We start from the raw sequence: 71,019 nt of genomic DNA on the forward strand, positions 1-71,019 counted from the left end.
CGTGTGGACAAATAAAATTATGAGCCTGCCATCGCCGACATGAGCATGTCCTCTCTTCTAAATTAACAGCATATACAATCCCCTCTCTGTCTACGACCTCAAACTCGTCGACTGAAGATGGCCTCACCTAGTAGAAAACATAACTTCATCAAAATCTTGTACAAAACATGAAACATACAACAATTGTAGACTTTACCTCCATTCGAACAGCGTATGCAATGTACTTGTCTGCTCTGGCTTGGTATACTTTTGTGAGGAGCGTGTTTGTTTTGGCCGCAGCATCTCGACGTTCATAAAACCATTTCATACTTCTCTCTCTCAGCCAATCCATCAACTTCGAAACTGGAAATTGTCTGACTTTTACATTTAATGCATTCAATGCTTCCGCGTTGTTGTTCGTCATGATACCGTACCTCTTTCTCCTGAACATGCATCGTGCCCACCTTTGATACCCGACATCATTAGCTAAGTACCGTCGTATTTCGGGATTTTCAGCGTCCAACATGACCATGAAACTTTCAAATTCCCGCTGAGTGTATGCCTTCGAGGCACCGTAAAATTTCCACTTCACCTCCTTCGTAATCCCCTTGAAAGTAGTCTTCAAATTACCGTGAAGATGGTACATGCAAAAACCATGATCACAGTTCGGAAATACCGTCTTGATGCCATTGATTATGCCAACGTGCCTATCAGATACAAATACTTGCTCTTCCCGTTCCCCAATTGCATCTTTCAATTTGGCGAAGAAGTAAATCCAAGTTTCGTTAGACTCTGAAGGACCAATACAGTAGGCTAGTGGAAAAATTTGTTTGTTTCCGTCCATCCCACACGCCGTATACAACGTTCCTTTGTAATAGTTCTTCAAATGAGTACCATCGACGATAATCACGGGTCTTACATACTTCCACCCCGTTCTCCATGGGCCGAGTGACATGAAAAAACTAATAAATACGCCGCCCTCACCAGTGACGAGGTCAAATAAAGAACCTGGATTCTTAGTCTCGATCATGTACCTTAGCTTAGGTAAGAATACGTACGACTCCATGGAATTGCCGTAGAGGGACTTTAGAGCCTGCTCTCTGGAACGCCAAGCTTTTTTGTAAGACATAGACACCCCGTAATCCATTTGCATGTAGTTCATTATCTCTTTCGGTTTGCACATACCCACGCTTGGATCAATACACTTATGCTTCACAACCTCTCCTATTAAATTACTCGTTGCTTGCGGGTGACGTCCTTGTCTTACGTTCAGGGCACAACTGTGGTCGTTGTCGAACCTAAAACATGAAAATTACAACAAACTTAGTTTCAACATTAATGTCAACAATTGACATCAGATGTCAACAATTGACACCAGATGTCAAAAAACAGAGATCTAATTACAGTATTTCAATTTCATACATGATTCAACAAAGAGAGTTTACCTTCTAATTTGGAAAATGGGCGTGTTAGCCTTTCTCACGGCCCGGACAGCCCAATTACAATGCTCTCCCAGACAAACAACATGCAATGTGTTTTTGTCCGAGTTCTTTGTCTTATACGTGAAGTTGTTGTTTATAGCGAACAACATCAAGTGTTTCTGTAAAGTCTTTTTATCCTTGTACAATGCATGTCGCTCAATAAATACGGGGGAATGACCATCTAAAATAATAGCCTCATCCATGTTTGAGTTTCTCCTAGTAGATGAACTTGGGACGCTATGTGAATTCGGCGTAGACGGTGATGAAGGACGGGAGTTTTGTGGTGGAGGAGGGGATCGTGGTGACGGAGGGGAGTTGCGTGGTGGAGGAGGGGAGTTTTGTGGTGGAGGAGGGGATCGTGGTGACGGAGGGGAGTTGCGTGGTGGAGGAGGGGAGTTTTGTGGTGGAGGAGGGGATCGTGGTGACGGAGGGGAGTTGCGTGGTGGAGGAGGGGATCGGGAATTTATAGGTGGAGGCGAGTTTCGTGGTGGAGAGCATTGTCGTTGTCGTTGTTGTTGTCGTTGTGTCTCATAGTCTGACAACCTTAAGTCATCCAATCCGAACGTACCACGAATTACCGAATCAGGAGTTGGAACCGAACCACACCCCTCCTCGGGTATGGATGGCATGTCAGAAACTCTTGTAGGCGGGTTTCCAACGCAACCACTATCACGGCTAATGCCAGTGGATCCAACCCCTGGAGAATCGAGCCCGGGTGGAATTTCATTTATTTCCAATATCAATTGTAATTTCTCCGTGTCATCTTCTTTCCTCTTCCTCAAATATAAATAACCTTCTAACGTAGCGTCGTTGGTTATCTCGACAGGTTTCAAGGCACCAGCCATGGCGTATGCAACACCAATGGTATGAGTGGATGGTGATTTGCCCAAATTCGCGTAAATGATTTGCATCAAACTAGCGAAGTTAACTTCATACGGCACCATGATTCCGAAAGATCCATTCTCATGATAACAACCAGGTTCAACCCAAGTTCCACTGTGCTTGAATAATAAATAAATAGCCGCCATCACTGCGTACAAAAATCATAGGCAGAGTTGAGTTATTAATTATTTGTTGACTTCAGATGTCAACAGTTGACGTCCACTGTTGACATCTGAAGTCAACAATTGATGAACTCACTGGTGAACATACCCAGACCAAACAGGACATTTGAATCTCTTTAAACTATCAAAATGACATAGAACTTGAACTTTTTGAACCACGAAATTTATGAAAAATGAAGAAATGCGAGACAAACCTTGTGGGCAAGCTGGTCTTGGACTACGAACTCGTGGGCGTTTGGGTCTCGTAGGCGCGGGTTGGTCTTGGACTACGAACTCGTGGGTGTTTGGGTCTCGTGGGCGTTTGAGTCTCGTAGGCGTTTGGGTCTCGTAGGCGTTTGGCTCTGCGTGACCGTGGGTGTAGCGACGCCGAGGGTTTTAGAGACCGACGGAGAGAGAGAGAGAGAGAGAGAGAGAGAGAGAGAGAGAGAGAGAGAGTCAGGGATTTGGGATGAGATATGAGCGGGATATGAGCGAAAATGAGGAGTGAGATGGGATATGAGGGAGAGTTGGTGTGGGTTGTAAGAAAAATTTAATTTAAGTGGAGGGTAAAAGGGTAATTGTACATTTGAGTTAGTGGCATTTTTGGCCAAATTATGGTTTTGGTGGGAAATTAGAAAAAGTTATTCATTTGGTAGTAGTTGTGGCAATTTCCCTTAAGAAAATGCAAGTATACAAATAAACATATTATATTGTATGTGTAGGCAGTAGTAGTTTTATTTTTCTTATTCAAAGATAGGACCGAATTCAGTTTAATATCCAAGTAAACATGGGGAACATTCTCCTGCTTGCGAATAGGGGCCCATAAGAACAGGGGTTATAAAACACAAACATTTAGCATACAAGTCACAAAAATAAACATTTGCATTTTAAGCAACATTTTATAAATTTTTCGTAAATAGTCATAAATATTTCGTAAATAACAAAAAAAAATATGACGTAACCAACGTTATTTACTAGAAATTTACTCTGCATAGATTTACGTGGTTATTTACCAAAAATTAACGAAATATTGACTATTTACTAGAAATTTACTCTGCATATGATTAGATGGCTACTGATCCCTATAAAATAAAGAAAAATTAACACGTGTCCTTTTTAAACTTCATTCTTCCAAATATACAAGGAATTTGTATGTGTTGTGGTATAAATTTTGGACCAATTATTTTCTTTCATTAATTAAAAAAGTTTTTTGTATGTTTAAATGTATTTGTAACATGCAGCAATGGGTTGGAGGTTACAATTAAGGCTAGACGTTTTTGTTTTCAAGACCCTTCAACACAATTTTATGACATTGATGTGCATTGAAATGTCATCACGGTGTAACGGTTTTGTGCTCAAAACCATCATGAATATGAGCCTATAAAATGTTGTAGCATGTTCTCATTTGGAAGAGACGAGAGAGAGAGAGATAGAGAGAGAGAGAGAGAGCTCAAAGCTGAAGACAAACACACGAAAAATAATCATTATTTCCCCTCAATTTTCTCGGTGTAGGCAGTAGTATTCTGACATGCATTCACGTTCGTCGGAGCTGAACAAGTTGGTGCTTTGTTTTTCAAGTTCGCCGGAGCTGAACAAGTTGGTACTTTATTTTTCTCGTACGTCGTTGTATCATAAGAGGTGGTTGCTCACGTTATTTCAACACCTGATGGGAGAGCAATAACGCTTCAAAAAAATTGTCGAACAAAACTCGACGTGATCTCTATTTCCCGTTCTTTATCGATTTCTTTGGTGATATACGGTTTAGTTATTTTTAGTTTATTTATTTTGTTCTTATATGTTAATTTTGTTGTTTATTTATTTAAAATAATTTTATGCTATTTATCTATTATTTTTCCAATGTATTAATGTATTATTAGCAATAGGGGAAGTCTCTCTCTTTCTTTTTCTACGTGGATTCCAAACGTTTAGTTCTGTTTTGCGCTTTTCTTTTTCTCTTCTTCTTATCTCTTCCTGCATTCGGTTTTGATTCGACTGTTTCGGCTGCCCTTTCCTCTTGTACGAGTTTTAGTCATTTTTGAATCTCCGAAACAAACTGAATAGAAATTCACAAAACTTCATACCAAACTTTTACAAAACATCCTTCACCTTCCAAATTCCGAACAAATCAGGAAGCTCTTACCAATTTTTTCACAAAAAGTCACAAAAATAAATAACAAAACAAACTCTGCTTTCATTATTCTATGTTACAGACATTTACATATTATGCATAAACACATCCTAACCCTAACAATTAAAAAAAAAAAAAAAGATTATGAAGGTGATGTTAAGCAGGTGCTCTAAGCCGTGGAGGCGTGTAAGCAACAAAAGGAAGGTTTCTGAGAACGAGAAAGCGAACTCTCCTTGGAAAAGGCGCTGTGTGAAACACATGCTCCATCACTCTCGCCACCAAAACTGTGTACTCTTCCATTAGCTCCGCCACTGTCGCCACCAGAATCATCTTTGCTATATGTTATATATAATCTCTCAAATGAACATTTTATATATATATAGATTATTTCAAGATTCGTCTGAAAGATTTAGTGAGAAACTTGAAGCGCAAAGCTATGGGCTCTTAGTTGTCGGTATGGTTTGGGAGAGAGGTCTCTGGTTTTGTCTCGAGTTTGATTTTTTTACTTCAAATGTGTGAGATCAAGGGTCGCGATGATTTGATGGCTAAGGGACCAGAGTTTGGTGTTGGCCTTCCACGTTGACACTCACGCTGAACGACTCGTTGTTTTCCTTGCTCCTGTTTTTTTTTTTTTTAATATTATCTCTATCTTTACTTTTAGTTGTTTTTTTGTTTGTTTATTGCTATTAATTAATGAGTTTTTTTGGTATTGTTTGATAGAGAAAGCAGCGGAGGGTGGGAAGTAGTAAGTACTAGAATGGTGAAGCTCATTGGTTGATCCATTTCCATCCTTATCTTGTTTTCATCCTTAGCCCTTTCAGATATTGAAGTAATCTATTTTTTAAATCTTTATTATGCATCAATAATTGTTTGCGTAATCAAAGGAGTTAATAATGAAAAGTTACGCTTTGTAAAAGCTAGCAAAATATTTTGAGGGGCTTCTTATTTTTAAAATATCTAAAATTAAATTTTTGTCTACTTTCGAATAAAGATATTCTTGAATATATTTAAACATCATTCTAATTTTTTTTTTTTTTTTTCATTTTCTCACTTTTCTCTTGTTCTTAAATTCGAATTTTCTAAAATCCTAGATTTGTATGAACACTAAACTTGTTTGACATACATTTTATTAGTATCCGAGTTTCTAATTTTAATAAGGGTAAACTACAAAAAAACCGCCTTTAATTTTTAATTTTTCTACAAATATTTCCATTGTCCAAAATAGTTTCCTAATATTTAAATTTCTACAAAATAATATATTTAATACTTTAGGTACAAAATAATATATGCCTAAATAGTTTCATAAAATATCAATTCTGGGTACAAATTGATACCCAAAATTGTTGATTTATACAAATGTATACCTATTTTATAATTTACTATAAGAGAAAAGTAATAATTTAGTAATTAAAGATTAATTCCAAATAGTTATAAATGGTATTATAAATTTACTATATTATAAATGGTATTATTTTATATTTACTAAAATTATAAAGCAAAGGAAATATGTAATAGTCAATAAATATTTAGGCATAATTAACCAAACTTAGAAACAGAACTTAATTATTGTTGGCCGTACACCTTTTCTTAATACAAACATTATAGGCCAAACAAGATTTTTTTTAATTAAACTATGAGTAGAACACCTATTGATAACTAAAGTAAAAAGGAATTCAACACTAACTAAGTCCAGATGTTTGCTCATTTTATGTATATATTTTAAAGAAGAAAAAAAGTTAATACACGTTCAATTTTGAGCACTCTTTCAGATTTTCAATAAACCTACAATGGTTGATGGAGAGATCCAAACAATCGCTGTCTGATGATTGTGGACAAGATAATTCTTCGACATGTATAGACAAAATCTAACTGGAAATCTAAATTGGGATAGTGGAAGACGACTATTCCATCTCTAATCCGATACAAAACAAATGAAAAAAAAAACCTAGGGTAGAGAGAGATGCCCGTAAACATTATGTACATTATCCAGATATACGCGGCAATAATAGTTAAAGGCTTACGTTAAACTGTAAAGCTTCGTCTCTTAAATCTTTTTAAATTTAATCATACGATTTTATAAAAAATTATGTATTATATTGTATGTATATATGTTTTATTTATTATATAACATTTTTTCGTACGATTTTCTATTGACATGTCGATTTTTAATGGAAAACGGCATAGTAGTTGTCATTTGTCACAATTTTTTCGTTCGATTTTTCATCAACTGTTAATTTTTCGTAAATTAGGAGGGTCGAAACGGCGTCGAAAACAGTATTTGAAACCTTGGTGTAAAGTAATGATGGGAGAAATAGAGCTCCTATGTAACGAAGGAAAACTGTGCGCACATATTGCACCGTGTAACGCAAAAACAGAGCTCCTAAAAGCTTTCCAATAAATAGGCATATCAGTCATTCAGTATAGCCATGGTGTGCTTTCTCCAACTCCAACCCAAGTTACGGGGAATTAAACATCAAAGAAATTTTGGCAAGCTTATGTGTTGGGACATTACATCTCTACGAAATGAACGAGACTCCAAGATCTTCAAAGTGTTCCCCGAAGCTCTTCACTTCGTTTCCAAGCATTCCTATGGGTTGTCGGAGTTTGTACATGTGATAGCATTGAGATCACTTGTTGGTAGTCCAGCGGGATGAGCAGTTACGAAGAGGATGGCCTTCGCTTCAGTTTCTGGGGGAGCTTGAGTGGCCGGCCCAAACTCATTACGGGCTCTAGGCGAATTAAAATTTTTGGGCCCTTCAATGATAATATTAAGCTGAAAATTCAAAAAAAAAAAATTTACATTAATAAAAAAAAATCTATATCTTTGAGTTACATTTTGTTGGATTTAAAATTTTGGGACCAGTTCAATCGGGAGCCTAAGCATCGGGCTTACTTGCCTATAGCAAGGGTCGGCTCTACTTGAGTTGGTGGTGTATCACAAAAATCGCCGAGGCAAGAAGATCCCACTCGTGACTAGGAATAACACAAGTTTTCCAAGCTTCAACATCCACTCACTACTAAGGCGGGGGAGAGACCATGGCATTAGCTGAGAACCTTTCAGCTCTTGTGAGCATTTCGGCTTCTTATTCACTCAGGAAATTTGCAGGCTATTCCACCAATTTAATTTTATTTATATATTTTAAGTGTATTTTAGATAAAGTACATTTTTTTTTCTTACACTATTCACATAAAAATTAAAATATAGTACAAGCAGCATATATATTATATTGGAGATTATATTGTATGACGATCTTTTCGCTTCCTCTACCAAATAATTCTCTTTTTTTTGCTAGATACCAGATAATTCTTTTATTTTCGTATGATTAGTAATAAAACCAACAACTTCTATAATAAATATCACCTGATTCAATACACACCGGAACGGAATATACAAAGACTTATATTCGTAAGATAAAAGAAAAAGGCGTTAATGTAGTTAAAATTAGTTTTCACAAGTACACTAGTTGGGTTGACAAACACCCCTAAACTTAGCCCCAAAAAAAATCCTATGAATATTTTTATGCAACAAAAATATCTAGAGCTCCTCTCCATAACCCAACATAACCCAAGAACATAACTATAACCACACAAACACCGAATGAGACGACTGAAGAAGTTGGTCCCCGATGACAAAGCAGTGACTCTGACTTCGACCCCAACGGCCCTACGGCTTGACTCATTCTTATGGTGTCATTTTTCACTCTTAACCGTGGTCGTTGAGATATAATTTCACTGGTTTCACTTTTCAGTCCTGCAGATGATTCTTTCGTGATTTTCTGACACACTTCATCAGCTTCCTTATTTTCCACCTCATCGAGTAATTGAGCCTCATTAGTATCTTCGGAGCTGGCCTGCATATAATAAACATTATCCGGAAAGCTTAAAAAAGAAAAAGCAGCAAAAAAAAGCTCTGAAATAGTCATGGCGTTGTATGATTCTTACCTCTGAAAGTGGCGACAGTGCTTCGTCTTCGCTCTCCTCTTCGTCCTGCGAGGTGTGAATTTTTCAACATTAATATCATTAGAGATCGGTAGCGAAATCGGAATCGCCCAGAAGTTCATACCTCAGTAACGATTGACTGCAATTCACCATCTTCGGTTCCGCTGTCATCCAATTCTTCTTCTTCTTCTTTGGCAATACCATCGGAAATCGACAAAGGAACCTTTACATCCTCATTGATTCCGCTTGCTCCGTTACTTTGTTGGGATGTAAAACTGTTCGAATTCGCTTGACGACTCCTAAACTTGATTCTGGGCCCAACGCCAAGACTAGCGTCGGGGTTCTCTTTTTCTTGTTCGTCCACTTCACAAACCTAAAAACCCAAAATGTCAAAGCTTGGCCAAATGTTATATGTGTGTATATATATATATATATATATACACACACACATTCCCTAATCAGGTATTGATTCTTACCACAGTAGTAGCTGACTGTACTTCGTCTTCTCCGCCTCTCTGATGAGAATCTCTATCTTCTCCATTTGTGGCCAACACGGGATTCACACTTTTCACGAGTCGGATCCTTCTCGGTGCATTACCCTGAACGTCAATGGTGTTCGGAGCCGGCCGCTGACCCAGACGAGACCTTATTTTAATTCCAGCTGCACCCGTATTGCCATAATAGTTTATGGGTACGTTCGGTTCTCTGTAACTGTTGTAAATATCTGTGAAGTCACCATCAAAGGAAACTTGCTCGGCAAAACTTTCTCCAGCTTGACCCAAATTTCCCATTCTGGGTTGTTGAGTATTCCATGGTTGTGCTTCAGGGTAGTGTGTATTTCCAGGCTGGGCTTGCATCACAAACATGTCCTTGAAATCCGTTTGCTCGTTGTACAAACCGGATGATCCCGTATTCAGGTCGCACTATCATAGAACGGTAAGAGACACGAAATCAACTAATGACTTCCAACAAGACAACATTAAGTGAGCATGGGAACCATGCAAAGCCGATAGAGATGCTGGCTTAAAAAAATGAGCTGAAGAAAGTAATACCTGGGCTGTATTGTTGTAAGTATCGCTATATGAGCCATTGTAAAGGCTTTCTGGCATCATGTTCTGCTTCTGCGACAAATGGTCCTTCTTTCCAGAGGCGAAGTTTTCCTGATACGGAGATTCTTCGCATGAACTCTCGTCATGGCTATGTAGCGCCACGTCCAGTATCTCTGTCAGGGAGACGTCTTGTTCACCAGTCCCGTCCAGAAAGTGAAACCCACCAATATCGTTACCGAAATCGCAGGAGAAAGGTGAGCCCACGTAGTCCACCGGCGCTAATTCAGAAACCGATTGCAAGGGGGAGAAACTCGTAAAATCAAGATGGTCATAACCCAGGTTGTCCAACCTCGGCTTATCTTCCGTTTTCATTTGCACCTGTAATCGAGAAGCAAAATAAAATCATCAGTGACGCAGTAACGGATTTTTCATTACGAAATCTCTATCTCTCTCTCTCTCACCTCTAGTAAAGGGGTTTCCTCCGCCATCTGATCCTCAACGTCAGACACCATAAAACTAGGGGAGGCACTCTCCACGGGCCCAACTTTCATGACTTCGGACTCGTCACCCTCGACCATTTCTTGAATCATGTCAGATGAGGTGTCCTCCGGGGATGACCTGGTCACAGTCGGGGACGATCCGCTCGGGTTCACCTCTTCGTACTTTATAACGTCAGTCTTCTCTTCCGACTTTCGGAATAAACGACAAAGCACATATGGATCCTGCAAAAAATAAAAAAAAACTTCCCCGAGCAGTTAGAACACCTGAAGCATTTCACGAAACGAAACGAGATATCAGGAACGGAAAATTGCCTGGCCGGGGCCGGTGCCGTCGAGATCTTGGAGCGTGGGGCGGTATTCGTGCATGATCCAGTGGGTACGCTCGCCCTTGGGAGCGCGGCCTCTGTAGAACACAAGAGTTTTCTTCATACCAATCAAGCCATTGGTATTCGAAGCCGACTTGTATGACCGCGATCTGATCGTCCGGTCCTTTCCGGTCGCCTTCCAGTAGCCGGCCGCAGTTGCCCTGTTCGACCGCTGGCCATTCGGGTACTTTCGATCACGGGGGCAGAAGAAGAACCACTCTGGATCGTCCGTCTTTATTATCGAAAGCCCTGACAAAACATCAAATCCTCATATCATTCTTCAACTTTCATCTCTTTCTTTACTAACCTAAAAAGCCTCTAAAATGATTATTTGTTCACATAATTACATTAGATAATAACTATTGGTTCTAAGCCATTTCTGGCCATAAATCAACAATGCTTATTCTTGATAAACCAGCAAGATGTAGGAAAATCTGTTGGGGAAATAAGAATCACCTCCTTTAACATCTCTTCTTTCAGACAAAGGCGGTAGAGAATACAGACGAGACAAATCCTCGTAGAACTAAAACAAAAAACGTAACTCTCTTCCACACAACCTCTCCATATAAAACTCGTATATAATAAAAAGTAAAATAATTTAGCATAAGCAAATAATAAAAAAATTCCTCTCGTAGGGGAAAAACTATAACCGCAGATGCAAGACTCAAAACTGAGTTTTCTCTCAGAAGAAGTTGCTTCTCCTGCCAATTCTAAAACGAAATAGGTAAAAGCAATATATCTATATATATAAAAATATATATACATGAGAATCTACTGACTGATGTGCATAGACGGAATAATTCGCAACTCAAAATTAGGTAATAGAATAAAGGAACCAAACCAAAACCAACCAGTCAGAACTCATTCCAAGGAATCAAACAAAAAACAAATCACATATAAATTACACAAACAGAAGCGATCAAAATAAAAGAAACTAGAGAGAGAGAGAGAAATGAAAAGCATACCTGGCAAATCCCAGGGCTCCCACTTGCAGACGTCGATTTCAGGGATGACATGGACATCGGCGTGACGGCCGTTGATCTTGAACCTCAGGTAATGGTTTATCAGCTCCTCGTCCGTTGGCCTGAATCGGAACCCTAACGGAAGCGACTCCAGAGACACCTTTCCCATCTCTCTTACTCGTTCTCTTTCTCTGTTCTTTCTTCCTTCTCTCTGCTTTTTCTCTTTTTCTATTATTTTAGTAATTACCTTTGCTTTTATTTTATGAGATCGCTAGTGCGTTTTCCTTGTTATCGCTATAGTTCTAGTACCACTCGGTTGATTGATTACTCGGCTTTCTTTGTGTAATTCTATTTTGTTGCGTCTTTTTTTTTTTTACCTTTTCTTTTGTCTTGCTTTCATTTGTTTTAATAAATTTTTTACCTGTTGTCCGATTTGTCTGAAAATTGCACAATTGGCCTTAATGTTTTACCGAAACAACTTTCGCACGCGTTAACGATAAAATATTTGTGTTAACTTAACTTCCACACGATATTAGTTGGCTTGGGTACCAAGTCGACAGAAAAATCGGGTATTATTTTGGTTTGGAATTTTTGAAGGATTTTGAAACGGAAACGTACAAATCCATTGTTTTTTGGTTGAAAACAAAGAGGACGCGAGTGACAAAACAAGAGGTGACCAAATAGATCACGATGCTCCGATAATTATTTTCCTATTTAAATAAGCAGCTAAACAATTTTTTTTTTTAAACATCCAATGGCTTAGTCTAAGACTCCATAGGGCTATTTTGAAGAATAACCAAATTGGGTTAACAATATTAAGGGACTAGCCCATGTTTCATTTTATTAAGTAAATAGCTCAATTTTAATAGACTACTTAAATTACCCCTATCATCCATAACCTCCCTTAACCCTAACTCCTTCCCTCTCACCGCCGTCCGAAACCTCTTCGACGACGACTCCTCCACCACATCCGCCGCCGCCACGCCCTCCTGCTCCGGGATCTCGAAGCTTCGGCGAGTCCAAAGACTGGATTTCTCGCATAACCGTTTCACCGGCGAGATTCCGGCGATCGAGTTCGCTCGTCTCCCGAGACTGCTGACTCTCCGTCTCGAGTCGAACCAGTTCGACGGATGCCTCGACGAATCATCGCCGCAGAAAAAGAAGAAGAGAAAGAAAAATCTCTGATTTTGTTGATTCACTGTAAATTCGCGAATATGTTAATTTATTAACGTACTGGAGTGAGTTAGGTTAATTAATTAACTGATTTGTGAAGGATTTGAAATTCACAAAAAATTTACAAAAATAATAACTTAAGTCAACTGATATTCAAAGCATTCGATTAATTAACCTAATTCCTAATTCAATCATTTAGTAAATTAACTTTACTCACAAAAAAATCAAAACCTAAGCTAATATTCAACTAATAAGTTAATTAATTAACTTAACTCACTCCAGTACGTTAATTAAATTAACCTATTCGCGAAGGAAGTGAGGGCATTATGATCTTAGCCGAATATATGAGCTATTTGCTTAATAAAATGAAACTTAGACTATTCCTCCAATAAAAATGGTAAACTTGGCTAGTTACAACAAATTTCACGGACTCCATATGAGTTAATACAAAAAAGACCTAGATTAAAACAAATAATATACCTTAAATAAAAGCATCTCTAATGCATCTCCAAAATACAAATAATATACCATAAATAAAAGCATCTCTAATGTATCTCCAAAATGCTTCTCGCATCTCCAACACATTTCTATGTTACATATCATTCAAATAATATTTTGAGTATATTATTTCTCACTGTATTTTTAAAATTTTAGGTTTAACCTATTTTTATTTTTATATTTTGTCATTTTTTCAACAAAATAATTGTGTTCATCATTTTAATGTTTGGTAGATTTGGCAGTAAGCCTTGATTGAAATAAAATTATGTTTGGTACGTAGGCTACATACACACATCATCCTAGTGGCTTTGAACTTAAAATAGTCTTTACAGTAAACTTGGTCATAGACCTTGATTGAAATAACACAAATTATGGGAAGAAACGGATGAGGTGCTCGGCATTCCAAGAATGTTTGTCTTCCTTTCCACCCCGACTTAGCCTATACGCGCCGTTGTCGAGAGTTGAGATGACCGTATATGGGCCTTCCCAATTTGGGCCGAGCACTCCATCTGTTGGGTTTTTTGTGTGCGTAAATATTTTCTTCAGCACTTTGTCGCCTACGTTGAATCCCCTTGACACGATAGACCTGTTAAAACAGCGCGCGATCCTAGTTTGATTAGACAAGTTATGTTCTTTGGCCATTTCTATTTTTTCTTCTAAGAAATCGAGATTAGCTTTAAGGTTAATGTTATTTACCTCTTCGGCATAATTTTCCCAAGCAGGAGTATTTATGCCGATGTCTACCGGGATCATTGCTTCAGTACCGAATGCCATCGAGAAAGGAGTTTCTCCTGTGGAAGAATGTTTCAAGTTCGGTACCCCCATAAAACTCCTGGCAATTCGTCAACCCATGCGCCTTTGCAATCTCCCAACCTTGTTTTCAAACCGTGCTTGATGGATTTGTTTACAGCTTCAACTAATCCATTAGCTTGCGGTCTGATCGGCGTAGAAAATGCTTTGTTGATCCCATATTTCTCGCAGAATGATTTAAATGGCTTGCAATCAAATTGAGTCCCGTGATCAAAAATTATTTTCTTTGGAATTCCGAATCGGGTGATAATATTTTTCCATACAAATGATTCTACCTTTTTTTCGGTGATACATGTGAGGGGTTCAGCTTCTACCCATTTGGTAAAATAGTCGATGGCCACAACTGCATATTTACAGTTTCCTTTCCCCGTCGGCATTGGTCTGATTAAGTCGATTCCCCATTCTGTAAATGGTACTGAGCAAACAATGTTGATGAGGTTAGTAGGTGGCTTTCTCGGTATAGTAGCAAACTTTTGACATGTTTCGCATTCGCGAACATACTTCTTAGAATAAGCTTTCATAGTAGGCCAGTAAATACCTTGTCGCAATATTTTCTGAGCTAGAGCCATACCCCCGTTATGGTTTCCACAAATTCCTTCATGTATTTCTTTCATTACATATCGGGCATCATCGCCATCGACACATTTCATGAGGGGAGTGGAAAATCCTCTTTTTTATAGCGAGTCTCCTCGCAAGATGTATCGAGTAGACTTGTACTTCAGATTCTTGGATTCGGCTTTGTCTGATGGGAGGATATTAAATTTGAGAAATTGAATGATCGGCGCCATCCAAGACTCCTTATCCTCAACTGTGTTGACATCGGCATTGTTGATTCTCGGAAAAGTGATATTTATGATTTGTTGTTCCAAGGTATCACTGGCCAAACTTGCTCCCAATTTGGCTAGATCATCGGCTTCAGTGTTGTTTTCTCTTGGGATTTGTTTGAATTCCACCTTCTCAAAACATTCGGCCAGTGCTCGTGCTTTTATGGCATACTGAACCATGCTCGCCCCTTTTACCTGAAATTCATTTGTGATTTGGTTAATTACCAGTTGAGAGTCCGAGTAGACTATTAATTTCTTTATTCCGCAAAATTTTGCTAGTTCTAGCCCATGTATAACAGCTTCATATTCAGCCTCGTTATTTGAACCTTTAAATTTAAAGCGTAGTGAAATTCTTACTTGAAAACCATATTTGGTTGACAAGACAATTCCCGCACCAGAACCCTGGATATTTGTTGCACCGTCGACATATAATTCCTAAGTGGGAGTTTCAATTGGCCGGTATGTGAATTCTGCCAAGAAATCGGCAACTGCTTGCCCTTTGATTACCGGTCTCGGTGCATAACTGATGTCGTATTGGGTGAGTTCTATCGACCATTTCATTAACCGACCTGAAGTATCCGGCTCTTGGAGTACTTGGCGAAGGGGGAAATTTGTAAGCACTTTTATTGGGTGAGCCATGAAATAATGCCGAAGTTTTTGGGAAGCGGTAACTAGGGCTAAAGCTAATTTCTCCAATTCCGGGTATCTTGCTTCTGCATCTTCCATGCGTCGGCTTGTATAATATACCGACAATTGTGCTATTCCCTCATTCTTTATTAGGGCTGAACTTACGGCATGTTTGGACACTGCCAGGTAAATGTCAAGTGGTTCCCCTTGTTGGACTTTCACCAGTTGTGGTGGCCATGCAAGATATTCTTTCAATTTGTTGAAGTCTTCATTGCATGCTTCGGTCCATTCGAAATTTTTTGAGCCTCTGAGGCGATCAAAAAATTTTACGCTTTTATCCGTAGCTCGAGAGATAAATCTTTCCAGTGTTGTGATAGATCCAGTCAACTTTTGTACTTCTTTAATGCTCCTCGGTGGCTTCATGTCTACGAGAGCTCTGATTTTAGCCGGATTGGCTTCAATCCCCCTTTCGTTAACTATATATCCGAGAAATTTCCCTACAGAAACGTCGAAGGTGCATTTTAGCGGATTAAGTTTCATACGTAAATTTCTTAAAATGTCGAATGCTTCCTTTAAATCCGCAATATGGTTTTCTGCCTTTTCACTTTTAACTAGTAAATTATCTATATAAGCTTCCATTGTTTTTCCCAGTTGGTCGGCAAACATTAAGTTGACTAGTCTTTGATAAGTAGCTCCTGCATTTTTTAGACCGAATGGCATTATGGTATAACAATATAGTCCCCTATCGGTTAAAAATGCAGTGTGGTCTTCATCCGGACCATACATGGGGATTTGATTGTATCCCGAATAAGCGTCCATAGAGCTTAAAAGTTCATGTCCCGCCGTAGCGTCGACCAATTGGTCTATTCTGGGCATTGGGAACGAATCTTTTGGACATGCCTTATTTAAATCGGTAAAATCCACACAAGTTCTCCATTTCCCGTTTGGTTTTTTAACTAACACGGGATTGGAAAGCCAAATAGGATATTTAGTTTCTCTAATTGACCCATTTGAGATAAGTTTATCAACTTCTTCTTTTAATGCTGTGTACCTATCAGCATTCATTGGCCTTCTTTTTTGCCTAATTGGCCTTGCTTTTGGATCAATATTTAGTCTATGACAAGCATGGCTAGGATTTATCCCTACCATGTGCGATTGTTTCCTAGCGAACACATCCAAGTTTTTTGCTAAAAGGGATATTAGTTCAATTTTAATACCTTTGCTTAAGAATTTGCCGATTTGTAGACTCTTATTGGGTTGAGTACCCTCTGGAATGACCGACTCCACGTCATCGCCGGGACCGACATAATTTTTGTTCGGTAAACGTGGGTCTAAGTCATTTTTGTCGATTCGAATCATCATAACTGAATGCCCACATTTATCCTGACTATTTTTTGAATAGTCTGAATAACAACTTCTAGCGACTTTTTGATCTCCCCTCGCAACTCCAATACCATGCTTCGTCGGGAATTTGCAGGTTAAGAATTTTACAGATGTTATGGCACCAAGCTCTTGCAAGGTCGGTCGTCCGATTACTGCGTTAAAGGCCGATGAATTGGGCACCACAACCCAATTAGTGCTGACTGTTGCTGTATTGGCGTTTTCTCCAATAGTTAGTGGAAGCGAGATTATGCCGCTTGGCATGACGGCATCTCCGGTGAAGCTGTAAAGTTGTGTTGGAGACGGAGTAAGTAGACTGGTTTTTAAACCCATCTTTTCAAAGGTATCTCCATACAAAATGTCAACCGAGCTACCGTTATCTATTAGTATTCTGCTGACCACATGATTGCCGATCATGGCTCTGATTACAATCGGATCGTTGTGTGGGAACTGAACCCATTTTCCATCTTCGTCAGAAAACTTAATTTCTTCCTTTTCAAGTTTAGGTAATTTGCCTAGTCTGGCATTTGACGTGAACATTACCCAGGAGGAATATGCGTCTGCTTCTCTGACGTAGCTTTTTTGTGCCCTTCGGGATGTGCCGGCTATATGTGGTCCTCCTGCTATTATGGCAATCTCATTGTATGGTTTATCATCTTTTATTCCGCTATGCCCAGGATCATGTTTTCGGTATTTTTGCAATCTTCCTTTTCTAATCAGGGCTTCTATAGCCTCCTTTAAATTGAAGCAATCGGAAGTGTTATGACCGATATCCCGATGGAAAGCGCAATACTTAGTGCGATCCCTTTTTGTAACGTCCTTTTTTATCTTTGCTGGCTTCGGGAATTCTTCTTGGTGTTCGGTCAATGCGTAGACCTGATCAATTCCCATAGTCAGTGGTTGATAACTACTGAACTGACTAGCGAACGGCTTGCTTGGGATTTGGTTTCGACTCGTCTTCGAGCGTTTACCATCGTCCCTGCGTTTCGCGTCAATGTTTTGATGGTGCCTTTGCCGACCATCTCACCCGGAATGATCACCTTTCTACTCGATGTTTGTAGAGCCTTTTGACCTCCAAAACGATTCCGCCGCAGATTTGGCTTCTTCGGCATTAATATATTTTTGAGCCTTTAGGAGAAATTCGTTGTAATCTTTCGGACCTGTCTTTTGCAAAGACTACCAGAATGTCGAATTAGTCCGCAGTCCTGATGTAATGCTCGATAGTTTAAAATCTTCATTGAGGTCGTCAACCAAGATTGCCTGTTCGGAGTAGCGGTTGATGTAATCTTTCAAGGATTCATCTGACCGCTGTCGAATAGAAAATAATCACTCTTTGGGTGTACTTCCCGCCCGAGATCCGACGAATTGATCCATAAAGATTTCGCACATCTGTTTCCACGACCCGATCGAGTTTGGTCTTAACTTTCGATACCACTTCTTAGCGGTTCCAGAAAGAGTTATTGAAAAGGCCTGACACATAATTTGTGGACTTGCACCTTGTAAGGCCATCCAGGACTTGTACGTATCTAGGTGATCTCCTGGGTCAGATCTGCCATCATAAGGTGGGATGCTCGGCATTTTAAAGCCATGATGTGGGAGATGTTCTAACACCTTCGAGGTGAAAGGGGAAGCGAAGTCCTCACCCTTAAATTGTCTTTTTTGTCCCAATGCAACTTCCTATATTCGGCGTTCAAGCCTCTGGAAGTTGGACTGGACAATATTCTTCGATTCCTCGGTGTCCGATTCTAATCGTGACGTCCGGGCATTTTTTTGATCTAGCCTTCTTTGGCTGTGGATCTTCGTCAGATGGCTGGAACCTATCTTCGAAGTATTGAGCGGGTAAGTCGAAACTGCCGGTGTTTTCACTGCGCCTTTCCTTTTCGTATCTATCCCTGGCATGTTTTTTGGTCTTCGTAGACCTTTCTTCAGCATATTCGACTTCTTTCCCTGCCCTATGGTGGGATCTGTCGTCCTCTGGGGTCACAATTTTACTTCGAATGGCGACCCTTTTGGTTTTGAGTTGTTCTTCCAAAACCTTATTTTTCTTCTCTAGGAGAGTGAGACGCTCTTGCATCTCACGAAAGATCTCATGAAGAGAAGATTGTGGAAACATCTCTGCCATTTCTTCAGTTGTCAAAGGAAGCGTCCTATTGTGGTGTTCGATCTGCTCTCGTTCACCATTCTGAGGATTGCCTTCCATATTCGACCCTGGTTGTGCCGACGAACTCGCCATCGGTTCACGATAAAGTCCCCCTCCTTCTAGCGCCAAACAGTTGATGTCTAAAAATAGATTCAACAATTTTCTCGATGATCGTATAACCTGTAACAAATTGAATACAAAGACCGAACTTTTCTTATCCTAGACGAATCTCAATACAAGAAGTTCAACAATAAGAATATTGTTTTTTTGTATATAGAATGCAGCGTCCCCTCTCCTTTGTCCTTCTTCCTCTTTTTATATCCTTTTCCCCGTAGGTTGATCAGACCCACGTTCTGTCAGTTATCAGGTAACCGTAAAAGTAACTCATTATTACCATTATGCTTGCGCTTTTGGTAGTGATAGAAGATTGTTTTATTGCCTCGACCGGTATGATTCGGCTTATCATAGGATCTGACATTGAAGCTAAGGCGGCGAGGGCGTCAGCGGTGGTGTTTTCTCCTCTAGGGATGCGGGTTAATTCGAATTTTTCCAATTAATTTGTCATTTCTTTTACTAATTGTGCGTATGCCTCCATACGTTCGTCTCTTGTTTCGAATTCTCTGTTGATTTGATTCGCAACGAGCTGCGAGTCACAAAAGGCGGATATGAATTTTGCTCCCACAGCTTTTGCCAGGCGTAATCCTGCGATTAGTGCCTCGTACTCGGCTTCATTGTTTGAGGCGGTGAAATCCAGGCGGAAGGATTGTTCAATCACTTCTCCATGTAGCGATACCAGATGTATCCCAATCCCGGCCCCTTGTTTTGTGGATGAACCATCGACTTTAAGGGTCCGATTTCCAGCGCTTGTCATGGTCTCGCTTTCATTTACGGGGAGCTCGATAATGAAATCGGCTAGAACTTGTGACTTGGCGCATGTTCTAATGCGATATTCGATATCATATTCGCTTAGCTCGATGGACCATTTGGTTAATCTCTCCGATTGGTTGGGGCTGTGGAGGAATGATCGTAAAGGTTGAGTGGTCATTACTACTATTGAGTGGGACTGGAAGTATGGTCGTAGCTTTTAGGCCGCTGTGACGACGGCTTGAGCTAATTTTTCCATTGCTGGATATCTCGTATCTGCATCAACGAGTGATCTACTTACGTAAAACACTGGTATTTGGTCTCCTCATTCTTCTTTGACGAGGACTCCACTGACCGCGGTGTGCGATACGGCTACATATAGGTAGAGCGTTTTTCCTACTTCGGGCTTGGCTAGGATCGGAGGTTCGGCCAGGTATTATTTCAGTTGCTCTATGTGTGGTAGGGGAAACTTGTCTTTAAGACAAGCTTTATTAAGATCGGTATAGTCGACGCATATGCGCCATTTACCGTTCTTCTTTTTTACGACGACGTTATTGGCGAGCCAATCGGGGTATTTTACTTCGCGTATTAAACCGGATTTTAAGAGGCGATCTACTTCTTTGTTGACCACTTTAGCCCTCTCTGGGCCGAGTTTCCTACGCTTTTGTTTTACGGGCTTAAAACTTTTGTCGACGTTGAGTTGGTGCGCGGCAATTTCGAGGTCTATTCCTGGCATGTCCTCTGTCGTCCATGCAAACGTCTTTTTGTTTTTCTTCAGACACGTTATCAGTTCTCGGCGTACCTTCCCTTTCAACTTGGTCCCGATGCCTACGCATCTCACGGGGTCTGTTCCGTCGATCTGAATCTGCGTTATTGACTCCGTATTAGGCTCGTCTTTTTCCTCTGAATTTTCCATCGGAGGCGGATGGATGATCTCGTTCCCGATGGCCATTAATTGCTATTCGCCTCCGTTGGTTTCTTCGCTAGATGGATTTTCCGAATTGTTTTCTTTTGGATGGTTCTTTTCGATGATTTTTTTATGATTATTCATATAAAAAAATTCGGGATGCCTCTTGGCTCCCTTTGATTTCTTGTATCCCGTTGGGGGTCGGAAATCGTACGCACAGGTGGTAGGTTGACGGCACCGCCCTCATTCCGTGTATCCAAGGTCTCCCGATGACAGCGTTGAACGGGGACGGGCAGTCGAGAATGGTAAATTCGACCATCCGGTTTACGTCTCCAGCCCGTACAGGGAGTTCAATGATTCCTAGAGAGGGTGTTACTTCCCCATTGAACCCAGATAGCTGGTTGAGTTTGTGCTCGATTTCAGCTTCCTCGATGTTCATTCTATCCAAAGTGGTTTTGAATATAACATCTACGGAGCTTCCTCCATCAACCAAGATTCTGGCTACTACGTAGTTACCCACTTCGAGTTCGATGATCAAAGCGTCGTCATGGGGCCCATATAGCCTTTTGGTATCGTCTTCATTGAATGAGATCGTGGTATCTTCTAACTTTTGGCACCCAGATGACCTCGGTGTACCTTTAAGTTGACGTTGGTGTGCCTTAATTGAGTTTACGCTATCCCTGCAAAACTTTGAACCTCCCATGATATAGTCGATCCGGGGTTTTGCTTGGGGGACGTCGTTATCGTCCTCCTTTGCCCTTCCCCTTTTCGGGGAGGGATTTCCTCGGGTTCTGTTATTGTTAAATTCCTTCTTCTGGGGCGGTAGTCCCAGGTCGACATTCTTCAGCTCTCCATTTTTATATTTTTCAATACGTACCTTTCGGGCTACGACACAATCCAGAGTGTCGTGTCCGTAATTTTTGTGGAAATCGCAGTATTTTTTCTTGTCACGCTACCATTTCGGGGTGCCTCCTTCGGAAACTCCTTCGTCGTTTACGTTAAAGGCATGTTCTGGGATGTTTGAAGGCTTCCTCCATTCATTGTTTTGGTAAGGTCTCATTCCAGGTGTCCTGGCCATGGCCAGAACAGGTGTCACAGATGGGACCTTCCTTGGATTATGTTTCTTTGACATGATGGCCCTTTCTTCCTTAGCTTTGGCGTAGTTTGAGGCGCGATGAATTGCATCCTCGATGGTTGGCGGTCTGTTTACGGTCATTTCCTCTCGGAATCTGGACTCGTGCCACAGTCCATTTTTTAGAGCGTTCAGAGCCGATTCTCCCTCTACGGAAGGGATTTTTGACATGACAGTCTTAAACCTTGTCATGAAGCTTTTCAGAGTTTCGTCTCGGGCTTGTTGGGTGTTCCATAGGTCCGCCATGGTCGCCTCATCTTCTACTAGCATTGAGTAGTGTTTGATGAACGCGGCCGATAGCTATTGAAAAGAACTTATCGACCCTTCTTGAAGACGTGAAAACCAATCCAAGGCGCTTCCTGATAGGTTCTCAGCGAATAACTGGCAAAACCCTGCTTCTCGCTCGTTATCTCGTAGACATGCTCGCCCCATCGCGATGCGAAAGGCCGTTACATAAGTTTTTGGGTTGGAAGTACCAGAGTACTTGGGAAGCCTGATCTTTCCGGTGTCCCCAACTCTGACTTGGGTAATACATGGAGCAAAATGGGTTCGCCCGGTATCTGCCACCAGCCGGTCGATCTCGGGGGCCGAGCTCATGGCATAGTGCATTCGGGAGTCTACAGCCCGGAACTTCTCTTCCACCATCTGACGGAAGGCATTGAACGCGGGGTGATCATCCCTCGGGATTTCTACGGCAAACTGTTCTCCCCCAGTTCGGATTTCTCCTCTCTGAGGGTTTCTTTCTTCTGGACGAACTATCGGCTCGAAATAGTTCGGTTCCTCAGGAATTCCTTCCTCGCGGGGGAGGTTGATGACTTGAGGAACATACCCAGGAAGAGGGCCTCCCGGAGGCGAGGGCGGTAGGTCGCCTTGAGTCGGTCGAGCTCGCCAAGCACTGGCCTCGACCTGTGCATCGAACTGGCCAATTCCGGCCGTATTGCTAGGATCGGCCGTGTTGGGCGACATGTGGATCCCGGAGAAGCTTATCCGCCTCCCGGGTGGGGAGAACCTTCGTCCGTTTGCGGTAGGCGGACCGGTCGAACTCAGTAGAATAACTCGCTCAGCGTCGAGCTGCTCTTGAAGTGAAGATTGCGCAGCTGTCAAGCTATCGAGCTGGGATCGGGTTGATCTCTGGAATTCAGCAGTGGTTTCAACGAGTTTCAGCAGAAGATCGTTTGTCTCAGGATCGGCTCCAGAGACCGGGATTTCATGCTCGCTGTTAGAAGACATTCTTTCACATCCGATCTGTGTTCTTCGGCGTTAGGTTTCTGATAAGATTCCCACAGACGGCGCCAAATTGTTGAGCCGATTTCTCGTCCCAACAATCTATACCAGATTATTTCGAATTGTCTCGTATATTTATTTATATAAGTTAAGGGTCTCAGAATCCGATTATGAAGATTGAACCGAAATCCGAAAGAAATTAATATATGATACGAATAAGAATACAGAAAGAGCGAAAGGAAATTCCTTTTATTGATTAATGAACGCAAACCTTACAAGAAAAGAAAATTGTTTTTGAATAAGCCGGAAAACTTCAGACGAATATAGAATAATATAGCGTAATCTTTCTCTCCAAATTCAATAGCGTAAAATGAAAATAGAATGAGCTTTTATAACCAGCTCGCTGATTCTCCTGCTTCCTTAGATCGATACACATGTACGAGCATAACCGATTTTTCGTCCTTCAATCTCGCATACATCCCCACCTTTAGGCGATTTGACCGTTTCTTAGGTGATTCGTCGTTCAAATTACTTGGTGGGACCGTCAAGAACATTTATGGGCCCGGATCGAGTTGGGATTCTTTGAAATACTGTCTTGGGCCGATCTCGCATGCGCCTAGGTTTATTAGGCCGAATTGGGTTTTGGGCCGTACTAACGATTATCTTGTCTCCTTTGGGCCGAACTTGTCTTGGGCCTAGTTGGTCCAATTCGCCTGGTGGAAGGGAGAGATATTCACTCCCACAGTGATTTTCCTGACACAAAGGTTAGAATTCGTAGATAGAAGTAGTTACAGAGCTTCCATAGAAACATCTTGATCTTCGGTGGGAGTTTTGTGCTTCAAAGGAACTACCACCATGTCTCACTCCTCTTAGGGTTAGAGCTGCTCATTTCTTCCCTCTAGTCTTGAGGTAGTCAATAGGCGCTCTTTACACTGTACTTGTCATTAGTAGCTAAATTTCACGTAAGCCAATCTTCTATGTGTATATTGCATCACGGGAGCGAAAGAATCTGCTCAGCGTCCTCCGGTGTGAACATAATTATGATTAACTCCTCATTCTAACTTTCAGTTTGTCTTTTCAACTCAGCAACATGCTTGTCACATGGAGAGGGTGGCGGCTCAATCAATCGGTCTTGAATTACGCCAGTGTGTTCTCCATCCCCGATTTGCCATCTCGATCCTTTTTGAATGAGTTTCCTACCCCATGATGTTACTTTCCAAATTTGAGAACACCAAACACCCTCGTTAGCTTTCAAGAAATGAAAATTGGGAAAGTAACTAACATTGAGGACTTGACTCACCAAGCTATCCGGTAAACGAATGATGTTCCAAGCTTTTTTGGCTAAGAATGCTTGGTTGAAGTCCTCAAGGTTTCAGAAGCCAAGCTCTCCTTTTGTCTTGTGTTTACAAATCGTCTCCCACTTATCCCAATGTGTTTTCATCTTCTCTTTCGTACTTCTCCACTAAAATGTGTTCATAAGCTTGTGGATCTTGTCGATTACGCTCTTCGGTAGTCGGAAGCAACTTATAGTGTGGCTTGGGATTGCTTGTCAATTGCCTTTAGAAGGATTTCTTTATCGTCTTGTGAGAAGAGGCCACTCTTCCATCCTCTTATTTTATTCCACACGTTGTCGAGAACAATTATGGATAATACCATTTTCGCTGGCTGGAAAAGGTAGGAAACCCGAGGCACTGGTCTAAGTTTTCGGTCGTTTGCACGCCGAAAATCTCCGCTATCTCTTGCTGAGTATCCTTCTCTTCTTGCAAACCAAAGGTGATACTTGACTTATCATAGTTCACCTTTTGGCCCGAAGTGTTCTCCAAAAGAAAAGCGCGCTATCATATGCAAATAGCAAGTGGGAGACTTGTATACTCAATTCGCCAAATCTAATCCCTTCAAGTCGCATTCCTCTTCATTTTGTTTAGGACGCCTGAGTGCCTTTCCACGAGTTGCCCATTCAAAGAGAAGGTAAATCTAACCGAGGTAATGCACTTCATTATTTTCACTTCTCATTGCTCCGCAAACCCAATCTTTCACATTACGACTTCGATGAACTTCCATGCAAGTCGATCATAGGCTTTAGCCATGTCGAGTTTAAGGGAACTGTGTTCTCCATTCCCAAGTAAATTCCTTTACTGTGTGTGTTAATGTCGTTTCGATATAGGGCTTGACCCTATGAGTGCACGCAGGTTGAGTGTGGTAAAATCTTTTTTTCTCGTCGTTTTTATCTCACCGAAAAGAGATTTTTGGTTTCTCGTCACTTCGTGATTAGTTCGCTTTTGTGCTCGTTGAGTTCATCGTGTTCTGCGAGTTCTTCGTGATCTTCGGATTCGTCGAGTTCTTCACGTTCTTCGTTTTCGACGAGTCCTTCGAGTCCGTCGTGTACTTTGGGTTCTTCTCGTTCTTCATGTTTGTCGAGTCCTTCTAGTTTGTTGTGGACTTTGAGTTCTTCACGATCTTCGGGTTCTTCACGTTCTTCGTGTTCGTCGTGTTCTTCGCCTGGAAAGACAATAAACGTGAACTAGAGAGATGCCGAGGGGTTTTCCATGGCGTGCGCTCCGACGCTCAACATTAGTCGAGGTGGGGGCTAATATCTCGTCTCAAGCATCGAGATAGAAAAATACAGCTAGTCGAGAGTGAAACAGAGATTTTCTTAATTGAGAAAGACTTACCTTGAGAGTGAGCAGTGGAAGCTATTTATAGGAGTTAATGAGTTTGGTGGTGATGGATGAGTGGTCTTGTTTGGGCGAGAGGTTGCGATAGGCGTTTCTCTCTCCCGGATGAGTAGCTGGTCTTTTCCTTTGGCAGCCGAGTGGTTGATCACTTCATTCAGCGACCGAGTAGTTGGTCATTACTTTTGATGGCCGAGTGGTTGGTCTCTTTTCTTGACGGTCAGGTGGTTGGTCACTTTCTTTATTGGCGACCGAGTGGTTGGTGACTTTCCTTGGTGGTCGAGTGGTTAGTCACTTTCTTTGACGGCTGAGTGGTTGATCGCTTTCACATGATGGCCAAGTGGTTATCACTTTTGGCTGGCCGAGTGCTTATTTTCTTCATGATTGTCGAGTACTTGGTGTTGAGAAGGTCTTGGCGCGGACATGTATTTTAGTTTAAATCTCGTAATATATGGCTCATGCCCTTGTATTATGGTTTGCCTTGTCATTTTTTTGCACCCAGGGTGTCGTTTTAACCTTGTGAAAATGACGGCATAACATTAATCCCCTAGTTTCTTGTGTGAGTTGTCGTGCAAGAAGTTTTCATGTGTTCCCCGAGAGCTTGATGGTCGACGTCTTTGGATCGTTTGATCTTGTGAATTAGAGACGTATCTTGTACCGGTACGCCTTGTGGGACGAGCCTTTGTAAAATTTGACCCCGTGGTGCTGATCCCCTAGGATTAAGTCACTGAGACATGGCCTCGTAAGATGTAAGTCTCGAAAGACTTTTTTCTCAGCAGATCGTGCCTTGGAAGGTGTGACTTTTGTAAGAATTTTATCTTTGAAGATCGTGCCTTGGAAATCGTACATCTCGGAAGACTTTGATCTCGGAAGATCGTGCCTCAGAAAGCATGAGTCTTGGAAAACTTTGATCTCGGAATATCGTGTCTCAGAAAACGTGAGTCTCAGAAGACTTTGATCTCGAAAGATTATGACTCGGAAGGCGTGCATCTCGGAAGACTTTGATCTTGCAATATCATGCCTCAGAAGACTTGTATCTCGGAAGACTTTGATCTATTAAGATAGTGCCTCGGAAGGCGTGTGTCTCGAAAGACTTTGATCTCGGAAGATCGTGCCTCAAAAGGCGTGCATCTCGGAAGACTTTGATCTTAAAAGATTATGCCTCATAAGGCCTGAGTCTCGAAAGACTTCGATCTCGGAGGATCGTGTCTCGGAAAGGGTAAGTCTCGAAAGAATTCGATCTCGGAAGATAGTGCCTTGGATGGCGTGAGTCTCGGAAGACTTCAATTTTGGAAGGTCGTGCCTCGAAAGGCGTGAGTCTCGATAGACTTTGATCTCGGAAGATCATTCCTCAAAAGGGGTGAGTCTTTGAAGACTTCAATCTCGAGAGATCGTGTCTCAGAAGGCATGAGTCTTAGAAGACTTTGATCTCGGAAGATCGTGCCTAAGAAGGCAAGAGTCTCGGAAGACTTTGTCATTTAATGCTTTGCTAATTTTCTAAATAGAGCAATATAGGAGAATTCTTTCATTAATTCGGAGTTTTCGCGAAAGCGAGCTACAAAAGTCGGTCTCTCCAACAAGTTTACAAAAAGGAAATAAAAATGAAATATTCTATGTAGTGGATTACACAAGGTATATCGGAAAAGGGGGATGTGTATCTTAGCCTTGGGTGTCCGGTCTATAATGCGGATATTCATTTTATGGGGGGCCCTCTATTCTACGATGCGAAGGGGAATGTTTGCTTGGGTTTTGTTGCCGCCGGCTTCTCTCTTGGTGATGGCGGTTGTCTGCTTGTTGAGGCTTCGACGTTGTTGACTATCGTGAGAACAAACTCCTTCAGATCTCCTCCATGGATGAGAGCCTCGATTTTTCTTTTCAGCTAGTAGCATTCAGAGGTCAAGTGTCCATGGTCTTTGTGAAACTCACAATACCTCATTTTGTTCTGCCTTTCTGGCTTACATCTCATAGGCTTGGGAGCGTTGAACTTCTCACGGGCTAGGACCAAGATCCTCTCGGGTCTAGTGTTCAGTGGGGTGAAGTTAACCTGCTCTTGGAAGTTTTTTACCAAGCAGCGCTTCGGGTCCGTTGAGAAGCAACCACTGGTATCAAATCTTGACTTCTTCCTTTGTAGTTCGTCGGATTTATCCTCCTCCTTTCCTCGAGTGCAATATACTTTCCGGCTCAGGCGGTGAGTTCAGTCATTTTCCTCGGCTCCTTCTTGATTATGAAGTCAAGGAAACTTTCAAGTTTGAGTCCATCCAAGATTGCTGAGATGACGTCGCCGACTATAAACTTATCAACCTTGTTCGATTCCTAAGTGAATCGGGACAGGTATTCACACAAAGGCTCGTTCTTTCTTTTTTTGATGGTGCGGAGATGGTTCTTTCCCAGTTTTCATTCCCTAAAGTGAGGAAGCTTTGTTTTATCTTGTCAAAGGAGTGAATGATCCCGGGCCTCAGTTTGAGAAACCATTGATAGGCAGGACCGTTCACAGTGAGGCAGAATGCCTGGCACATGATCGTCGGTGAGTGTCTTCCTACTCTCATCCACAACTGGTAATGTTGGATGTGATAAATAGGGTCGGTCTTCCCATCATAAGTTGATGTGGTCGAGAGGCGAAAGTCAAGCGCGAAGTCCTCTGCCAAAATTTCTACGGTGAAAGGTGAGGCAACGTCTTCCATCATGTTGCGGATGTCTGGCATCAAAACCTACGCAGCTCGTAGAACCTCGCACTTCATCCCTCAATTCTTGGAAAAGGCTCATTAAACCTGCGGATGTCTGCGTTGTCGACGGGAGTCATTATGGGGGCAATTTTTGTCGTGTTGCGTCCTCTCTCATTTGACGCTTGGTCGAGAGGTGTAATGTGTGGTGGAGTATGATTGGTCGGGATTGGTCCCGTTTCCGCTCGAGGGTTTGTCGGTTCGAGAGGGGGAAGATTCCGTGGAATCCTCCACCGGGTGTTGAGTTGTTGTCTTAGGTCCTCGGCATGGCGAGACGCGGGTCTCGGGTTGTGAGTGCTCCTTGGCAGTGTAAATCTTCGAGTGTCTCCGCTATCCGCCACGTCTTCTCTGTTGCTTATGCGATCGAAAGCGAACAAACGTGAGTGCGAGGCGCTTATGGTTTCTTGGCCTTAGTTCAACCATCGTTCAGCGAGCCTCATGCATCTCGTGATGTTGGTGACGTTCACGGTACTCGCTCGCCTCCAAGAGGACAATGCGCTTGATGTCAAGAATACTCGGATCTGAAGTGTCATCGTAGCCACTTGGCATGGCTCGAGATTTTTTTCGTCTTCTGGGTTGGGGTCATTGTTAGGACCTTGCTCCGACTCTTGTATCTCAGGTCCTAGTGGGATATACTCCGACGCATGTCCTCGTCTTGATCGTTGAAGATGTCTTCCAACGTAAGTGCCACGACCTCTGATCCTTCCAACAGTTTCGGTAAGTTGGAAGAAGCTTGTCTCAATTCGCTACATTCGTGCGTCTCGGTCGTAATGAACGAGCACGGGGTGAGCCTCGTCTCGAGGGACGTTGTTATCTTGAGCTTGGCGAGCTCGAGCCCTAGTGTGGAGTGTGACACTTCCTGCAGGAGGGGCGCAGTCCTCAGAGATGGCTAGGTGCCTAGCCATTTGTTGTTCGTAAGTTTGTGATCTTTCACGGAGGAAGTGAATTTGCCAATGGGAAGTCGTGGTTGTTTTCGAGTACCTCTCCTTCTAGCGCCAAAATGTTAATACCGTTTTTGGGTTAATAGTTAAAACCGTCCGTGGTTTGCTATAAGGCCGGACCCTATGACTGCACGTAGGTTGGGTGTGGCGAAATCTTCTCTTCTTGTCGTCTTTGACTCTTCGGAAAGAGGTTTTCGATTTCTTGTCACTTTGTGATTAGTTTTCCTCTGTGTTTGACGAGTTCATCGTGTTCTACGGGTTCTTCGCGATCTTTGGATTCACCGAGTTCTTCGCGTTCTTCGGGTTCATTGGGTTCTTCGCGTTCTTCGTGTTCATCGAGTCCTTTTAGCTCGTCGTGTTCTTTCAGTCCTTCACGATCTTTGGGTTCTTCACATTCTTCGTGTTCGTCGTGTTCTTCACCTTAAAAGACAATACACATGAACTAGAAGGACGCAGATGGGTTTCCCATGGCGCGCGCTCCGACACTTAACATTAGTCGAGGTGGGGGCTAATATCTCATCTCAAGCGTCGAGATAGAAAAATATAGTGAGTCGGGAGTAAAACAGATATTTTCTAAGTCTACCTGAGTAGTAGAGGCTATTTATAGGAGTTAACACCACGGATGAGTGGTCTTGTTTGGGCGAGAGGTTGAGATGAGCGTTTCTCTCTCTCCGACGAGTGATTAGTCTTTTTATTTGGCGGCCGAGTGGTTGGTCACTTCCTTCGGCAGCTTAGTGTTTGGTCATTACTTTTGTTGGCCGAGTAGTTGGTCACTTTTCTTGGCAGACTGGTGGTTGGTCACTTTTTTTGGCGGCCGAGTGGTTGGTCATTTTCCTTGGCCGCCGAGTGGTTGGTCACTTTCCTTGGCGGCCGAGTGGTTGATCATTTACTTTTGGTGGCCGAGTGGTTGGTCACTTTTTTGGCGGCCGGATGGTTGGTCACTTTCTTTATTGGCTGCCGAGTGGTTGGTCACTTTCTTTGGTGGCCGAGTGTTTAATCACTTTCTTTGGAGACCGAGTGGTTGATCACTTTCTCATGATGGCCAAGAGGTTATCACTTTTGGCTGGACGAGTGCTCATTTTCCTCATGACGGCCGAGTACTTGGTGTCGAAAAGGTCTTGGTGCGGACATGTATTGGAGTTTAAATCATCTAATATAGGGCTCGGACCCTTGTATTTCGACTTGTCTTGTCATTTTTGCACTCAGGGTGTCGTTTTAACCTTGTGAAAATGATGGCATAACAGTGTGTAATCCTTCAAAACCAACCATGATATTGTCACCAATTTAACGTCCCTTAACAAAAGCATTTTGGTTTGGAGATATAATTAGTAACATCACACATTTGAGTCTTTCCGTGAGGCATTTCGAGATGATTTTGTAGAGCACGTTACGTAAACTGATTGGCCGAAAATCCTTCATTGCCTTCGGATTTTTCAACTTTATTATCATTACAATAATAGTAGGTGCTAAGTGAAAAATTGAGAAGGAAAAAAGATATTTATCTCTCTTCTTGGTTTGTCTTTCTTTTCTCCTTTCTCTTATATTCATGGTTCTCCATAAATTTACTTATATGTAAAATAAGAACCAAAGAGATTATCATATCAAATTTTCTTATTGTAAACATTCTTCGTAAAAGTATTTTCTCAAGCCACTACTATAAATTTTATTTATTTATCATTGTTTAACACAAAAATATTTTACAAAATCAAACTTGCATAGTTCTTGTTTACAGTTAATTAAGAAATTAATTATAAAATAAGAAGTAGTAGCGATTTTATCAATATTCTTTAAAAATTATTTTATTTATTTTGCTCACATTTTAATTTCTATATCATTCATGGAAAATATTTGAATTAAAACTATATGCATTACACTGAGCGCCCTAACACAAATTAACAATAGTATTTTGCTACATACAATTATAAGTAGGGATGAAAAACTTTAGTGTCACTGTTGACTTGGCATTCAAATAGAAAATAAATATAATTTCATAAAGTAGATCTAAAAAGTAGAGAAATATCGAGATTAGACTCATTAGTTGAATAATATTCAATATTTGACTTTTGACCAAAAATCAGACAAAAATGCCTTGCAATTCAAATAAACCCATCTTTTCTCTTTTTTCATTATCTTTCACTCTTACTCTCTTTCACTCTCACTTCCTCTTTCACTCTCTACGAAAAAAAATCCGATGAGCTACGATGGCGTACGACGAAGGGCTTCAAAGGACTCCGGCGTTTCGACAAGCTAAAGCTTGAAAACGACCCCAACGCTCAAAATGGCCAAAAAGGTAATATTTTCATCTTTATTTCACGTTTGGATTGTTGAAGGATAGTTTTGATAGTGATTATTAGATTATTTGGAATTGTTTTAGAAAAGTTAGACTTCTAAATATGGGATTTTTCGATGAAATACGCAGTTTTCAGATAAAATACGTATTCATAGAGTTTTAAGATGAAATATGATGAAATTGATAGGATTTACGATGGATTGTGATGATTTTTGATGGCTTTACGATGAGTTTAGAAATACGATAGTTACTATATTTTCTGATGACATACGATATGTTACGATAGTTTTCAATGCAATGCGATAATTTTTTTTATTACTATTTTTCTTTTTTTAGGATAAATTGACGTACCTTTTTTACATGAGCTTCTCGGGACAAATTACATACTGTGGGACCAGTACATTGAAGATTGTGAAAGATAAATTTGTTCATCTAGTCTCATAGACCGGTTCGTAGGGACTCCGTTCAAGTAGTTTTTAACGAGAAGCAACTTTAACTTTTCTTCGGTACTCATACATCCTCTTCTTCAGCGTAAGGTTGAACCAATGAAAATGGGTGAGATACACTTTGGATTGGGAAATCAACGAGTGAGATTTGGACGGCTCGGATATGCTTTGATATGTGGTTTGAGCATGAGTAAAGTCCGTGTAAGGATGAGCAGAATGAGCGCAAGAGCCATAGGTTGACTGCAAAATACTTGAACGACGTGTCAAAAGTCAAGTTTAGTGTCTTGACAATGACGTTAACACTTGTCAGGAACCAGATGATGATTTCAAGCTTAGTCTTTATGTCTTTGTTTTGGGTTATCGACTTGGACAATAGGTCAATAAAAGCATCGACGATAAAAATCTGCAAATGGTTGAAGACATGCCGTTCTTCTTTAGTATGCCTTAGGAAGTAGAGATCTCAGAAAATGTCCAATATGAAGAGCCATCAGTTGCGATTCTTGATCGCACGGAGAAAGTCGTAAGGAATAAGACTATCCCTCTGGTCAAGGTATTGTGGAAAAGACACTCCGCCGAAGAAGCCACTTGGGAGCTTGAGAGCGAAATGCAAAAGATATACCCTGCCTTGTTCTAAGTTTCGAGGATGAAACTCTTCTAAGGGGGTAGGGATTGTAATGTATAAATTTTGTAAACGCTTGATTTGTGAATTAGAATCAAATAGAGGAGTTTTATTTTAAATCAAATTCTTGTTGCATATGAGACGTCCTTAAATTTTGAATATCTTGAAAAAAAAAGAGATAATATTTAAGGTCGACAAATTTCGGAATAAGAATACTCGAGTAAGCTCGATAATATTCTTATTTCACCCGAATAAAATTATTCGGAACATACTCGGAGAGTAAAAATAAATTCTGAAATCCCTTAAATATATTCAAGGTAACGGAAATTAACGAGAATTTTCTCGGTTATTTTTTAAGAATATTTTTAATTAATTAAGGGCAAAGTTGTGAAGTTTTATTTTGGAAGGACTTATGTGCAACAATTTAAGGGACGAGATTGAAAGAAAAGTCGAAGAAGGGCTGTTTAGAGAGTGACGTATCCAAAGCATGTTGGGCCACTGTTGTCAATGGTGCCCACAAGAAGAGTTGTAGTCTTTACTTTTGTACATTTGGTGTAGTAAAGTTTCACGAAGACTCTTGCTTGTAATTGTGTATTCATTAATAAAAAGTTGAAACGTTCATTCATTATTCCTTGTGTGAAGCTTTATGATAAAACCTTAATCTTTAGTCCGTAAACAAACCTAACAACACATGAAGAGACAAATGTAGATTTGCATGAACAAACTCTCCATGGTTTGCTTAAAACAATATATTCGCAATCTATGGTTCAAAGGACTATTGATCTCAGTACGATTGTTAGAAGAATCTATGATGTCTGGTAATGGGACATTGAGAGTTGGAGACTCTATAGTTCTTCTAGGTATCTTCCGAAGGTACTGAATTGACCAGTGCACTTCTAGAGACAAGATAAGAACAAACCATTTAACCTCTTATGTCTCGAAGTCACTACGTATGAATTGCATCATGCTTACCTTAATCCTGAAATGAGACATACCATTTCACAGCTTACATATTCTCATTTGAGAAAGTCAGAGTTCGGACTCACTATGTGATTCTGAACAAGACCTATTGGTGAAGTACTAAGTTGTGAAGATGTCATGAGTAACTCTGTGAAGTTCTCATAGATATGGAATTCATGTACAAGATTGCTGAAATGCAATGTATATCACCTCATGCTTTGTTCCTTGGAATGTGAATAAATGAACTGGCCAGTGTCCAAATTGAGTCTTGACTCTTTTGGATGAAACAATGTGACTTGTTATCTCCTCGTCAATACATTGTTTCTAACTTATTCACAAGCGACAAAGGAGTTGAGGAAATAACAGCTCGAAGGGTAAAATGGTAATTTTGTAAATCCCGACTAGCTGATGATATTCATGAAGGGTAAACATAGATAATATTCAGTGGATCCACTCATCACAAGTAGTTGAATTCTTGAGTAGAAATTAATTCATTTGAATCGAGAGATTCTCAGTGTCAACTCTTTAGTAGAGTCAGTTGATATTAAGCTAAGCTTGGAAAAAGTATGTGAAATTTTGAGTCCAAGTATTTTAGCTCAAGCTTTGTTCATTTGGATCCATGAGGTCACTGTCACAAATCATATCGAGTAGGAATAGTTAAACTAGAAGCTAAGTCAAAGCAAGAACGAGACAAGTTTTACGAAAATTGTCAAAAGGGTATTTTTGTCTTTTTGGACATAGGATGACATGAATTTCAATAAATTTTTTGACATGGTCATATGATGACTTAAATCACTTGGCCATGATGAGTTCATTGGGCCTTGTGGATTAATTTCATTTTATAGAATTTTACTTGAAAATTCTTAATGGGTCTTTCTTATGTTGTCATGAACAAATGAAGAAGCTTCTAGAAGCTCCTTTTAGGAGATGTGGCCGTCCAAATAAGAGGAAAAGGGAGACCAATTTTGTGCATTAATGTATCAAGATACTTACCAAAAGAAAAAGAGGAAACAAATTTCCACTAAGAGGAAATGAAGTGGGCGGCATACACAAGTCAACGAGAAGCAAAATAAAAGAGGAAACAAATCCAAGGACTTGCTTGGATTGGTTTGGCCGTATGACTATATTGGGGGAAAAGCAAATTTTGCTCATGAATATGTGATATTCTATAGAAGAGGAAACTACCTTGTTGAAGGTAATCCCTCCCCTATAAATAGAGGCCTCATTCTCACATTTTATTCATTCCACATAAGTTAAAGATTGAGAGCTTCTCTCTCTAGACCTTGTGGTGGCCGCCCCCTTCCCTTCTCTCTCTAGTTTTCTTTCGTTTTTGTTTTGGCACCTAGGTCTACATTTGACCTAGTATTTTTAGCTCTTCGACTTTGAGACTTGTTCTCGAGTCGTCGTGTTTAAAAGTGCCCACACACTAATTCCTTTCTTTCTCGAGTGATTTTAGTGATAGAAACTTTCGTGGTTGCTCGAGTTCCCGAGGAAAGAAGAGAGACGTGCTGCGAGGGGAGACGAATGTTTCAACCATCCAAAGGCTTCTCAACGTTCAAGCTTCTCAAAGGTTAGTAAACTTATAATGCTCGTTTATAATTTTAAATTATATGCACTTGCTATTTGTCTAGGTTAGTAAAATCGTTTTACTTGTTTTAAAGAAAATTTTTAAATTCCGCCGCTTGCTCGAAGCGTTAAACTTTTGTTTAACCCTAGATCAATTCCAACAGCCACCTGTTCACGTGTGGCGCGATGTGGGACTGCCACGTGGCCTTCTTATCTCTCTCTCTCTCTCTCTCTCTCTCTCTCTCTCTCTCTCTCTCTCTCTCTTCTCTTTCTTTCTTCAGGAAGGTTATTTTCACGGATTGAGGTGAGATTCTCTCTTTTTGGTTTGGATTTCGATTTCTCAGGTTCATATTCAATATTTGGGGGTTTTGCATCCATGATGAATTCTGTGAAATTGATTGGCGTTATTTGGTCTTTGAGCTCGATTGATGATGTTTATGACTTGAATTTGAGGATTGATTTCGGATTTTCATGGATTTGGTATGTTTTGGCCGAAAATTGAATGAGCTAGGGTTTGAGGATTTTTAATTTAGGGCTTTTAACTCATGCGTGATGTTTGATGTTTCTGGAACGTTTTTGTGCATGTTTGGTGTTCAGATGGTATTTGAGAATTGTTCTTGGAATGGTAGTTATTGTTTTGGACGAATTTTGGTATTGATTTTGTCTCGGCCGTGTGAATCTTTCGTGATTCGATTAGGAATTTTGGATTCTGCCGATTATTTGTTGTTGTTGTTGATCTTGGATTGGTTATTGCTGGGTGATGAATTGAGTCGAGTATGTACCCGGGCTCGTTAGAGTATCGCTATGATTTCCGGTTTGTTGAGATTGTTTTTTGGTTAGTGTGGATTCGATTTGGTTTGGGTTCGGGTTTTGGGTCGAGATGTCAGGATTTGAATTTCGGGAATTAGTATGAATTTGAAATCATGAAATTGACTCGTTATCGGATTCCGTGGCTTGATTACAGATTTAAATGGATGAGGGAGAACCGGCAGAGTCCAAGGCAACGAAGCCGGAATTTGAAGTTTTCGAGAAAAGAGTTATCGAAGTTAATGCTCGATTAATTCGTGAGTGTATTAATCACTTGTAGCGTTTAAATACTCTTGAAATTAAATCGTGACTTTCATTGTGTAGTTTATTCCTTCATTTAAATAAATAAATTATTATTATTTATTTAAAAACGTTTAAGAATTTAATTTAATTATTCGCTTTTGAATTCTCGGTTTTTTTAATTCGGATTAATTAACTTATTTCAGACTCATAATTGTATTGTTGGATTTTATTTTGTATTATTTTCGATACGAAAGTACGGAGTCTTAAATAAGTTTGACTTCCGAAAAAAACCGGAGAATAATGAATTAAATTCTCGAATTCTGAACCAACTCGAATTAAATCCCGACAACAAACCCTATCTTCTCCAAGTAATTTTGAATCCAATAACTAACGGACTTTCAACTCCGAATGCTTATTCTTTTGACGTTTCGACAAGTGTCACGTATCTCGAAGAACGTGAGAAGCAGGACATCTCCGTAATTCGTCAAGTTCTCCGACGAACTATTCCGGGTAACTGGGATTTAGGTTTAAGGCACCAAAAGGGGAATGGTGCCTAGTAGAATAATTGTTTATGTTTATTCATTTAATCTTAAAACCAAGAGAACCCTCAGCTAGACAAGACAATCGAATAACGCTTCGGCCACTAACTAATAAGATAATAAATGATAGGGTTAAACGATTAGTGAGTTAAGAACCTTGAAGCCTTTAAAGCTATGTTAAACTTATGTAATACGTTTTAACCATTTGTCCTGATGAGGAGGACAACAAGAAGAGGAAAGACGGTGTCCTCCGGATTCAAATCGAGAGGAACTGTTCTAGGAGAAGGTCCAGCCTCACAACTGTCGACAATTCCTTCTAAAATATGTAAAGAGCCATACAGTGAAACTAATAATATTAATGACATGCTTTATCTCGATAAGATCTCCTCCTCTAATAGGATAGGCAGGTGGGCTGTAGTCAGCTCCTGTAAAACGTAATTGTCGACAATATAGCGGGTGGCATCCCCAGAGGCCCTCTAATGGGAAGTCGACGGGTGACTTCAGGTAAGTCGACGGGTGGCTTACCTGTCCTGAGGGGGATATGAACCCTTGATCAACCAGGGATTAGTGAGGGTTTGATCCCCTCTACCAAGCGCGCGTTAAGGCCCTCCTACATGTGCTAGTGGATCCCAGACCTTAAAACTTTGGCCTTCCGAGGGCTAGGCTCGAGTTCTCGGAATTGTTTACCCATCTCTCATGAACGGCTGTGGACTGAAGTGTTGATTGACCAGTCCACTGATGTAAGGCGCTCGGATGAGTGAGGTGGATGAGTTCCTAGGAAGTCCGTTGTTAGCCAGATTCTCATATAATTGTGTGATCGATTGTTTTAGAAATGGGTTCTAAAAATGAATATGTCTCTGTTGATTGAATGAGCTTTTGTTATCATGATTGAATGATTGAACTTCTTATTCTTTTGAATCTGTCATCTGCTGTTATCTGCATTCATCATATGCATCTATGCATCTCATGTAGTACTAGGTTAAATATCCTGCTTGCTGAGTCGGTGTGACTCACCCCATAAATCCCTCTCCCTGTAGATAAAGGAAAAGCTCAGGCGAAGCAGGAGTGCTAGTCGAGATAGATCTCATGACGACCTATGGCATATGGAATGTCTTTTCGTAAATTGGGTGTCAATTTTTGAAAACCGAGCTTGTATGCTCGTGAAAGTTTTATATAGCTTTTGAAAGAACTTTTATAATGTAATAACGTTTAGATAAATCGGGCCAAAACTCTTTTTACGATTGTGGGCTCGTGCTTACGAATAGCAAACTAGGGTAATACGCATTTTTGTAACTCTCTTCAAAGTGAAAATTTTACCGGTTTTAGCGGACTGGCTCTTGGAACCCTTGCTATTCCTTATATGTAAATTAATTTTATTTCCGCAGTTCATTTGATAAAACATGTATGTAAGGTATTTCGAAATGTTTTCTTTCCACTTTCGGTTGAAATATAATGGATTATGAAAAAGTTACGGGAAAGGTCGCGATCCGAGGGCGACGGGTGTCCTGCGGGTCGTGACAACTGGTCATACGAGAATATCTCTGAGATTGGAATACAGTTCGGTAGTAATGCCGGTCTTCGAGTATCGATGACGCATTCATGGTCCAGCAGCAGAGTCGTGATGAGTAAAGACGTCGAGAAAATTAAAAAAAAAAACAACAATAACTACTTTTTTAAAATAAATACATTAATGCCATTTAAATACTTTTTAAGTTTGTTGTGTAGTAGTTGAGCGTTCTTCAGATGTTGAGACCATGGCTCACAAAGATTGAGTTTTACTAGTTGCTAGAGACGCAAATCAGCCAACCTCTCTATCTGATAGATATCGAGGGCGATTGTGTGGTTGATCGATGTAATATTAACGAAAAGATTGATCTAGTAGCGTCAACTGCGAAAAAAGCTGAAGTATTCAGACATGACGAAGACGACGACGAACCATATTTCAGAAACTTTGCGAGCTCCTCATCAAGTATGATTAATTAGAAAAGAAAAATTATTTATGAATCATTATTCCAAAACCATCATAATATATCGTTAACCATTTTAAAATATCGTAAGCTATTGTAAATTATCTTAATTCAATATGAATTTCTTCGTAAAAAATTATTAAATTTAATCTTATTCTATCGTATTTCATCGTAAATTATGTGAAATTTCATATCTTTCTACACCAGATCTAACATCCTAAGTGATTATAGAGAAATACATCACTAAATCAATTTAAAATGATTAAATAAGTGAACTTACGCATTATTCGGTGATATCCACCAATGAAGAGAAGATCTGAGGGCGCTTTCAAAGTTAGAGAGAGAGAGAGAGAGAGAGAGAGAGAGAGAGAGTGAGAGAGAGGAGAATAGAAGAAATGAGAAAAATTAGACAAAGAGTGAGAGAAAGAGGGTTAAATGGACTGAAATTACATTTTTGTCCGATTTTGGGACAAAAGTCAAATTTTAGATATTTTAGAACTAAGAGCAACTCCAATGGAGAATTTTTTTAACTCTAAATATAGAGTAAGAGTTCTCAAATGGGAGAAAATCTATAACTTCAAAACTCTATATTTGGGGTGGTTTTTACACCAAATGAACATTATTGCACCAAATTTAATACAACACTATTCATTTGGCGTAAAGATTACATCAAATGTTTAAGCATTATTATAATTTAATTAATTCATAATCCTTAATTAAAATTAAAATATTTTAATTAATTCAAATTTAATCAATATGTTTTTAACTGTTTGAAGATTTGTTTATAATCCAAATTAATTTATTCAATACCACTTAAATTAAGCCAATAATTAAAAAAATTATAGATATCAAAACAAATTAAGCCGATAATTAATAATAATAATTTATACATCTCAAAACTAATTAAGCTGATAATTAAAAGATGCTACTAAAACTACTATTACATATTTATGTTTTTAATGGTGTATTATTTATTGCATAAAAAATATTGTATTATATATGTAATGAAATTTATTAATTTTCACTTTTATTAATTATATTTTTTATTTTTAAATAATTTAGTAGTGATTTATATTATATGCTACACATATTGACATATAAATACAATTATATTTTTATATATTTAATTAGACATTATAAATAATTAATAAAATAAAGACACTTAATCTAAAAGCATTTACGTTAAAAAGGTTAATAAAAAAACATATTATTAAAATATTCCATTTAGTGTAATACTATTTGAGCAAACAAAATATTTGGTGTAAAAATTATATTAAATTTGATGTGAAAATTATATCAAATTTAGTGTATCCATTGAGGTCCATTTTAAGAAATTTCTCAAAACAGCACGTTGAAAGAATCTCTTATTAAAGCGAGAGTGGTTTTGGTAACTGTGAAAATGAAAAAGCGTATACGGTGGTGGAGTAAAGCAATTAATTCCCCCAAAAAAATCATAATAAAGAAAGCAAATAACAAGAAACTTGCCAGTACGCGCGAGTGCGCGACTACTTTTTATTTATTTTTATTTTTTTGAAAGAAAAAGTTAATTACCCCTTTATATGTTATATTCTCTTCCACGTGATTCAATCGCCGTTCAAAGAAAGCAGAAAGCAAAGAAGAAAAAAAAAATGGACATCAATCCGTACGAACTCCTTTATCGCACGTCAGAGGCATTGATGAGATGATATTTAACCCATTAAGCAAATATTCTACAATTTGGATATCCATCACGTGATTATATGTTTATAAGATCAAAGAAGGGAGTAACAGCAAGATTACGTTTGGTTATTGTTAATCGCGTTTTTGGATTAGCACTAAGAACCGTCCATGGTTCGATCTAGGGTCGGACCCTATGACCGCACGTAGGTTAGGTTTGGTGAAGTTCTTCTCTTCTCGTCGTGTTTGTGTTATTCGGATATTTAGGTCTCCGGGTTTTTGAGTTTTCGGGTCTTTGGATCTTCCGCGTTCATCGTATTCTTCGCGTTCTTCGTTGAGTTCTTGAGTCTTTGCTTATTTGAGTCTTCAACCCTTTGAATCTTCCATGTTCTTCATGTTCTCACGTGTTCGTGTTCTTCGTGTTCATCGTGTTATTCGAGTCTTCTAGTGTCCGGATCTTCGGATCTTCGAGTCTCCGGGTCTTCGAATCTTCCACGTTCTTCACGTTCTTCGTCGGGTCTTCGAATCCTTGCACTTTCACCTAACCACAAGAAAACGTGAATCTAGAGGGACGCGGAGGGTTTTCCCTCGGCGCGTTCTCCGACGCTCAGCATTAGTCGTGTTGTATTGTGTTTTTGGTAAACGATTTATACTCATCTCTATATTTTCTAGAGAGAGAAAGTGGTGGTGTGATTTTTGTAGAGTTTTGACAAGTTGAGAGAAACTTACTTTGTGTTGTGAATGAATGAGGTATTTATAGAGACCAAGGAGTTTGGTGAAAAGTACTTGATTAGGTGGTGGAGATGGTCGGGTGGTCTTGGCCGAGTGAAGACAGCCGGGTGATCTTGGCCGAGTGAAGACGACCGGATGATCTTGGCCGAGTGAAGATGACTGGGTGATCTTGACCGAGTGAAGATAGCCGGGTGATTTTGGCCGAGTGAAGATGACCGGGTGGTCTTGGCCGGGTGAAGATGACCGGGTGACACTACTACAAATAAGCATTTCTGGTGCGGAGGGGCATTAGGTGCGACAAGTCGCACCTAAATGGGCAACAGGTGCGACTTTTCGCACGGTCTCCAAAAATGTAAAAAATTTCGCTGATTTTAAGTGGTATTGGGTGCGACTAGTCGCACCCAATAGTTTTGAAAACTTTTAGATGCGACTAGTCGCACCTGAAAGTCTTAAAAAAAAATAAGCGCTCAACTTCTCCCCCTCATTTTTTTCATTTGTCTGACATGGTATTTATTTATTTATTTATTTTTTTTTACTTTCAGGTGTGACTAGTCGCACCTATTATCTTTTTTAGGTGCGACGAGTCGCACCTGTTTGAGTATCAGGTGCGACTTGTCGCAACTGATTACTAGGGTCAGTTTTTAAAGCTGCGTCTTCTTCACAACAGCCCCAACACCCAACAGCCCCTCTCTCTCTCTCTCTGCGACTCTCACTCCCTCTCTCCCTCCCTCTGCGACCTCGCTCCCTCTCTCCCTCTCTCTTCTCTGAGCCACCACGCGTACCGGTCTTCTCCGACGTCCAAGTCCGCGCCGGTCCTCTCCTCCGTGCCGGTCCTCCGCAGCCTCTCTTCCTTGCGCGCCACCTATTCCCAAGACCGAGCGCCGTCGCGCACGTTCGCCGCCAGCCGCCGAGGACGCCACCTACAGTCTTTCTACAGTCGGAGCTGGCCTTGGTCGGAGCTGGTGCTCTTCTCGGCTCTGTTTCTACAGTCTTTCTACTCAAGCTTCTTCCCAGGTCACTCTTTTTTCTCACTCTCTTTTTCATTTATGGACTATTATCCGCTGCTCATCTTCTTCACAAGATTTGTTCTTTCGCATTATGTTCAAACTTCTGTTCCATTAAATCTACCTGTTGTTTGACCAAAGCTCTGTTTTCCGATTCGCTTGATGGCAATTTGAATGTCTGTCTTAACAGAAAATTGGCGATTGGAAGTGATAAAGACGCTTTTGAGTCTATTAACTTTAAGTGACCGACCTGTGCATATATAACGAGATTCAATAAATTTTGACCTAGTTTTGGCCTCTATTGTCAAAGGTAAAGAAGCTTCTTCTTTTGGTGTGAATACTAAATGCGAAGGAGATCACGAAAGTGGAAGTTATGGCACGGATGGTGTAGGCCTTCTCGGTGACGAGGTTGTGTCCGAGCACTTGACCAGGTAATTTATTGATTAATTTTGAATTTTTTTTTTTTTCGTTTTAAAGTAGTGAAATAGACTTTGGCGTATTGAGAGATGAGATCGTCTCTGTCGTCCGTTTTGAAGGAACATTCAGTTCTTTGGCCTCGAGTCTCAACGAAAAGTGAGCGGGTCGTATGTTGTGGTAATTGGTCTCGGCGGTGTGGGAAGTCACGCTGCGTCTATGCTTTTACGGTCCGGAGTTGGAAGGCTTCTCCTCGTCGATTTTGACCAGGTTCACCCTATTAAATTACAGCCCCTCCTCAGATTTATGTTTTTATTTGTACAATAGTTAACTTTTAACTGCAGATATATCAGCTCAAAACAACATGATAACTTGGGTGTAATTAATAGGAAGTTTCAAACAGCCTGCCTAATTGTGTATAAGTGTATTGTTTTCATTTCAGTTTTTCTTTTTCTTCCGTGCTTTGTTTGCTGTCTACATAAATTTTGTGGTGAGATTTTCCCGGTATAAATAGGGGTCTGATTTTCTTGTTGAATTTATCATGAACATGTATCACTTTCCTCGCTAAATCGTCATGCTGTTGCGTCAAGATCGGATGTCGGTATTCCAAAAGCTCAGTGCCTCAAAGAGCATTTCATGTCAATCTTCCCTGAGTGCAACATAGAAGCAAAAGTGCTGTTGTATGATCAATCATCTGAGGAAGAAATTCTTTCAGGTCGTCCTGATTTTGTTTTGGACTGCATCGATAACATCGATACAAAGGTACGTTCTTGGAACTAATATCATTTATTCCAATGAGTCAACTATGAAAGTGTACACAATGTGCTATTTTCATTTTAAAATTATTTGTGGTATATGTAATAGGTCGCACTTCTTGCAGCATGTGTACGTAGGGGTTTGAGGGTTTTATCGGCAACTGGAGCCGGGGCTAGAGCTGACCCAACAACGATACGTGTGGCTGATTTAAGAGAATCGACCAATGACCCGTTATCTCGATCTGTAATATTTCTATCATGTTTCAGCTTTGGAAACTAGTCGTGTACAAATAGTCATTGGACTATAATGTCAATGACGTTTTGGTCCCTAAACTATTATTTTCTGAGCAAAATAGTCATCTAATTATTGTTTTTGTATCATTTTAGTCCTTTCAGATAATTATTATTTTAACGAAACCTATCACCTTAATATCTTACAACATACTTGCCAGCTTTTTAAGTGACTTGTTAGCTTTCCAATGAAACAACTAAGGCTCTTCGGGGTTTTTTTTTTTTTTTTTAGTGTAAAGATTTCCAATGCACGTTCATTGCAAGAGAATGTAATATCTTGGCTGATTTTTTTTTTTCAAAAACGAAATAAGAAATGAAATCACTTTTAAATAAACTGACATAAAAAAAACTGCTCTTTTAAAAGATTTGACGTCGTTTTTTTAAAAAGCGACGTCTAAACCACTGTTTGGTGTTTTGGTGGGAAGACTATTGGGTGCGACATGTCGCACCCAATATGTTGGCTGGAAGACTATTGGGTGCGACATGTCGCACGCAAAAGTCAGATACCCGCCATATTCTTGATTTCCCACGGAAAAATAGGTGCGACTTCAGGTGCGATAAGTCGCACCCAATAGTGTCGCACCTAATAGTATATACTATTGGGTGCGACATGTCGCACCCAATAGTAATAGCTGCGGAATTTTAGGTGCGACTACGTCGCACCTAAAGTCGCACCCGATAGTACTATCGGGTGCGACTCTGTGGGCATCAGGTGCGACTTTTGTCGCACCTGATGCCCATATTTGTAGTAGTGTGATATTGGCCGAGTGAAGACGACCGGGTGGTCTTGGCCGGGTGAAGATGACCGGGTGATCTTGACCGAGTGAAGACGACCGGGTGGTCTTGGCCGGGTGAAGATGACCGGGTGGTCTTGGCCGAGTGAAGATGACCGGGTGGTCTTGGCCGGGTGAAGATGACCCGGTGGTCTTCTTTTTTGGCCGGCCGGGTGGTCATTTTATTTGGCCGACCGAGTGGTCATTTTTGTGGTTTTGTCTTGAAGATTTGTCAATAAATCTAGCTTGAAAACATTCTTTGAGAGTCTTTTGAAAGACATTTCATGAGTGTTGACTCGGAGCTTGGTGCGTGAGTTTTCTTGTGGGCTTGTGCCTTGTGTATGGACTTGATGTATCATCTTTTGCTCTTTGGGTGTTATTTATACCATGTGAAAATAACGGCATAACAGTTATGATTACTTCTTGTTAGTTAGTCTGATGTGTTGATATGAATTCGTCAGTTCGCTGGAGTTCAAATTTAAGCAAACCAAGTATCAAAATGTTTGAATATAAACAAAATTTTCATGCTCGAAACTTTCCAATTAAGATAGATCAAATGATGTCACGATGAGTTGTAGAATCTCCGTAAATGAATCGGGAGAAGCCCACAAAAATTTCGAGCACAAATTCTTTCTAAGTTTTAGAACCAAGAGAATAATTTCTAAACACACAAACAAACACACTTTTATTTATTTCAAATCTGTTCATATACTTGAGCTTACAAGTTTATATATAAAGAAAATAAACTTCTCTAAACAAACCACAAACAGAACATATTCCAATTCAATTATTATAAAACCAATTGAATAAAAAAAACATAACCATAAAAAATAACCTTAACTCCAATCAGAAAATATAACCTCAAGTAATGAAAATTAAAAGTTAAGGGTTACAAAACATGTAAAAAAAAAAGTCCAAGTTTGTTGATGAGTTCATTGACATTTCTTCACATTAGATGCTTGAGATGTCCTCATTATTCCCTCCGGGTTGAGAATTATTTACCCTTAAATCAAAATCTCTTCTTTTTATCTCAATTTTTTTTTCGTACATTTGTGTTTGGTCTTTGAGAACCTGTTTTGGAGTTAGCGGTGACAATATGGTGTCACGGTGGTTGATGGAAAGTGTACTTGTTGGTGAAGCCATTGTGGGATACCTTCCGGTCGAATTTCCATGGCCGTCCAAGTAGTAAATGTCCGGTAAATGTCCGGCATCCATCGGAGCCACGTCGCAAAGAACCTCATCTTCATACATTTTGATTTTAAACGGAACGACAACTTTTTGAACAACCTTTACACTTCCACTATCGTTGAGCCAATGAAGTTTGTAAGGTCGTGGATGATTGGTCATTGGAAAATCAAGTGTGTCGACTAAGGTAGTGCTAGCCACGTTAGTAGAACTACCATCGTCAATGATCAAACTACGTACCTTGTCCTTGATGAAATACCGTGTTTGGAAGATTATTTTATGTTGAGCGTTGTCGTCGTTTTTAGCGAGCACACTTAAGGACCATCGATTTACAAGTGTTAGATTTTTGCGGATGTCATCCGGATCTTCTTTGCTCTCTTCTTGTTCTTCCATTGATTCTTTGTCGGTGGCGTACTCCCCATTTTTCATGAAGATCATGGTGCTCTTGTTTGGACAATGGCTAGCGATGTGCCATCGACCTTGGCACTTGAAAGCACCTTATGTCACTATTCTGAGAAGTGTCGATGCTTGTCTTGTCTTTAACATCATGAGTGAGTGGCATGGTCATTGGTGGAACGACTATTTTGGAAGAGCTTGATCCTTTATCTTCTCGTTGTTTGGTAGGGCGTCATCCAAATGGTCTTTTTGGCGGTCTTGTAAGGATTGGTTGCTTCCTCTTCTTAATTTATTCTCGATGGTATTTTCCATGTGGACCATCTCTTCAAGATCTACTTAGTGTTGTCACTGATTTTTGGAAAATTATTAGTGCTGCGAGCGGTTTGATCAATAAAGGCCGGACCAAATGATCGCGTTCGAGCCAAATGTGTCTAGAACCCAATGATTCGGGTTCCTCTTCACGAGCGGTCGGGAAGTCTGTTCATCAGTTAACCTGAGATAAGATGAAGTAAAGATGAACTCAAAGGGACTCAGAGGCAGTGCCTTTGATTACCTCTCGGACGCTCAACATTAGTAGGGTTGAGATATGATTAATTACGAGGCTTTAGGGTTATTAGGGTGAATTTCAAGTTAAACAAGCTTCAGTAGACCTGCAGGAAGCGTTTCAGTACTCCAATATTCGTTACCTGGATATGTTGTGCCGATCATGGTATTTATAGGAATCGAGAGGTATGCTAATGAGGCAAAGGATGCATCGGCCGAGACCTAGGTGACTAGGCCACGACCATCTGGGGCCACGGCCTCCCGTGTTGAGACTTGCACGGGCCGGCCAGGACTACATAGGCGGAATCCTCTCATGCCGAGACCTTGACAGGTTTTCCGAGACTTCACACGCTGGGTCTTCCCTGGCCGAAACCAACACAAGTCAGTCGGGACCAACGCATGTCAGGACCCCCTGGGGCGGAACCTGTCTGGGCCAGGAGGGACCTCAGGGGGCTGGGACCAATGCAACCTGGACCCCCTAGGTCGGGACCTCCGAACGTCGTGACCAACACGTGCAGAGACTCCAAGGGCTGGGTGGGGCCACCTGGGCCGAGACCCCTGGAGACCAGTCTTGGTGTGGTTCCCATGTTTTGGCCTGATTGGGCATGCTGGTGCACTTCATGTGGGCCCAATGCTGTTATTTTATGTTGGGACAGTTTAGCACAGTAACACATAGTGTGGTAGAGCTATACTTCATTGGAGATGTCGACATTGAGCTTGGCTAGGAATCGATCCATTGTTTGTTCTGAGTCCTCCTCAATGTTGACGCGGCTCATCAACATTTCTGGTAGTATTCTTTCACACTTCGGCTTCCTTGGTTGAGTCGTTGAAGCTTGCTATAAATTCTTCGGTGGTAATGGCTTGACACAAAAACATTTTCTCATGATTGATTTTGTTTTCTCTCATGTGTTGAGGCGGGTTCGTGATTCTTTATTTAAGACATTTTATCCCCAAAAAACAAAAGCATAGTCATAAAACTTAAGGGACGTGAGTTTTGACTTTTATTACCTTGAACAACATCGTCAAAAATAATATCGACTTTTCTCTCCCAATCAAGGTAGGCTTCGAGATCATTATTTCAATGGAAGGGAGGGACCTTCACCCAAACATTTGCTAATTCACATTGGTTTTTGGTTCCGATACCAGCCATGCCTTCGTTCCGACCTCCGATCATCATCTTGGCCGTCATTTTGGTGTGGAGATTGCCTTCAATGATGCGCTCGATGTTGATACTCTTGTCGATGGACTCGATATTCGCCTTGATCATCTCTCTCGTACTTGTCGGGATTTTGGCGGAGTGTATAATGTGGTTGTCTTACGGCGGCCAATGGATCAGGAGTTCGTGGTGGTGGAACTTGTGGTGGCGCAGGAGGTCGTAGGATGGCTTATTCGAGGATGGTGAATCTCCTATTCATATCTTCAATCAAGCTTTGGAGCAAAGAAAAATTCCTCAGCTCTTCACTGTTATTTCCGTCTTGAGACATTTTACAGACCAAAGATCAAAATGAATGCTTTCCAGAGGAAAGTGTTTCAGAGAAAAAAGTTACCTGGAGGAAGTAGTCTAGAGAAGTATTCTGTAGAAAAAATAATTTTTTTCTCTTTTTTTCTTTTTCCCCGGAATTGCTTGATAAAGAAGAAGAAGGAAAAAAAAACTAAAATAAAAGAAATAAAAATAGAACCAAAATTAAATCTAGATAGAACTAAGCTCTGATACCACTTGATATAAACTCGTCAGAAAAAGTTCATCGGTGTTCAAATTTAAGCGGACCACCTATCAAAAAGTTTGGATATATATAGACGAAGTTTTCGTGCTCAAAACCTTCGAATTAGGATGGATCGAATGATGTCACGATGGGTTACAGAATCCCCGTCGATGAATCGAACAAACGCTACAAGAATTTCAAGCACAAATTCTTGATAAGTTTTAGAGTTAAGAGAAACCTCTCTAAACACAAAGACAAATACACTTTTTATTTCTTTCAAATCTGTCCATATACTTGTGCTTACAAGCATATATATATATATATATATATATATATATATATAGAGAGAGAGAGAGAGAGAGAGAGAGAGAGAGAGAGAGAATAAATTTATGTAAAAAAAAACCATAAACCAAACATATTCCAATTCAGTTGTTATAGAACCAATTGAATGAAAAAAAAAAAACATAATAAAAAAATAACCATAACCCCAATCATATAATAAAACCACCAAGTAATGAAAATTAAAAGCTAGAGGTTACAAAACATGTATAAAAAAAAGTCCAAATTTATTGATAATTTCATTGATTTTTCTTCACATTAGATGTTTGGGATGTCCTGTGTATTATCATTGTCGTAAAATATGTAAATATATAGGCAATCTATAACCTTGTGAACTAGATCTTGTTATAAGTGTAAGAAGGAAAAGTCGGTAGTGAAATCAGAGCTCATAAGTAAGTAATACAATCAGTACTTAGATCAATAGTGGAGATCTTGTCCACAAATCGGAAATTAAATCTGTGCACGAATTGGAAAAACTTAATTTGACCAGTAATAATATATTTGCTGTAAGGATTATTCAAGTGAAGAATTTGCAAGTGGACGGGCACAAATGAATCAAGCGACTAGAAAGCATTTTCTTAGTAAATAGCTATTTAGAATTCCTGACTAAATTGTATACAAGAGAGGTCTGCGTGGTGGTAGCTAGTTTGGTCTAGCGGTAATCTCACACACACCTCGACGGAGAGGTCATGGGTTCAAGCCCCCATAGGATGCAGAAATGCATGCCCCCTAGGATTTATTCTAATAAGTATGTAATCTTGGCCAATAGAGCCACCTACTATATAATCTTGGCCGATGGTGCCACCTGCGCTTTGCACTGCTAATATATCATGTAATTATGGTCGATAGTGCCCCTACTCAAAAAAAAAAAAAAAGAGGTCTGCGTGCCGAGAGAGAGAGAGAGAGAGAGAGAGAGAGAGAGAGATAATTTCGAAATAAAAGGCTTGTATTGGTGTGTCATTCAGCCTCGGATTTGAGTTCTACATGCGTTCCCTGCTCCATCTATCATGGCCTCAAGACTTACACATCATCACTGCTTATAGAGTCACACGGCCATTGTCTTAAATCACTGTGAAAAGAAATGGATCAATGAGAGTTAAGCACATAATTAAGTTATTTAATTCCCACTTAAGATAATTCAACAAAATGACATGGGTATTATTTCTCACAGATAAACTTAATCCTTGTGATGTTATCAACCAATCAAAATTTTACAACTCAATAGGAAAATTACATGTGGAAAATCAAGAATAAAACTTTCGTTTAATTTCCTTTAAATGTCAAGACAATTTTCTCAATAATAACCTATGAAATTTATTTCATTAAGCATCATATGATAAATCTCATAATCATATTTTGACTATTTGACAATTTTAGTGAAAAAAATAGTTTTTGCTCTAAGAAATCATTAGACTAACAAGTTCACAAACTTTTTCCAATGTTTATTTCTAATGTCAATTGACTACACTAAATTATTAACAATAAAAATCTTTTAGTTCATATGTGTTAATTTTGTACTCTATGTAGTACTATTTTGATACATTTGAAACCGTTGAATATGTTTCAAGATTACCCTTCATGAATATCATTAACTAGATTAGAATCACAAAATTACCATTTTACCCTTCTAGTCACTATTTCCTTCAACTCATTTGATGTATGTCAATAAACACGAGAATTATTTGTGGGATGGAGATCACAGTTCTTGATTCAATGAGTATTTTTCAAGACTTTAAGACTGTGTATCACGCAACTAATGCTCGTAATATTATGTACTAAAACGTAACATACTTTAAGATTCACAAGTCTTAAAGTGTATTATGTTTTAGTGCATAATGTTACGAGCATTAGTTACGTGTGTCTTAAAGTCTTGAAAAATACTCATCGAATAAGTCTTAAAGCACGCCTGAATGTATCACACACATAGTCACTCTAAGACTTTAATAGTTAAATAATTTTAGCTTTAAGTATTAGAAAGTGCAATGATCATATTTAATATCTTCATAAGATATCTATGAAGAAATATAGAGTTCCTAACTCTCTATATTTCATAACCAAACATTACGAGTTCTTCTAACAATCATCTATTTGAGTCAATTATCTATTTGTTCATAAGATCGTGAATGTTACATTAAAACAACAATTAGAAGACATGTTATGCAAATTAGAATTTGACTCTTTACATGTTGTGGGAATTTTTTCAGAAAAGACTAATAAATCATAACGCATACTTGAAAGGAATAAAAGCTTTGTTTTAATGATTTGATTCAGTTTACATCAAGTTGCCTGTAAAATGGCTTATTACACTTAAAGTAAATACATCATTACATTTACTTATGAGGACCAAACAAAACATAGATTACTTCCATATATGTGCACCGTTATCAAGGAGAACAATTAGAGTGTTGTTTACGTTACTTTGTATGCATAACCTAGATGTTCATCAAATGAATGTTAAAACAAAATTCTTAAATGAAGACTCCATGATCTACATGGAGCAACCATAAGGTTGTTGATTTTTTTTTTCGGGTAATGAACAAAAAAAAATTGCAAGCTTGTCAAAGTCTTGTACGGATTAAGACTAGCACCTTAACTATGTCATCAAAAGTTTGACTCCATCATGCTTTCGAATGATAAGTGCTTGCACACAAAAGTGCATTGTAGCATCATATTTTCCTATGTCTCTACATTGATGGTATGTTTATCATTGACAATGAGATTAGATGAACTTCCACTTTAATAATGGAAGATCCTGTATAAGTTTATTATATTTCAATATCGAAGTACGAGGAACAACGGGGGGTTATAGATTTACTCAATATCACTATATTGAGAAAGTGTTTTGACAAGTTTAAACACATAAAGTTCGAGTAAGAGAACACGCTTTTTTAAATAAAAGTGTCAAACTTGGAATGAATGAGAAAATAGTCTTGCCTCAATTGAAATATGCTAGTGTTAATGCGTCATATTCGAGGCAAGACACGTGACCAAGTCCGTCCATATCACGTGTTCTCGAATGTTAATCCAAAATACGGGTTAAGACTTATTTAAAATATATACATATTACAAGTTTGATATTTTTTTATGAACTGAGATACAACTTGCAATGTGGGGAGAGAGAGAGAGAGAGAGAGAGAGAGAGAGAGAGAGAGAGAGTCTAATATACAACTTACAAGATACATTGTGGGGAGAGATAGAGATAAATGATATTCCCTTTTTCCTAAGACCATCTCCAACCCAAAACTCTACTATACAGTTTTTCTCACTCTATTTTACAGTTTATGTCAAATCAAACAATGTTTTATCTATAACCCAAAACTCTATTTTTAGCACTAAAAAAAACATCCCTTATTTCTATATTATTTTAATAATTTTAACCACTTTTATCACATTTTAGCCCACATATACTTAAGTTGTTTCTTTTATCTCCAATAATTTTTTTTAACTCTTATCTAGTTTACCTTAATTTTAAATAAGTTTTTAGAGTCTTGAATAAAATTGGTCATTTTTACAATGATATGGGAGAACTGAGTTTGAACTACCTGAATATTAGATGTTATTTATCCACAACATATATTTTTTTTAGTTTGCTTGAATTGTATTATGTTTGACAATTTACTTTTAGACTTTTATTTATATATTTATGTCATGTTACTTATTTTAAAGTTTGTTTGTACTGGAGATCTATTTATTTATTTATTTTGTGTTACTATTGTCTATCATATTAAAATTGATTATTTTTAGAGCATAATATATATATATTTATAAAACAATATAATTATTGATAAAATGTATAAATTATCATTTTTTTTGGAGTTGCTCGAATATTAATTGAAGTTATTTATAATCTTCTTTCTTTCGTGAATAGTGAAACTCCAAATATATAGTTCCACTATTCACAAACTCTATATTAGGGATTGTTTGTCAATGACAGATTTCAATCTTTTTATACAAAAAAACCATAATAGGGGTCGAACATATTTCATAATTCGTCGTCCACCTCATTTTTTTTAAGGCAAGTAAAGTAGTCACGTAATGAATCCAAATCAGGGTAAGCATTTAACATTTAAAATCTAGGGGATGAATCTTTATCAGCGTAAAGTAGTCAAGTAGCGTAGTCTCATTTATTTATTTTCTTTGAGATATCTCATTGAATTCTGACTTTCTGAGTGAAAAAAAAAAAAAAAAAAAAAAAAAAAAAAAAAAAAAACTGAATATTCTGTCGAGTGCAATACTTATATATAGATTCCAATTGTTTTTCCTTTCTTCTCCTTTGTCCCCCACCCAATTTTGCTCACTTAGAGCTGTATAGATAGAACTTAAACGACCTAACCAACCACTATATGGGGCTTTGGCTTCCCCGAATTTTTCACACATGAAGCAACTTTTAATAGCACAAAAAGCCTGTACAGTTATTGAATATGTTCCAAAGTTTGAATACATTGAAACAATCGATTTCCTTTCAACCTATGGTCTTTGACAAACAAGTTCAGATATAGCCGTATCACGGAGGCAAGTAGTATCAGCTCCATTTTATTAATACAAGTGTGTTGTGTGTCGCGTCACTATCAATTTTTTTTTTCCTACCTACAGGCAAGAAAATTTGTACACTGAAGCAAGTGAAACAAAATATCATTATGTAAAATTAGTAATATTTTACCTATAATGGAGGATGGTAACCGAGCTCGACGTTTGTTTCGACTCTTTGTGCAACTCTCCTCACACTCCACTCATGACAAAATTCCAAAGCCAGTCGTAATGCGGTTCCGAGACCGAGCACCACAATGACACCTGTTATATATCTCAAGATCGTTCACTATTAAATGAATAAATATATAAAATTCCATTTGAATCGAGTGTTTTTGCAGGGTTTGAAGAATAAATACCGATTATAATGTTAACAGGCAATGCAGAGACGCCAAGTGTGACGGATATTAGGACATCCAACAACAATCCACCAATGAGGATCGAAAACGCAACCCACAGCGGGCTAATACAACTCTATTCCGTAGAATATTGATCAGTTTTAAAATAATTTTGTAGGAAATTTACAAATTGACTTTCTTACCCTTTCGCGGTTTTGAGATTGAGTGTTCCGGTCAATCCTCCAAACCCAGTAATTTGTCTGCTCCGCCAACAAACATGTGAAGAAATAATTAAAACTTGATGCCAAAATATTCAGTTGATAGAAGGATTAATTAACTCAAGCCTTAAACTATGACATTTCTATACTTCCCTAGTCAAGATTCCAATTAAACATCATGAATGCAGTTGTGAAAGAACAAATGCAGCAGAGTTTATACACACGTCCAAGAATTGAGTAATATGAGCCGATGAAATGAAATAATATGTTCAAAAGTTTACAAAAAAACATACAATTGGCTGCGACTCTGGCGGTGCTACATTACTGGCGATCTCTCTGCACAAAACATTAATTTACGATTTAAGATTGCAGCTTTAAAACAGATATGACTTTAAGATGAGAACAAGGTCTGTAAGATGTGTTACTGGCATATCTCGCATTTATTTGATCCTCTGGTACTAAACCAAGTCTCAATGCACGATCGGTGACACTTGGCGAGACCGCCTCGGCAGTGACATCCGAGATCAATCAGGCTTTCTTCTTTCTCCTGCTGACAAACTCTGAAGAGCAAATAATCATATTAAACATCAATTTAGTTTGGACACACTCAATTACAGGGAATTTTTGGAGAAAAGTAAACTTGCACGTATAGAGGGACAGTCAAAGTGAAGTGATATTGAGAGGTTCAAAAAATAAAATACAAGTGAAAATGCATACGGTATTTTGGTTGAATAACTGGGATAATTATCATTACGGATAAGTGTAGTGTTTGAATCTATGGATACCCACAGAATCCTAGTCATACTCTAGTACTGATTCTATATATAATCAATTATGCCGCTTACAAGATGTATCCCGATTAGTAGATATACTTCCATAGCCATGATGATTCTAAAAATTAGAAACACTGAGAAAACTAAAATATAAATAGAAAAATGATAATGTGGCGGCCTTCGTGGGGGGCTGAAATGACGTGGAATAGAATTCCTTGTCCGACTCAGAGCGGTGATAATAGAATTCGTTTCGACAGCTATACTTGAAATAAATGAGAACAAGTGAATAAGAAGTTAGAAATAAAGTAGTCATTGGTGGGGGCGGATGATAATTTTTTCCCCTGAGACGTTAGACTTCAGGACGAGGTGTCCAGGAAAACAGGTAACCTTATTTATTATTTATTTTTTTATAAATAGAAAAAGAAAAACAGAAGTTCGGAGCTGGTGCTGGTAATGATGTTGTGTTGAGGTAAGCACGGATGAAAGCTGGCAAGAAACTTTATTTTATCAACATTTTTTGTCGCCGTTGGTCGGAGAACAGTAGCTCCGATCCCATATCGAGAAAAATCGTTCGTTGAACAATTAAGATTATTATTATTGATGAATGTGGTACTCTAATATATTCTAATTTTCTAGCCTATACAAAAAAAAATATATATTATATATATACGAAGAAAGAAAAAAAAAATATACCAAGGTAAGGTTGTAGCCCATATTTGAGAGCGAGTTCTGAAATTTAAATAACTTTGTGCCAATCCAAAAAAAATAAATAAAAAATCCCCAGACCAGTCATGCCTATAAGAACATTTCAAAAGAGTGCAAACTATACACTGAAACTATCCTAAATATACGAACTCCATTACATTATAGCTTAAGGGATAGTGCTCGTTGCTGCCACAGAGTACTTCCATAGCTTCATTAAAACTCGGTTCGATCCTAAACCTACCACGATCACTAACTACCAAACTCATCCGAATTGTCAAATTCAGCAGTTTTGGTCCAGCATCATATAAACAAGGAAAAAATAACGAGCTCATAACATCAACATAAATTGATCACACAATCACAAGAGGCAACGTGTTTTACCTGCATTCTTCGTCAGAAGTGTCACTCAGAGCCAAAAACCCTTTCTTTGGCGAAGAAGGGACGTCCGTGGACAAACTCACAGCTGAATCTAAATCGGGCACAACAATGGCGATGTGTCCTCTGTTGGCTTCGTCCAAAGCCGTCGAACTGCTCTGCGTCTCGAGATCGTCTTTTCGTTCTTCTCCGCCATTAGGCATCTCGAAACAATTCCCTCGGAAGAATTAAGAAAAAATGTTTTCTCGAGAATGAATCGAATTTGATATCTCAACAGGAAGAAACTTTGATCCCTTACTCGCAATTCCAATGATTACTAAAAATAATACAAAGAAAAATCGCAAATGGACTTTCGAGAGGTTTTAAACGGTACACGGAACAGGAATAAACCAAAATTATAAAGGGCAGAGAGAAAAATACGAATGTGACATGTTTGGATTCCAAGAATCTTGTAAATTATATTGTAATTTCAAACCTGTGGGTTTTAGAAAGTTAAAAACATTTTTCCTCCTCCGACGATATCTAATCCGCTCTTATACAGGAACTGCGTAGAATAGACGAGGAAAAAAAATCTTGATTTAATTATGACATTCATTATCGTTGTAAGAAATAAGGAACTATAATTGAAACTAATCAATTTATAAAATGGTAAAAAATTATTATAAATTACCCGTACCTTCAATTTAAGGGTAATTAGACTCATAGCCCTATAATTCATCATTTTCAAAAAAAGGTGATAAAATTTTATTTTATTAAAAAAATAACCCACTAACTCATTATAAATTAAATTAAGTAATTTTTTTAATTAATTTTTTAGTAAATTTAATATATAGGGGACTGCTAAGTTATTTTTTTAATAAAATAAAACTTTGACTAAAATTTTAGAAAGAGTCAGTTAAATAGGTAGTTACAACAAAATCCTATAAATTTAAATTATTCACAAAATATTAAGTATATATATATTTTTTGCACCTATATAAAAATTTATAGGGCAGACCAGTAGCTCAATAACTCACCATTCTTTTGAAAAATAAAAAAAATTTAATTTATTAAAAAAATAGCTCACCAGGTCGAAGTAAATCAATTAACTCATTAGATTAATTTAATTTACTTCAGAATATAGCCTATCAAGCCAAAGTAAATTAATTAACCTGAACAGTTAATTTAATTAATCTCGCTCTTGTGTGTTATTTTTCTAATAAAATGAAACTTGGACTATATTTTTAAAAAGAGATAAAAAAAAAAAAATTTAACTAATTGCAACAAATACTTGAAATTTTTATGGGGGATTAAATATTTCATCAGCCTTGCGTATAATTACATACAATTGTTAGACTCTGGACATTTAAAGAAGAATTCAAAATTTATTAACAAAAGGCTAGAGCTTTTGTTTTTATGTTTTATTTTATAAAAAGTCCGCACATGGATATATTGATAAAAGTTAACTTACAAAAATTAAGCTTAAGGGAAAATTTCAAACTTAAAAAAAAAAAAAAAAAGATCACAAACACAACCACAATAATACAACAAAATTAGTGGATTACAAGTCTTTTCAAGTAACATATACCACTATTTGTCGCTGATTGCGTTCTGGGAGAGCTTGCGCGACCGAGATCGGGCTCGAGTGTTGAATGCGACACTTCCCGCAGGAGGGGCGCCATCCTCGGAGATGGCTAGATGGCTATCCATTTGTTGTCGGTGAGTCTTGTGGTATTCCGCGGATGAGTCTTCCCGTTTTGATCCTTTAGCGGAGTAGTCCTCCGGTCTTGAGATTTTTTCTAGAGGAGTCTTGTGATTTTGATGCTTCAGCAGAATAGTCCTCCGGTCTTGAAACTTTTTCCGGAGGAGTCTTCCGATTTTGATGCTTCAGTGGAGTAGTCATCCGATCTTGAGACTTTTGCCGGTATAGTCTTCCGGTTTTGATGCTTCAGCAAAGTAGTCCTCCGGTCTTGAGACTTTATCCGGAGGAATCTTTCGATTTTGATGCTTCAGCGGAGTAGTCCTCTGGTCTTGAGACTTTTTCCGGATGAGTCTTCCGGTTTTTATGCTTTAGCGGAGTAGTCCTCCGGTATTGAGACTTTTGCCGGAGGAGTCTTCCGGTTTTTATGCTTCAACGGAGTAGTCATCCGGTCTTGAGACTTTTGTAGGAGTCTTTCCGGTTCTTATGCTTCAACTGAGTAGTCTTTCGGTCTTGAGACTTTTGCCTGAGGAGTCTTCCGTTTTTTAAAAGAGAAAATTTGTCGGTAGCATATCGTGGATGTTCTACGAGTACCCCTCATTCCACGCCAAAATGTTAATGCGTTTTTTAGATCAACATTTACGGGACACGTGTCAGGGTGCGAGCTTGAGACGTGTCTCGATCTTGGATTGCAAAGCGTCGAATCTCCTATGGTTTCGAATGGATTGTGACGGGTCAGGGATTGTGTTACGACCGTGGTGGAGACCTTCGAGAACTCGACGTCGGTGGTGTGTTTCTCCGTGCCCTTCTTTTCCCTTAGCTAAAAGAGAAGATACAAAGGGTGATATATTCAGAAGTTTCTCTTATTAAGTGAAGAACAAGATAGTTAGATTTCTCAAGTTCTTGGACACCTTTTGAGAGGGAATGTAATTTGGCGTAATTCTAGCATTTGTTTGTGAAAGAAATATAAGAGAGAGAGAGAGAGAGAGAGAGAGAGAGAGAATATTTCTTCTTCAATTCTAGAGAGAAATGAAGTAGATCATTCCTCTTTGTGTTTTGAGGTGAGATATTTTCTCTCGATTATGAGAGAGAGAGAGAGAGAATTTAGAGAGAGAAGTTATAGTCTCTTTTTCTTTGTAGAGAATGACCTTTATCTAATTGTGAAAAATGAGGAGGTATTTATAGGATTTTGATGCAAAGTCTTGAACACTTGGTCTAAGGGATTCTCCGGTTTTGGGGATTTGGGCGGAGGATACTCTGGTTTTGTGAGTTTTACTGGAGGGATCCTCCGGTTTTGTGGGTTCTACCGGAGGGGTCCTTTGGTTTAAGACTTTTAGCGAAGGGATCATTTGCTTTTGGGATTCCGGGCGGATGGATCCTTTGGTTTTATGGGTTATAGCAGAGGGATCATCTAATTTTGTTAGTCCTGGTCGAGAGATCTTCTGGTTTCGGACAAGCCAATGGAAGGATTCTCTGGTTTCGAGACCTTTGACAGAGAGATCATCCGGTTTTGGAAGTCTTGGCGGAGAGATCTTTGGTCTCGATATTTCGGCATAAGGATCTTCCGATTTTATGTCTTTTTTACTCTCGGAACGTCGTTTTTACTTCATAAAAAAGACGGCACAACAAAAGTCAATACTTGCACAAATTAAAAGACATACGCACTGAATTACATAAGATGACTAAAAAAACCCAAACTTTGACGATTACACTACACGCGTATGTACAAGAGATACAAGTATTTTATTAGCCTAAGCGACTATATATGATGATGTAGCAAAGCTAAGCATACGCCATAAAATAAAATGAAACCTACCTCATAGGCCACATACTATTGTCCTAATGATAACTGACCATCAACACTCTCAATATAAACTCAGTGCATTAAACTGCGTGATATTCTTGATTTACCCTTTCATTGAAATAAAATGGTGAGATATTTACATCAATTTATGTGTGTAGATACATGAACATGACTATTTACCTAAGATTTACGAAACGTTAACTATATAGCAATGTGAAACTGTAAATATGACTATATACCTAATGGACCCATAAAACAATGAGGTCAAACTAGGTCTATATTTTTTCTCCCCGAAAAATAAAAATAATAATTAATTCACATATTACACGTTAATATTTTGTTACTGCTATATTAAAATTAAAGAGACAGGCTACTATTTTCTTAAAGTGAAGATCTGAAAACAAACTGAAATTCAATATATAGTATTTCATAAAAATAAAATTGACATTAATTTTATTGAAATTTTCCTTTAATATAAAAGAAGATAAATAAACCGGTCCGGTCCGGTTTAACGGTTTTTAAAAAAAAAAACCGGACCGGGCCGGTTGCATTGAGTAAACCGGACTGGACCAGACCGGGAAAACATAAAACCGTTTTAAACCGGACCGGCGGTCTAAAAATCACCGGTCCGGTCCGATTTACGGTTTTTACGGTTTTTTTGCGCCGCCCTAATATGAAATAAGTTACAAAAAGTTCGTATACCGTATGATTTCTTCTACTACAGAAGTGTAAAAATGGCAATATATATTTCAGTATAATTAATAAAAAAAAATTATACTTTTTAAAAGGCCTTATATATTGGCTTAAGACATCAATATATAGGACCGGTCATGATAATTAATAAAATTTATATATACACAATTTCATATGTATCACGTCTAGTTTCTCGAATCATAAGAAAATATAGGTGTGTGTAACATAGGCGATTTGGTGTGTGTCCTATGGCTATTGAACATAAAAAAAAATAAAAAATAAAAAAGGGGCAAATCTCACTGCAAAGGAATTGAGAGTTTTCCAAAAACAAACGCGATCCAAATTTGAGATATTATAAGAAGAATGAGAAGTGATTTATCATAAATAAAAGTGTTAGAAACGAGATAATTAAGATAATTTTCACATTAATATAAGTAGAAAACACATAAAGTAAAATGGACATAGATGGTGAAATACTTGACATCTGGTAAAAGAATGGGATGATTGTGTTGAATTAGGTCATGTTCATTATATGTAATTACGTATAATGTCCTTAAAAAAAACATAATACGTATGATGCGATATTTCTCTATAATGCATATTATTCCAGATTTCCAGTGTATAAGGCACTACATTTCAAAGTAATAATAATAATAATAAAAAAGAATATGAAACTGGTAGTAATAAATATATATATATATATATATATATATATATACATATACATATATATGAAACTGGTGGGAACATATTTTTCTTCCTCACCCACCGAGGAAATGATTTATAATTAAGCTACAATTTTAAGGATGATCTCAGAATGTCGCGGCCCCACCAACTTGAAACGTGAGATAGAAATAAGAAAATAAATATCGCCTCACCTATTTTTCCAAATCACTATCACATTCAGGTTGAGATAATAGTAGATAGAATTAGAACTCCGATGACTTTAGCTGATGCTGAAATGTACTTATCAAGTAACAAATTCACAAATTGGATCTATATTCTAGTAAAGTCTTGATATCTTATCTATAACAAAAGACTATACAGTTCGATATTAATGTAGAGTTAATAGAATAAAAATAGGTTGTAAGAAAAGAAGGGAGAGACTAATTTTGGGCATCGGAACTGAAAGCTATTGAAAATTTAGGTTTTGATGCATTAATTTAGTCAAGCGGAAGTACCGCTTCCATGACTAATGGTATCGGAAGAAACGCTTCCGATAGCGTTTTGGAAGTTGAAGAAGGCTATCGCGATAATTGTCCCATTTGTATTGTTTTTTTTAATTAAAAAATTATGAACCGTTGATAATCAAACATCTAAGGGCTGATATTATCTGTCCCTTATTAATTGTTTTTTTTTTAAATTTAATCATATAATCGGAAGCTATCCGAAGCACAGAATTCCAATAAGCTTAACAGAAATTCCGCCAATAGGCTAACGAAAATTTCCGTTCCAATAAGCAATCGGAAGGTGCCTAAACGGAAGCGAAAATTTCAATAGCTTCCAATGCCCATGATTGGGAAAGACAAGAATGGGCAGGTCGAATCATCCAACAAAGTCTTTTTTAAAGTAGTCAAGAAGAGTTTAGAAGAAAATAAGCATTGAAAATATGGGAAACAATTACTCAACATGCTTTGGGCATCCCATAGCACAAATAAGGCCGCCATAGAAGAAACAATGTTTGCATTGGTATGGCTGTAAGGCATTACTTCCACCTGTGATCAATTCGGGCCTACACTATCACATAGTGATCGACTGTAAATATATGCTAGAACTCGAGCCTAAATAGTTGTCATGAGAAATATAGACCTATAGGCGAGATCTTGTGTCTAATTTGATGTCAATTGGTGAGATTTTCTCCTCTTTTTAAATTTTGACTTTTTTCACGCAAGAAGTCGCGTATATCTATAGTAAATATATTCACACGCAAGTTCCCACATCTATTTCATAAGTCAAATAAATAAAAAATCGACATATTCGTCATTACTTTTGAATTTCTAAAATACTTCTTTTTATCCTCTGCATGCGGAGCTACCAAAACAAACAAAGATCAATCGACATCCTCTTCGTCATCGTCCTCTGGCTCGACAGTTGTATTTCCAGGTACGACGCTCCGCTTTCTATAATTTTTTTCATCGCGCTCAATCATTTTGATCCACCACTGTCTCTATATTCCTCTATCATTTCTTTCTCTCATCTCATCTACAGTGAGCCGCCAAAACTCTACCATCCTCTTTCTCAACCGCCGTTGGGCCTCCATTATCCTTTGTGTCTTCTTAGTGAGCCTATCTATCTATCTCACACTAGCATTGTGACCATATCTATATATATATATATATATATATATATATATATATATATATATATATATAGTGCCTCCACCACCATCTTCGCCTCTGTCGGCTACCCTGCTTCGCGATAACCTTTGTGCCCCCTCCTTCAATTGCCCTACCCCTACCATCTCTCTTATTGTGGCCCATGGGACCCACCATCCACGATCCCTCCATAGTTCCGCCGACCACCGTCGTTACTTTCGTCCATTACTTCCATGATCCATCCCCACCATCCTTGACCAATCTTGCCACCACCACAAACCTTCCTTGTCCAGCGCCCTCACTACCCTGCCCCGCCTCAGTGCCCTTATTTTTAATTTTATTTAATCATTTTCTCATGCTCACCGCATGATGCACTCACGAAGCGCTCATTGCTACATTGGCGCACTCGTTCCTTTGATTCTGGTAAGTAACTTTGTCATTCAATTAATATTTGTAATGATGTAAGAACTAATAGCACATACTAAAGGTATTCTAAACCATACGAACAGGGGCTTCAGCCCACACTGAAATTTCAATGTAATGTAATGTGGGCTTTATATTTTATTTCAAATAATTAAATACTAACCAAAAACCCACACTCAAAAACTTTTGGATACTAATATTAGCCCACTACACTAATACGCCCACACTGACTTTGATCTCTGGCTCCGCCCCTGCATACGAACACGTAAAAGCGGAACCAAAAAGGATTAAACCTCCGGCCACTGTTGTGTTTTCCAGTGAGTTTCGGACTCCGAATGCGATGAGTGTTTTCGAGGTTCTTCTACGCTCTCGTTTGCACCCCAAGATGATGTTAATTTTCTGAATGTGTGAGTGAACTTAGCGACCCCAAAACGTTTGTATTTATATCCCCATAACCATCAATGGACAATATCACAATCCCACTAATGTATGTAATTTCTTGATTTCGGCCATTAAATGTGCGTTATATTTGGTCTAAAATCATTTGCTTAATGGATCATATTAATGGAGAGATTATTTCCATTGACATCATAGTTAATATGTAAATATTCTTGCATTCTCCCATGTGGTCCATATAATGAAGCACTCAACATAAAAGAAACAAAATATATGAATCATGACGATAGGTCATTTATGAGCGAATATTTTCTTCCATGTATTACAATATATCAAGTCTCTCAACTCAATATCCCTCTTATTCTTTAGTGAATAAACCATATGTTTATTCTAGGTCCACTCAAACGATATTTCTCTAGAAATTAAAATGAATGTGCACAACCAGATGAGAAAATATCAAACTGAATAAGAGTTTATTAGAAAAAATGTACTGTACAACGAAAGATTACATCATGGAACCAAGTCACATACTTTATGCATGATCCTTAAATTTCTTTGGTGGCATGCGTTTAGTTAAATGATCGGCAATCAAAAAATCAGTGCTAATGCGTTGCATGATCACTTTATAATCTTTAACATTCACTAATGGCTAGATACTTGTTGTCGATGTGCTTTGAACTTCAGTTTTATTATTCATAGCCATAAAAACATAAGCTGAATTGTCACAGTACAACTTTAGTGGCCTAGAAATAGAGTAGACAACACTAAGCCCATATATGAAACTCTTCAACCAAACACCATGTGATGTAGCTTCAAAACACGTTACGAACTCAGCCTCCATAGTGGAAGTAGCAATCAATGTCTGCTTTGTGCTTCTCCAAGACACAGCTCTGCCAACTAGCATAAAAACATATCTTGAAGTGGATTTTCTTGCATCCATAGAGCCGCGAAGTCAGCGTCAGAGTAGCCAACCACCGTCAATTCATCGGTCCGTCTGAACATAAGCATGTAGTCTTTGTTCCTTGAAGGTATCTCATAACCTTCTTTGTAGCTTTCCAGTGGTCAAGACTTGAGTTACTCTGATATCTCCCAATACTCATACAACATAAGCATATGGAATATCCTTCATTTTTTCCCGTATAAGGTCATTCTTTGTACATTGATCATGAATTTGTCACCCTTCACAATAGAAGCTACACTTAATGAACAATTTTTCATCCGAAATCTCTCTAGAACTTTGTTGATATAGGTCTCTTGAGACAAACCCAAAATGCCTCGCGATATTTCCCTATGGATCTTAATGTCAATGACATAAGATGTCTCACCGATATCTTTCATATCAAAGTTCTTTGAAAGAAATTGTTTCTTCTCATACAACATTCTATTGCTAGCAAAATGTCATCCACATATAAAAAAAAGGAAACATATCTTACTCCCACTAACCTTTTGGTATATACATTGATCCATGATGTTTTCTTCAAAATCGAATGAAGTGATGATATCATGGAATTTTAAATACCATTAGCAGGAGGCTTGTTTCAATCCGTAAATGGATTTATTAAGCTTGCAAACTAAATGCTCACCATCGCTAGAGGAAAATCCTTTAAGTTATTTCATGTAAACCTCTTCCTCTAGATTTCTGTTGAGAAATGCCGTTTTCACATCCATTTGATGTAGCTCAAAATCAAAATGAGCCAGTAACGCCATAATCGTGTTTAGCGACTCGAAATTTTTAGATTAATATTGTATATTAAGTTCCTCAAAAGGACGAGAAAATAACATGGAAATATATTTTTCTTGGAGTATAATGGATGAGAAAATTCTCGGTTTGAAGAATATAATTAAAAGTCCGATCGGTTACGGATTCAATCAAAAAAATTTGTCACAAGGACCTAGTCGTAATAAATTTTTTGGAGCCATTTGAAATAAACTTTGAACTTGGGGTCAATTTGAAACGGTGAGGAAAAAGGTGGAGTTAGTGAGCAAATAAGAAATTGTTGCTTCATATAAAATGAAATTCATTTTCTCTCTCTCTCTCTCTCTCTCTCTCTCTCTCCCTCATTTCTTCTTCTTTCTTATTCCCGATTCTTCTTCTTCTCCTTCTCCACCGTGCACCAACCTGCAGAAAAGAAGAAAGAAAAAAAAAAACAAACAACAACAAACGCTCAAGAAATCCTCACCACCATCATCTCCTTCATTCTTCATTCTTCTTCCTTGTTCAGCTCTCTCTCGCGACACACAGCAAACCACGCGCGCTTCGGCCGAGAAGAGAAAAACGCCGCGAGGTCACATAGGCCGCCGACCGAGCAAGAATGCTAGAGAACCAAAGAAGGAGTCCGGAGGAGTTTGATTTCACGAAAATAAGGTGAGGAATCCTTATCCTTGAAATAGATTTGTGATTTTAGGGTTCCGAAATTCAAATTGGGATATTGACTTTCTTGATAATTTTCATGAAATTGTTTGGCTTTGGATACTGTTTAGACTCGGTTGATGATGATTATGTTGGAATAGATCTAAGATTTAAGAAAAATTTATCGCTTCTAACAAGCGGCGGAATATAAAAATTTCTTAAAAAACACGTAAAACGATTTTACTACCTACACAAAGTGCATGAGCGTATAATTTAAAAATTTTAAAACTACATTTAGTATTTACTCGGTACCAACCTTGAATGAAGCTTGAACGTTGAGAAGCCTTAGAACGGTTGAAACGTTTGTCTCCCCACGCAGCTCGCCTCTCACACTAGTTTTCTTGAACCTGTGAGCAACCACGAAAGTTTCTACCACTAGAGTCTTTGAGTGTGGTTAGGATTTAGTGTGTGGGCACTTTTAAACACTATGACTCAAGAACAATTCTTTGAGCCAAATAGCTAAAACAAAACGCTAGGTCTAATGAGGACCTAGGTGTCAAAACAAAAAAGACAAGAAAAGAGAGAGAGAGAGAGAGAGAGAGAGAGAGAGAGAGAGAGAGAGAGAGAGAGAGATAGAGAGGGTGGGCGGCCAAGGGTTAGAGAGAGAAGCTCTCAATCTCTAAAACTTGTGTGTTGTGAATTGTGAATGGGGTGAGGTACTTATAGGAGGAGGATTAGCTTCAAAAGGTAGTTTCCTATTCTCTATTGAATATCACATATTCATGAGCAAATATTTGGTTTCCCCTTCCTTGCCTTGGACGTGCAACATGATGCACCAAGTCCTTGGATTTGTTTCCACATTTGTTTTCTCCCTCTTTGGCCGTCCAACATGTTGCTTCTAGAAGCAAATTTGTTTCCTCTTTTTCTTTTGGCAAGTATCTTCATACATTAATGCACAAAATAAACTCTCTTCCTCTATGGTGCACGAAATTTGAGCCTTCTAGAACATGCTGGTAGATGTTTCTTTATATGTTCATGACAACATAAGAAAAAGCCCATTAAGAATTTTCAAATAAAATTCCATGAAATAAAATTCAATCCTCAAGGCCCAAATATGTTAAGTTGGCCGTGTGGACTAATTTATTGTCATCATATGACAATGTCAAAAAAAACTTATTTATTGACATTCATACCATCCCATGTCCAAAAGGACAAAATTACCCTTTAGACAATTTTCGTAAAACTTGTCCAGTTCTTGTTTTGACTTAACTTCTAGTTTGACTAATCGTACTCTAATGACTTGTGGTAGTGATCTCATGGATCCAAATGAACAAAGCTTGAGCTAGCATACTTGGACTCAAAAGTTCACCAACCTTTTTCAAGTTCTAGCTTAATGTCAACTGATTCCACTAAAGAGTTGACACTGAAATCTCTCAGTTCAAATGAATATATTTTCTACTCAAGAACTCTACTTAATTGTAATGAGTGGATCCATTGAATATTATCTATGTTTACCCTTCATGAATATCATCAACTAGATGAGATTTATAAAATTACCATTTTACCCTTCTAGATGTCATTTCCTCAACTCTTTTGGTGCTTGTGAATAAGTTAGAAGCAATGTATTGCAAGGAGCTAACAAGTCACATTGATTCATCCAAAGAGAGTCATGACTCAATTTGGACACTGACCAGTTCATTTATTCACAGTCCAAGGAACAAAGCATGATGTGATATACATTGCGTTTCAGCAATCTTGTACATGAATTCCATATCTATAAGATCTTCGCAAAGTTACTTATGACCTCTTCATAACTCGGTACTTCACCAATAGCTCTTGTCTATATCACATAGTGAATATAAAACTCTGACTTTCTCAAATGAAAATACGTAAGCTATGAAATGACATGACTCATTTCAGGATTGAGAGAAGCACGATGCAACTCATACATAGTGACTCTGAGACATAAGAGGTTAAATGGTTTGTTCTTATTCTGTCTCTAGAAGTGCACTGGTCAATTTAGTACCTTCAGAAGATACCTAGGAAGAACTATAGAGTCTCAAAACTCTCAATGTCCTATAACCAGACATCATAGATTCTCCTAACAATCACACTGAGATCAATAGCCCATTGACCCTTAGATTGTGAATATATAGTTTTAAGCAAACCATGAAGAGTTTTTTCATGCAAATCTATATTTGACGCTTCATTTGTTGGTAGGTTTGTTTAAGGACTAAAGGCTATAGTTTTTCATAAAGCTTCAAACAGACAAGGAAGAATGAATGAACATTTCAACTTTTATTAATTATTCAGCAGTTACAAGCAAGAGTCTTCGTGAGACTTCATTACATAAAATGTACATAAATAGAGACTACTACTCTTCTTGTAGGCACCATTGACAACAGATTATTATTTGGATGTGTGAATTTGAAATGGGTTGTTTGAATTTCTCATGGATTTTGGCTGAATTTGGGATTAGGGTTCATGGTATGACAATTTGGGGGGTTTTTTTTTTTTTTTATTCTGAACGCGTTTGATGATTCTTGAAATGAGTTTGTGCTCAGATTTGTGGTTGGAATTGATTCCTTAGGGTTGTTTTTTTTAATCTGGATGAATGTAATGAAATTTGGTTTGAATTTCTTGATTTTTGGTAGTGTGGATAATCTGAGAATTTTTGGCGTTGTTGTTATGAGACTGTTAAGGATGTTTGGGCTCGTTTTGTGTTCGTTGATGTTTTCCCGTGATGGTTAGTTTGAGTTGGAATTGATTTTTGATTTTATAAACTGAACTGAGTATTCGATTATTCTCAGAATGGTTTCGTTTTATATTGAATCTGATTTTAGTTTTGGTCATGCTTGTTTTGAATTTGAAACCAGTTTCGGGGTATTGTTCGTCAAGCCCTCAGCAGCATGATTCAGAGGCGGAGAAGAAGAAAAGTGACTTGGAGTTTGTAAAGAAGATCGTCGGAAACCACGTTAAGGCAAGGAATCTTTTATTCCATTTCCTTTCTGTTCGAATTTCAGAATTTGACATGATGGAATTTGTATTGAAAATCATATTTGGGATATTTTGATTTGATGAGTTTTGATTTGAATTTTGAATTGAATATTCTCGTTGGTGATCTGATGATGATTTAAAGGGTGTCTCGTTGATTCAGTTTACTCTTTGATTATGATAATGGATTTAAGTTCGTTGTTTGATGAAGATTTCCTCTCTCGTTGTGTGCTAGCATGAATCTATATTATTGTGAGTTAAGAGCTTTCGTGTGTTTTCATGAAGTTTGAAAATGACTTTTTACATCGAGGATTGTTCAGTTTATGCTTGAGATATAAAGTCGATATTTGGACTATTTAATTGTCGATACTTATATTCAATTTACCCATTTTGTTTGACTTGTCTTCTCGTGTTCTATATACGGAATCAAAGGAAAGTGACCAACCACTCGGTCGCCAATAAAGAAAGTGACCAACCACCTGGCCGTCAAGAAAAGAGACCAACCACTCGGCCACCAAGGAAAGTGACCAACCAGTCGATTGCCAAAGAAAGTGACCAATCACTCGGCCGCCATGGAAAATGACCAACCACTCGGCTGCCAAAGAAAAGTGACCAACCACCAGGCCGCCAAGAAAAAGGACCAACCACTCGGCCATCAAAAGTAATGACCAACTACTCGATCGCCGAATGAAGTGATCAACCACTCGGCAGCCAAAGGAAAAGACCAGCTACTCATCCGGGAGAGAGAAACGCCCATCGCAACCTCTCGCCCAAACAAGACCACTCATCCATCACTACCAAACTCATTAATTCCTATAAATAGCTTCCACTGCTCACTCTCAAGGTAAGTCTTTCTCAATTAAGAAAATCTCTGTTTCACTCTCGACTCACTATATTTTTCTATCTCTATGCTTGAGACGAGTATTAGCCCCAACCTCGACTAATGTTGAGCGTCAGAGCGCGCGCCATGGAAAACCCCTCAGCGTCTCTCTAGTTCACGTTTATTGTCTATCCAGGCGAAGAACACGACGAACATGAAGAACGTGAAGAACCCAAAGATCGTGAAGAACTCAAAGTCCACAACAAACTAGAAGGACTCGACAAACACGAAGAACGGGAAGAACCCAAAGTACACAACGGACTCGAAGGACTCTTCGAACACGAAGAACGCGAAGAACTCGACGAATCTGAAGATCACGAAGAACTCGCAGAACACGATGAACTTGACGAGCACAAAAGCGAACTAATCACGAAGTGACGAGAAACCAAAAATCTATTTTCGGCGAGACAAAAACGATGAGAAGAAAAGATTTCACCACACTTAACCTATGTGCAGTCATAGGGTCAAGCCCTATATCGAAGCACGGGCAGTTCTAAGTGTTAACCCAAAAACGACATTAACACACACAATAAAGGAATTTATTTGGGAATGGAGAACACAGTTCCCTTAAACTCGACATGGCTAAAGCCTATGATCGAGTTGCATGGAAGTTCATCGAAGCCGTAATGCGAAAGATTGGGTTTGCGGAGCAATGAGAAGTGAAAATAATGAAGTGCATTACCTCGGTTAGATTGACTTTCTCTTTGAATGGGCAACTCGTGGAAAGGCACTCGGGCATCCTAAACAAAATGAAAGAGGAATGCGACTTGAAGGGATTAGATTTGGCGAATCGAGTATACAAGTCTCCCACTTGCTATTTGCAGATGATAGCATGCTTTTCTTTTGGAGAACACTTCGGGCCAAAAGGTGAACTATGATAAGTCAAGTATCACCTTTGGTTCGCAAGAAGAGAAGGATACTCAACAAGAGATAGTGGAGATTTTGGGCGTGCAAACGACCAAAAACTTAGACCAGTGCCTCGGGTTTCCTACCTTTTCCAGCCAGCGAAAATGGTATTATCCATAATTGTTCTCGACAACGTGTGGAATAAAATAAGAGGATGGAAGAGTGGCCTCTTCTCATAAGCCGATAAAGAAATCCTTCTAAAGACAATTGACAAGCAATCCCTAGCCACACTATAAGTTGCTTCCGACTACCGAAGAGCGTAATCGACAAGATCCACAAGCTTATGAACACATTTTAGTGGAGAAGTACGAAAGAGAAGATGAGAACACATTGGGATAAGTGGGAGACGCTTTGTAAACACAAGACAAAAGGAGGGCTCGGCTTCTGAAACCTTGAGGACTTCAACCAAGCATTCTTAGCCAAAAAAGCTTGGAACATCATTTGTTTACCGGACAGCTTGGTGAGTCAAGTCCTCAATGTTAGTTACTTTCCCAATTCTCATTTCTTGAAAGCTAACGAGGGTGTTTGGTGTTCTCAAATTTGGAAAGTAATATCGTGGGCTAGGAAACTCATTCAGCAAGGATCGAGATGGCAAATCGGGGATGGAGAACACATTGGCGTAATTCAAGACCGGTGGATCCCGAGGCCCAAACTGTTAAGATTGATTGAGCCGCCACCCTTTCCATGTGACAAGCATGTTGCTGAGTTGAAAAGACAAACCAAAAGTTAGAATGAGGAGTTAATCATAATTATGTTCACGCCGGAGGACGCTGAGCAGATTCTTTCGCTCCCGTGATGCAATATACAAACAGAAGATTGGCTTACGTGACATTTCTCTACTAATGACAAGTACAGTGTAAAGAGCGCCTATTGACTACCTCAAGACTAGAGGGAAGAAATGAGCAGCTCTAACCCTAAGAGGAGTGAGACATGGTGGTAGTTCCTTTGAAGCACAAAACTCCTACCGAAGATCAAGATGTTTCTATGGAAGCTCTGTAACTACTTCTATCTACGAATTCTAACCTTTGTGTCTGGAAAATCACGACATTCGACGAATG

The 71,019-nt window shown here is 38.8% G+C and overlaps 6 protein-coding genes across 8 annotated transcripts; 1 reads left to right on the plus strand and 5 right to left on the minus strand.

Annotated features, from left to right (window-relative positions):
- Positions 1-4,561: 4,561 nt before the first annotated feature.
- LOC149404461 (uncharacterized) lies at positions 4,562-5,262 on the minus strand. Its single transcript, XM_089602189.1, has one exon. The coding sequence runs from the start codon at positions 4,959-4,961 to the stop codon at positions 4,788-4,790; it is 174 nt and encodes a 57-aa protein (XP_089458315.1). The 5' UTR covers positions 4,962-5,262; the 3' UTR covers positions 4,562-4,787.
- Positions 5,263-7,958: 2,696 nt separating this feature from the next.
- On the minus strand, positions 7,959-11,786 carry LOC149404462 (protein NTM1-like 9). The gene is made up of 8 exons (XM_089607535.1): positions 11,450-11,786; positions 10,432-10,733; positions 10,081-10,341; positions 9,623-9,997; positions 9,047-9,493; positions 8,692-8,943; positions 8,574-8,624; positions 7,959-8,482 (listed from the first exon to the last, which is right to left on the minus strand). The coding sequence occupies exons 1-8, from the start codon at positions 11,613-11,615 to the stop codon at positions 8,150-8,152; spliced, it is 2,187 nt and encodes a 728-aa protein (XP_089463661.1). The 5' UTR covers positions 11,616-11,786; the 3' UTR covers positions 7,959-8,149.
- A 2,815-nt stretch (positions 11,787-14,601) lies between these two features.
- LOC149404463 (uncharacterized) lies at positions 14,602-18,336 on the minus strand. The gene is made up of 5 exons (XM_089607536.1): positions 18,102-18,336; positions 18,019-18,044; positions 15,259-17,634; positions 15,109-15,186; positions 14,602-14,946 (listed from the first exon to the last, which is right to left on the minus strand). The coding sequence occupies exons 1-5, from the start codon at positions 18,334-18,336 to the stop codon at positions 14,602-14,604; spliced, it is 3,060 nt and encodes a 1,019-aa protein (XP_089463662.1).
- Positions 18,337-20,805: 2,469 nt separating this feature from the next.
- LOC149404464 (uncharacterized) lies at positions 20,806-22,047 on the minus strand. Its single transcript, XM_089607537.1, has 2 exons — positions 21,639-22,047; positions 20,806-21,554 (listed from the first exon to the last, which is right to left on the minus strand). The coding sequence occupies exons 1-2, from the start codon at positions 22,045-22,047 to the stop codon at positions 20,806-20,808; spliced, it is 1,158 nt and encodes a 385-aa protein (XP_089463663.1).
- Positions 22,048-38,287: 16,240 nt separating this feature from the next.
- LOC149404465 (tRNA threonylcarbamoyladenosine dehydratase 2-like) lies at positions 38,288-43,636 on the plus strand. The gene is made up of 7 exons (XM_089607538.1): positions 38,288-38,453; positions 41,987-42,197; positions 42,378-42,430; positions 42,477-42,618; positions 42,724-42,871; positions 43,151-43,363; positions 43,466-43,636. Exons 1-7 carry the CDS (start codon positions 38,288-38,290, stop codon positions 43,634-43,636), a joined length of 1,104 nt encoding a protein of 367 aa, XP_089463664.1.
- Positions 43,637-52,951: 9,315 nt separating this feature from the next.
- On the minus strand, positions 52,952-56,066 carry LOC149404466 (RING/U-box superfamily protein). Of its 3 annotated transcripts, none has more exons than XM_089604946.1 (7): positions 55,529-56,066; positions 54,095-54,229; positions 53,963-54,005; positions 53,655-53,711; positions 53,473-53,587; positions 53,247-53,377; positions 52,952-53,196 (listed from the first exon to the last, which is right to left on the minus strand). In XM_089604946.1, exons 1-6 carry the CDS (start codon positions 55,723-55,725, stop codon positions 53,247-53,249), a joined length of 678 nt encoding a protein of 225 aa, XP_089461072.1. In that variant the 5' UTR covers positions 55,726-56,066; the 3' UTR covers positions 52,952-53,196. The 3 variants fall into 3 exon arrangements, with proteins under 3 accessions (XP_089461072.1, XP_089461079.1, XP_089461076.1); XM_089604953.1 differs by having other exon boundaries at positions 52,952-53,173; positions 55,529-56,065; XM_089604950.1 differs by having other exon boundaries at positions 52,952-53,377.
- Between the last annotated feature and the right edge of the window lie 14,953 nt (positions 56,067-71,019).

Source organism: Urtica dioica, chromosome 2, assembly GCF_054948205.1.
Source record: "Urtica dioica subsp. dioica isolate 48M chromosome 2, U.dioica_male_clone48M_v1_H2, whole genome shotgun sequence".
NCBI lineage: Eukaryota > Viridiplantae > Streptophyta > Magnoliopsida > Rosales > Urticaceae > Urtica > Urtica dioica.

Coding starts and splice junctions, on each gene's coding strand:
- LOC149404461 (XM_089602189.1), bottom strand. CDS start 4,961: ATGATTCTGGTGGCGACAGTGGCGGAGCTAATGGAAGAGTACACAGTT.
- LOC149404462 (XM_089607535.1), bottom strand. CDS start 11,615: ATGGGAAAGGTGTCTCTGGAGTCGCTTCCGTTAGGGTTCCGATTCAGG. Junction 10,342..10,431: donor ACGGCACCGGCCCCGGCCAG/GCAATTTTCCGT, acceptor TATTTTTTGCAG/GATCCATATGTGCTTTGTCG. Junction 8,625..8,691: donor AGTCAATCGTTACTGAGGTA/TGAACTTCTGGG, acceptor AAAATTCACACC/TCGCAGGACGAAGAGGAGAG.
- LOC149404463 (XM_089607536.1), bottom strand. CDS start 18,336: ATGCCGAGCATCCCACCTTATGATGGCAGATCTGACCCAGGAGATCAC. Junction 18,045..18,101: donor CGTCGGATCTCGGGCGGGAA/GTACACCCAAAG, acceptor AATCCTTGAAAG/ATTACATCAACCGCTACTCC. Junction 17,635..18,018: donor TCAACCGCTACTCCGAACAG/GCAATCTTGGTT, acceptor GGAATTGATCAG/GTCTACGCATTGACCGAACA.
- LOC149404464 (XM_089607537.1), bottom strand. CDS start 22,047: ATGGCGGACCTATGGAACACCCAACAAGCCCGAGACGAAACTCTGAAA. Junction 21,555..21,638: donor CGAAGGAGTTTCCGAAGGAG/GCACCCCGAAAT, acceptor ATTGTGTCGTAG/CCCGAAAGGTACGTATTGAA.
- LOC149404465 (XM_089607538.1), top strand. CDS start 38,288: ATGAAAAAGTTACGGGAAAGGTCGCGATCCGAGGGCGACGGGTGTCCT. Junction 42,198..42,377: donor CTACTCAAGCTTCTTCCCAG/GTCACTCTTTTT, acceptor CTGTCTTAACAG/AAAATTGGCGATTGGAAGTG. Junction 42,619..42,723: donor GTGTCCGAGCACTTGACCAG/GTAATTTATTGA, acceptor TCCGTTTTGAAG/GAACATTCAGTTCTTTGGCC.
- LOC149404466 (XM_089604946.1), bottom strand. CDS start 55,725: ATGCCTAATGGCGGAGAAGAACGAAAAGACGATCTCGAGACGCAGAGC. Junction 54,230..55,528: donor ACTTCTGACGAAGAATGCAG/GTAAAACACGTT, acceptor TTTGCTCTTCAG/AGTTTGTCAGCAGGAGAAAG. Junction 53,588..53,654: donor AATCTCAAAACCGCGAAAGG/GTAAGAAAGTCA, acceptor TCTACGGAATAG/AGTTGTATTAGCCCGCTGTG.